Source organism: Ambystoma mexicanum, chromosome 1q (genome assembly GCF_040938575.1).
Source record: "Ambystoma mexicanum isolate Mex_15411 chromosome 1q, UKY_AmexF1_1, whole genome shotgun sequence".
Classification (NCBI taxonomy): domain Eukaryota; kingdom Metazoa; phylum Chordata; class Amphibia; order Caudata; family Ambystomatidae; genus Ambystoma; species Ambystoma mexicanum.
In genome coordinates this window covers 838,226,288-838,298,376 of record NC_090922.1, presented here as the reverse complement: position 1 = coordinate 838,298,376, position 72,089 = coordinate 838,226,288, and positions in this window count along the sequence as shown.

Genomic DNA, 72,089 nt, shown 5'->3' with positions numbered 1-72,089 from the left:
CAGTATATGCCAACTATCCAGGGTCCACCCACGACAGCTTCATTTACCGAATGTCTACCCTAAGCCGGGACCTAGAAGCTGGGCGGCATGGCGATACATGGCTGCTTGGTGAGTATGAATGCCACTGCACATGCATGCATGTCAGATGCAGAGTTATGTCACTACCCCACTAATGATACCCATCACCTCCTCACCAGGGGACAGTGCCTACCCTCTGAGCACCCACATGATGATGCCAATTCGGAACCCCATCACGCCTCCAGAGGTAAGATACAACACAGCCCATATTGCAACCCGGGGCATAGTGGAGCGCACATTCGGAGTGCTCAAGTCACGCTTTCGCTCCCTTGACCGTTCTGGCGGGCAGCTGTTATATGCGCCCCTAGTAGTGTGCAGGATCATAGTGGCAGCATGTGTCCTGCACAATGTTGCAACACGCCGGGGCCTGGCTGTGGACATGGTGGTGCCCCCACATCCCCAACCACATGCACGCCCGCTGCGCATGGGAGGGGAGAGGGCACAGGGTGAGGCAGCCCGTACGCAGCTGGTGGCTAATTACTTCACATAGAAATAACACCCCAGTGGAGTGCACACAGGCCTGGCACATACCATCTGATAAGCAATGATGACTCGACCTGACAATTAAGACGAACAAAGGGACTGTCAACTGTCAGAAACATAGCAGCCTGAGATTGTTCATGTGGAAGTGTCACAATGTGTGCATCCCTCCCTACACAAACACCACCAATGCAGTGTCATGAAAAGACACTTCCATGCTGCAGAAATGAATACCCACTTGCAAAATACTACATGAAAACAGTGCCATGTCACCCAGCCCCTCCCCGGCATGGCCACAAAACACACCATGGCATATCATGCAATGTGAGAGGAAAGAAATTAATCCCCACAACATGCCCCAAGTGTCAGCAGCTACAGTGTCCCTAATGGAAACATGTCCACACATGAAATGCTCACAGTAATGCAGGACCTACAACCCACATTACCAAATACTTACCAAGAATACCAATCACCTACACAACCTCCAACCTACCTTAAACATGACATTACAGACTTTAAAATTAGCTAGCCTCACCACCTGATGATGACAGCCCTCCGAACACTTCCAAGTATACAGTGTTAGCGCCACGCAAGAGTGTAGGTGCACTGCTTACAACATGGACTCCAGTTCCAAGGTGGACCGCATTGTGAAGACATGAGGAATGGACCTGCAAATATGGAGGATGAGATGGATGCAGAGGCACATATCAATACACCACGCAGTGTACAATACAACAACAATATGCACTATGAATGTATACACAGTATTGATTACAGACTGCCCACACAGCTCATGGGAGTCCAATGTCACCATGTACGTCAATGTCACTTGGGCACACCCTTTGCAAGCCCATGGAAACGGGAAGCAGGAGGGGTGTGTGTGACAAAAACCCAAGCATCTGAGCCAAATCCATGACAAGCATGCATGTGCCCAGCCACAATGCAGCGTATGCCCACGAGAGCCACACAAGGCAACACACTGCCCCAAAAAAAAAAAAAGAAAAATCAAAAATGGCCATTAATGGGCCCTGGGGGGTTGGGGAGGCCACCCAGGAGGTCCGAGGACAGGGTGCACACCAAAACCCACCTGTGTGGATCTTGCGAAAAAAAAAACACCTCCATGGGCTCATGGCCTACACGGCTACCCTATTGTGGGAGTATCACTGCTGTCGCTATCCTCACCCTCTGCAGCTGCATCCGGAGATGGTGGCACTATGGGAGGCAGCCCACGCAAAGCCCTAGTCTGTTCCTCCATGGCTGCAAGCATGCGGGTGTGGTAGGTCTCGTTCTGGAGGATAAGTGTGCGGAGGTCCCCATGCAACAACTCACGGGATGCCCGGACCTCCGGCCTAGTTGCCTGCATCTCAGCTGAGAGCGTACGGATGAGACGCTCCAGCTGCTGTTCTGTCCTTCGGTTTGTTGAAGCCTCAAGCTCAACAAGAGTCGTCCTGAGGTGAAGGAGTTCCAGCCTCAGGGCTTCCCTGTGGCCCTGGGACTCTATGGAGATGGCTTCCTGCAGAGTCGCCAGTGCCGCCCGCCTGTCCCTGTCGGACGCCAACATGTCCTCCCTGTGTGACTGGCAGATGGAGTCGGTTGCCTGCTGTAGTCGCTCCATCAGCCTTTCGGGGGGGACAATGGAAGTGGCCACCCTATCCATGGCCTGAGCCATCATCTCTGATGATGCTGCCTGTTGGGTTGCCATACCGTAAATGGATTGCTCCCATGCGGTATTGCCAGGTGGCGTACGGCCACCACGTCGGCGGGCACCACACCTGTCTGGGGCAAGGCGAACTGCGCCTTGCTGTGCCGGCACCGCCTGAGGCTGCAGGACTGCATTCCCCCTCTGATCTGCTGGCCCAGGAACAGGATCAGATGTCGCGGAGTGTGACCCTGCATCCGTAACCACCAAAGGCGTACCTGCCAACACTGACATCCCCATTGAGGGTTCTAACCCTGGTGCAGGTGGGTCGGACAGAACAGAATCCCTCCCAGGAACACTCACCTACGACGGCACGTAGGTCTCATCATCCGAATCAACACCCGAGTACAGCTCGGGGGAGGTGCAGCCAGAGACACCCCTTGAGAGCACGACCTGCAGCAGTTGTGGGTTCTCACCCACCACCACACCACGTCCCTCACTGGTGGTCGGTCGGCCCTCAGACCCCTCCTGGGTCTGCACCATCTCCACAACCCCAGCAGTATCAAGTGCGTCTTCCCCTGCAAAGACATAAAAGAAAACAAATGGAAACAGGCATTAGCACTATGGCACACAATTAGGGCTGAGAGGCTACAGAAACAGTACTTGATTGACACATGTCCCACATGACTAAAACACTCCCATGCATGCACCGTCACTGCGTGTGATGGGGAGGTAGATGGCACACATTGATGGCACCAAGATGGAAGATGACCACATTTGCTGCATGCTGCCTAGCAGTGGCATCACACATTGGCCAGTGATTGGCAGGTCAAATACACATGCCATCACACAGATGGCATGTACCCTAGCCATGAAGTGAAGAGGGAGAGGAGGTCACCAATTGTTCATTCAGTCCAGTTTGTTCATATAATTGATTATTTTCATTGTAATGGTTCAAATGTTTAACCTGCAGCTGCCAGTCAAAAATGGTCCTATAGCACAGGGACATGTCCAAACTAATCATGTCCACGAAACTGAGCCAGTCCACTGTACCATAGCCATGTCAGACATGTGACAATAGGACTGAGAAATCCCGAGTAAAAGTGGTGGTATGCAAACAATCTGCCTGAATAAACAGAGGTAAATAAGCAACAGTGTTGTGGCAAGATGACACTCCAAGGGCAACTGGCGTGGTGTTGGGCTGGATGTCTAATGTTGGCCGAAGGGATGCTGCTATACCCAAATGCTGTTGCCAAGAATGTATAGGAAGAGGCACATGGGTGAGCCGAACCACTCAGGCACACACACCCTCCCCTGGCACCCAAACAGAAGCCCTCCCACACACACCATGCACATGGATGACACACACATGCATGTGCACTCACCGGACAATGCCTCGTAATCTGCCACTTCTCCCACGCCTTGGATCTGTTCCTCCGTGACGTAGGTCCCAGCAACCTGCTCATGTGGAGTGAGTTCTATGTCGTCTGCTGGAGACCCACCTCCAGTCACTAGAGTTGCGGCATGACTTGAGGCCAGCTTATTCTTTGCCCTGCGCTTCAGGTAATTCCAGCGCTTGTAGTATTCATTAGCTGTGCGCCTCACGATTCCAAGGGCACTTATGATGTCCGCAATGGTCTGCCAGTGTGCCTGACGTTGTGCAGGTGTGGTTTTGGATCCTGCAACAATCACCATTTCGCGGTCATGTGCGGACACATACTCTACAAGTGCATTCAGTTCGGCCTCATTGAAGCTGGGCTTCCTTGACGGGCCGGACTGTGTAGCCGTGTCTGGGGCATCAGCCTCTACTGGACGAGCACTCTTCCTCTTCCGCTTGGAAGGTGGTGGGGATCCGGAGTGTCCTGCGCCGCTCTGGACACTAGGGGCAGGACCGTGGGATTGCACACTCAGCATGGGAGTTGGTGCAGGCATTATCTCAAGTGTGATGGTGTCAGGGGGAATGTCAGCATGATGGACTTGGACCGACACTGTCCTGGATGGGTGTGTGAGAGGTGGGGTGGATGGAGCCGCAGCTGCCCCTGCAGTCTCCCCAGCCTGCCTATGCGGGGCAGCAGATGACCTAGCTGCCCCTGATCCACGTGGCCTGATGACACCAACGTTCACCGCCGCACATGGCCTAGACCTGCTGACCTGGAAGTCAGCCATGGAGTCACCCTGTGCCAGGTCTGGTTCCACAGTGGGCTGGTCCAACAAGGGCTGAGCATGGATGGTGTCAGCCACGGTAACCTCAACCAGGGGGGGGGGGCATGGGTGTCCCTGACTGCTCCTCCACACATGGGGGGCTAGGGGCACCCTGCAAGTCACGGCCACGTCCCCTACCAGATCCACCACGGCCATCACTTGGGGCTCGGCCACCTTTGCCACCCTTACGGCTTGTTCGCCTCCCAGCCATGGCACTGATGTTATTGTGTGTATGGGAGTCGATGTGAACTATTTTCCTGGGCAATTGGGGGTCAAAGGGGTTGGGTACCAGATGGTAATCGTACCCTAGTGCTCTAGCAAGGCTGTATGTCACCCCTGGGGAAAGATGACGGGTCACGCAACGCACAGGCACCCCAAAAAAGCAAAGTAAGGTGCATGCAACCCCTCCTAGAACACATGCGTGGAAAAATAAACCTGCACTACGCTGTGGCACCCAGGAACACAAGAATGAATGCATGCGTGTCACACGCAGCCTAGAATGACCTCTGAAGGGGTACGCGACACACGGGGCAAGCACATATGTTAAATACATGCGCGACTCACCAGGAACAAAAGCGTGAAAAATATGCGCGTGTGCGCATTGGCAACACCCCCGCCAAAAGAAGAATTGTACGCTGTCTGAGGAGACAGGACAACAGTAGTAGGGAACGCTGTTTGAGGAAACAGGCCCAGGAAAAAGAGGAAAAGAGAAAAAGCTGTCAGAGGTAACAGGGAGTACGAACTGGAAACGCTGTGAAGTAAATCGTGTGTGAACCGACAAGAAGTACAGATTTCACCCACTCGCTCTCCACGAAAAGCACGTACAAGGAAATGGCGTTCTACACGTACCTTTTATACACACGTCACAGACGCGCATACGCAATGAGGCCATTTCCACCAATTACGCGCTTTGACACTCGGACGTGTATCTCTTCATTTTTACACGCGCCATTCTCTACGGCCATGCGCGTGACGTCACAGCTGCACATGGTGGCCTTTGGACCAATGAAATCGCATATGCGAGCACACGTGGTAAAACTGCACGTCCGAGTGTCATCGCGTGTAATCGGAGGGAAGTGAGCGTACACGCGATTGGCCTGGGTACGTGTATTTCTGGGGTGTGCAGGAAGCTCCACACGCGATTGGTGGAAATCCACGTGTGCTCTGTCATCACGTGTAATGAGGGATACACCCGCGCGCCTCACGTCACAGACGCGCTCACGCGCTAAGGGCCTTTAGTCCAATGAAATCGCATATGTGTGCTGACGTGCATACGCGCTAAGGGCCTTTCCTCGATTTACACACAGACGTGCAGGATTTTCACGTGCCAAATCACTCCGTATCAAGCTGGCCACGCGTAAGCACACAGAAGACCACGCTCCTGCCCAAAAGGCCGAATTACTGCCCCCCAGAGCCCCGAGCAGCCTCCCACGAGCCATCTGCTGCTGCTGCCTGGCTGCCTGCCGCCACCGTGCCCTGCCATTTGGTGCCTGCACATCAGCCATCTGCAGGGGTCCATTTGCTGTGTCCACCCCTGCTGGAACAGAAGACTCCCGACTGGGATACCATCGCTCCACAGCCCAGCCCCAGGAACCAGTTGCCCACCCACTCCTGCCTCTGGGGTTGCCATGTCGGGCACTGCAACATCTGGCACCACTGGCAACCCCCGACCAGAGAGGCAGAGGGGCACCAGCTTCACTGCCACCGAAGTTGGTGTCCTGGTGGAGCAAGTCCTGGGGCAGTATGATGCCTTCTTCGGAAGTAAGCACGCCAACAAGGAAGGACGGACTCGGATCTGGACGGACATCGTGACTGCCATCAACGCGGAGGGGGTGGCAGTCCGCGAGTACCAACATGTCAAGAAGTGCTGGGATGACTGCAGGTCCAGGACCCTCTTGAAGGCCCGGAGCCTCGTGGAGGGGGGCCGGGGCCGCATGAGTACCATCCAGATGAGGGTCCTGGAACGCGTAGGCCCAGCGCTCCACGCCCAGATCCTTGAGAGGCAGACCCGTCTGGAGTTGAGCGGTAAGTGGCCAAGCATTGCTGTGTGAGACAGGGCATGTCGCAGTGTGCTGGTTGTCTGATACTTGCCTGTTTGTGTGACATAGGCCATGTATGCATGTGTGTGTGCAGGGACGTCATGCATGTGAGACCAGTAATGTGTGAACCACACGGTTGGTGCATGTGTTCAAATGCAACATGGGTTGCCCTATGCAGAATGGACACATGAAAGCATGCCAGTCTCTGTTCCTGGACATGGGTGAGGGATGGGTGCTGATGCCATGTACATGTATGCTGTCCATGTCTGTGTGTCTGACCTGCGTGTCTGTGACTTGTGAATGCCAGGGATGCATGACACATGTCTGTCGCAATGTTCAGGTTCACTGATGCAGCTTAGTCATCCTTGTATCCACTGTGTCTGTGGTGTACGAGGCCAGATGGATGAAACTAGGGTGAAGTGTGTGCATGTGATAGGCATGGCACATGATGCATGTGAGTTCCAAAACAACAGTGTATGTTTCAAGAATCACTTGGACATGTATGCTAATGTCCATAGCATGCGCCATGCCTGTTACCGCATGTGTTTTACCTGCACTGAGCCATGTGTTGTGGAGGGACATGATGGAAGTGATCTTTGACAGTGCCACTCATCTGCTATTGCTTCCTGTCTAGGGGACCATTGTACAGTACCCTGATGCTTGTGTTCTATGTCTCCCTCTACAAAGCGCGACGTGAAGAGGAGGGCGGAGACGGCTCAGTGGAGCAAAGCGGCGGGGATGCCCCCACGGCTGCAGCGGAAGGGGTGGCTGAGCCCCCACAGGGGCTTGCAACGGCGGAAGACGGGGTGGAGCCATCCAGGTTGGTGGTTTCCACAGAGGAGGAGGAGGCCGCTACTGAGGCGCACATGGGGCCTGGTGGGGGCATCCCTGCTGGTGCAAGTGTTGCAGTCCAGGGCCAGGGGCAGGAGGCAGCACAGGTCGCTGTGGAGGGGCCTGTGCATGTCACTGGCCCTGACACTGTGACTGCACCACCATGCACCAGCAGGGATGCCCCATCCCAGGCCCGTCCGCAGGTAGGGGGGATGTCCATGTCATCTGACTCCCCTCCACCTGCGTACGAGGGGACCCCTGGCCGTATGGAGAAAGTCCTGATTGGTGTTGCGTTGCGCACAGGTGCAATTCGCGATGAGGTGCGTGCTTCCCGGGAGGAGCATGCACGTCATCACAGAGAGCACCGTGCCGACGTGGCCCAGTTGGGAACGGCCATGGTCGGGGGTTTCCTACATGTGTCGGCCAATCTGGCGACCCTCTCCTCCTCTGTGGAGACTATGCACCAGTCGTTTTCCATGCCGTCTTCCGGCCCAGATGCCACCAGGGCCCCCTGTGGACCTGCCCCGACCAATGCAGCCGGCTCGGTGGGGATCCCATCCTTGCCACAGTCGGGAGTCGGAGGTCCAGCAGGGGTGGACACACCAGCAACTGGACCCCAGCAGATGGATGATGTGACGGCATCATCGGGCAGGGTACGTGCACGACGGCGTCGGTGGATACCATCAGCCTGGATGCCGTCGTGCTGGCAGTTGCGTCGGAGGCAGCGGCAGGCTCGACGTGGGAGGCATCATGGCTCGGGGCCATCAACATCAGGGGTGCAGGCATCGGCCGGAGGGCAAGAGAACCCTGGAATGGGAGTGGCTTCCGTGTGGGAGCGGTTGGGCCAGCAGATAGGTGCGGAGCGGCAGCGGGCAGAGGAGGAACGGCTCACAATGGTCAGGGCGGAGAAATCCATGCGGAGGGCGCTGAGGCGGGCTGAGTGCCTCGAGGGTCTTCGCAGGGAGTTGGAGCTGGACACTGCTTTATCCCTGCGAGACCTCGGGGCAAGGGAACATGCCCGCCTCCAAGCCATTGAACAGGAGTTCGATGATGCCCTGGCCCATGACAACATCCAGTGAGCCGTTGGACTAGCCCGCTGCCCATGTAAATAGTTATGTAGTTAGTGTTAGGTTTCCTTTGTTTTTGCATTTTCTTTGGACCTTTTGGACAATGGGCCACATTTTTGTATATAGTTATTTTTTATTAGGTAGTGTTGTTAGATAGGTTTCATTTCTTTTTTTGGGATCATGGACCCTGGCTTGTTCACCTGTACATAGTTCACTGTTGGATTTTCTTTTCTTTGTACAATTTACCCATGGAGCAATGGCTTTCAATTATAATTTCCCATTGGATTTTCTTTTCTGGACTGTGACTTTGGACACCATTCCTTTGGATTCTGATTTTTGGTTTTGCATTTTTTCATGGACATGCTTCTTTTTACTTTTTTTACATTCCCATTTCTGTTAGTTTATTTTTAATTCAATTCATGTTTTCTTTAATACATATTTTTTGATCAAACTTCAATGTGTAGTATCATCTCATTGGTTTCATGCATATCATGATATGGGTTTTGAGATTCACTGACACCCATTGGGTGTATGTGAGGGACATGTGTTCGTTTCCAAACTTGCAATTGCAGTTCTATCATGTTATTGCCATTTCTGAGTGGGTGGATGCAATACTCGGGTGGGTGTTTTGCATTTGGAGGCTGACCATAGGGACCGGGGATCTAGATTGTGATGACATGTTGGCTGGGGAACATGAGTTGGACATGAGTGGGGGCCTGCTGGCAGGTGCCCCACAGTGCTGGGGGGTGGGGGTGCAGGGGAACATGAGTTGGACATGAGTGGGGGCCTGCTGGCAGGTGCCCCACAGTGCTGGGGGGTGGGGGTGCAGGGGAACATGAGTTGGACATGAGTGAGGGCCTGGTGGAGGCTGCCCCTGCACTGCTGGGGGGTGGGGGTGGTGGGAGACATGAGTGGGGGCCTGGTGGAGGCTGCCCCTGGTGGCTGGGGGGTGGGGGGTGGTAGACATGGGTGGGGCCTGGTGGAGGCTGCCCCTGCACTGCTGGGGGGTGGGGGTGCAGGGGGACATGAGTGGGGGCCTGGTGGAGGCTGCCCCTGGTGGCTGGGGGGTGGGGGTGGTGGTAGACATGAGTGGGGGCCTGGTGGAGGCTGCCCCTGCACTGCTGGGGTGTGGGGGTGCAGGGGGACATGAGTGGGGGCCTGGTGGAGGCTGCCCCTGCAGTGCTGGGGGGTGGGGGTGGTGGGAGACATGAGTTGGGGCCTGGTGAAGGCTGCCCCTGGTGGCTGGGGGGTGAGGGTGGTGGGAGACATGAGTTGGACATGAGTGGGGGCCTGGTGGAGGCTGCCCCTGCACAGCTGGGGGGTGGGGGTAATAGGGGACATGAGTGGGGGCCTGGTGGAGGGTGCCCCTGACTGCTGGGGGGTGGGGGTGCAGGGGGACATGAGTGGGGGCCTGGTGGAGGCTGCCCCTGGTGGCTGGGGGGACGGGGTGGTGGTAGACATGGGTGGGGGCGTGGTGGAGGCTGCCCCTGCACTGCTGGGGGGTGGGGATGCAGGGGGACATAAGTGGGGGCCTGGTGGAGGCTGCCCCTGGTGGCTGGGGGGTGGAGGTGGTGGTAGACATGAGTGGGGGACTGGTGGAGGCTGCCCCTGCACTGCTGGGGGGTGGGGGTGCAGGGGGACATGAGTGGGGGCTGGTGGAGGCTGCCCCTGCACTGCTGGGGGGTGGGGGTGGTGGGAGACATGAGTGGGGGCCTGGTAGAGGCTGCCCCTGGTGGCCTGGGGGTGGGGGTGGTGGTAGACATGAGTGGGGGCCTGGTGGAGGCTGCCTCTGCACTGCTGGGGGGTGGAGGTGGTGGGAGACATGAGTGGGGGCCTGGTGGAGGCTGCCCCTGCACTGCTGGGTGGTGGGGGTAATAGGGGACATGAGTGGGGGCCTGGTGGATGCTGCCTCTGGGGGGTGGGGGGTGGGGGTGGTGGTAGACATGGGTGGGGGCCTGGTGGAGGCTGCCCCTGCACTGCTGGGGGGTGGGGGTGGTGGGAGACATGAGTGGGGGCCTGGTGGAGGCTGCCCCTGCACTGCTGGGGGTGGGGGTGCAGGGGGACATGAGTGGGGGCCTGGTGGAGGCTGCCCCTTCACTGCTGGGGGGTGGGGGTGGTGGTAGACATGAGTGGGGGCCTGGTGGAGGCTGCCCCTGCACTGCTGGGGGGTGGGGGTGCAGGGGGACATGAGTGGGGGCCTGGTGGAGGCTGCCCCTGCACTGCTGGGGGGTGGGGGTGGTGGGAGACATGAGTGGGGGCCTGGTGGAGGCTGCCCCTGGTGGCTGGGGGGTGAGGGTGGTGGGAGACATGAGTTGGACATGAGTGGGGGCCTGGTGGAGGCTGCCCCTGCACTGCTGGGGGGTGGTGGGAGACATGAGCGGGGGCCTGGTGGAGGCTGCCCCTGGTGGCTGTGGGGTGGGGGTGGTGGTAGACATGAGTGGGGGCCTGGTGGAGGCTGCCCCTGCACTGCTGGGGGGTGGGGGTGCAGGGGGACATGAGTGGGGGCCTGGTGGAGGCTGCCCCTGGTGGCTGGGGGGTGGGGGTGGTGGTAGACATGAGTGGGGGCCTGGTGGAGGCTGCCCCTGCACTGCTGGGGGGTGAGGGTGCAGGGGGACATGAGTGGGGGCCTGGTGGAGGCTGCCCCTGGTGGCTGGGGGTGGTGGTAGACATGGGTGGGGGCCTGGTGGAGGCTGCCCCTGCACTGCTGGGGGGTGGGGTGGTGGGAGACATGAGTGGGGGCCTGGTGGAGGCTGCCCCTGGTGGCTGGGGGGTGGGGGTGGTGGTAGACATGGGTGGGGGCCTGGTGGAGGGTGCCCCTGCACTGCTGGGGGGTGGGGGTAATAGGGGACATGAGTGGGGGCCTGGTGGAGGCTGCCCCTGCACTGCTGGGGGTGGGGGTGCAGGGGGACATGAGTGGGGGCCTGGTGGAGGCTGCCCCTGCACTGCTGGGGGGTGGGGGTGGTGGGAGACATGAGTGGGGGCCTGGTGGAGGCTGCCCCTGGTGGCTGCGGGGTGGGGGTGGTGGTAGACATGGGTGGGGGCCTGGTGGAAGCTGCCCCTGCACTGCTTGGGGGTGGGGGTGCAGGGGGACATGAGTGGGGGCCTGGTGGAGGACATGAGTGGGGGCCTGGTGGAGGCTGTCCCTGGTGGCTGGGGGGTGGGGGTGGTGGTAGACATGAGTGGGGGCCTGGTGGAGGCTGCCCCTGCACTGCTGGGGGGTGGGGGTGGTGGGAGACATGAGTGGGGGCCTGGTGGAGGCTGCCCCTGCACTGCTGGGGGGTGGGGGTAATAGGGGACATGAGTGCGGGCCTGGTGGAGGCTGTCCCTGGTGGCTGGGGGGTGGGGGTGGTGGTAGACATGGGTGGGGGCCTGGTGGAGGCTGCCCCTGCACTGCTGGGGGGTGGGGGTGGTGGGAGACATGAGTGGGGGCCTGGTGGAGGCTGCCCCTGCACTGCTCGGGGGTGGGGGTGCAGGGGGACATGAGTGGGGGCCTGACGGAGGCTGCCCCTGCACTGCTGGGGGGTGGGGGTGGTGGGAGACATGAGTGGGGGCCTGGTGGAGGCTGCCCCTGGTGGCTGGGGGGTGAGGGTGGTGGGAGACATGAGTTGGGCATGAGTGGGGGCCTGGTGGAGGCTGCCCCTGCACTGCTGGGGGGTGGGGGGAGACATGAGTGGGGGCCTGGTGGAGGCTGCTCCTGGTGGCTGGGGGGTGGGGGTGGTGGTAGACATGAGTAGGGGTCTGGTGGAGGCTGCCCCTGCACTGCTGGGGGGTGGGGGTGGTGGGAGACATGAGTGGGGGCCTGGTGGAGGCTGCCCCTGCACTGCTGGGGGGTGGGGGTGGTGGTAGACATGGTTGGGGGCCTGGTGGAGGCTGCCCCTGCACTGCTGGGGGGTGGGGGTCATGGGAGACATGAGTGGGGGCCTGGTGGAGGCTGCCCCTGCACTGCTGGGGGGTGGGGGTGCAGGGGGACATGAGTGGGGGCCTGGTGGAGGCTGCGCCTGCACTGCTGGGGGGTGGGGGTGGTGGGAGACATGAGTGGGGGCCTGGTGGAGGCTGCCCCTGGTGGCTGGGGGGTGGGGATGATGGTAGACATGGGTGGGGGCCTGGTGGGGGCTGTCCCTGCACTGCTGGGGGGGTGGGAGTGCAGGGGGACATGAGTGGGGGCCTGTTGGAGGCTGCCCCTGCACTGCTGGGGGGTGGGGGTGGTGGGAGACATGAGTGGGGGCCTGGTGGAGGCTGCCCCTGGTGGCTGGGGGGTGGGGGTGGTGGTAGACATGAGTGGGGGCCTGGTGGAGGCTGCCCCTGCACTGCTGGGGGGTGGGGGTGGTGGGAGACATGAGTGGGGGCCTGGTGGAGGCTGCCCCTGGTGGCTGGGGGTGGGGGTGGTGGTAGACATGAGTGGGGGCCTGGTGGAGGCTGCCCCTGCACTGCTGGGGGGTGGGGGTGCAGGGGGACATGAGTGGGGGCCTGGTGGAGGCTGCCCCTGCACTGCTGGGGGGTGGGGGTGGTGGGAGACATGAGTGGGGGCCTGGTGGAGGCTGCCCCTGGTGGCTGGGGGGTGGGGGGGTGGTAGACATGGGTGGGGCCTGGTGGAGGCTGCCCCTGCACTGCTGGGGGGTGGGGGTGCAGGGGGACATGAGTGGGGGCCTGGTGGAGGCTGCCCCTGGTGGCTGGGGGGTGGGGGTGGTGGTAGACATGAGTGGGGGCCTGGTGGAGGCTGCCCCTGCACTGCTGGGGGGTGGGGGTGCAGGGGGACATGAGTGGGGGCCTGGTGGAGGCTGCCCCTGCACTGCTGGGGGGTGGGGGTAGTGGGAGACATGAGTTGGGGCCTGGTGGAGGCTGCCCCTGGTGGCTGGGGGGTGAGGGTGGTGGGAGACATGAGTTGGACATGAGTGGGGGCCTGGTGGAGGCTGCCCCTGCACAGCTGGGGGGTGGGGGTAATAGGGGACATGAGTGGGGGCCTGGTGGAGGGTGCCCCTGACTGCTGGGGGGTGGAGGTGGTGGTAGACATGAGTGGGGGACTGGTGGAGGCTGCCCCTGCACTGCTGGGGGGTGGGGGTGCAGGGGGACATGAGTGGGGGCTGGTGGAGGCTGCCACTGCACTGCTGGGGGTGGGGGTGGTGGGAGACATGGGTGGGGGCGTGGTGGAGGCTGCCCCTGCACTGCTGGGGGGTGGGGATGCAGGGGGACATGAGTGGGGGCCTGGTGGAGGCTGCCCCTGGTGGCTGGGGGGTGGAGGTGGTGGTAGACATGAGTGGGGGACTGGTGGAGGCTGCCCCTGCACTGCTGGGGGGTGGGGGTGCAGGGGGACATGAGTGGGGGCTGGTGGAGGCTGCCACTGCACTGCTGGGGGTGGGGGTGGTGGGAGACATGAGTGGGGGCCTGGTAGAGGCTGCCCCTGGTGGCCTGGGGGTGGGGGTGGTGGTAGACATGAGTGGGGGCCTGGTGGAGGCTGCCTCTGCACTGCTGGGGGGTGGAGGTGGTGGGAGACATGAGTGGGGGCCTGGTGGAGGCTGCCCCTGCACTGCTGGGGGGTGGGGGTAATAGGGGACATGAGTGGGGGCCTGGTGGAGGCTGCCCCTGGGGGGTGGGGGTGGTGGTAGACATGGGTGGGGGCCTGGTGGAGGCTGCCCCTGCACTGCTGGGGGGTGGGGGTGGTGGGAGACATGAGTGGGGGCCTGGTGGAGGCTGCCCCTGCACTGCTGGGGGTGGGGGTGCAGGGGGACATGAGTGGGGGCCTGGTGGAGGCTGCCCCTTCACTGCTGGGGGGTGGGGGTGGTGGTAGACATGAGTGGGGGCCTGGTGGAGGCTGCCCCTGCACTGCTGGGGGGTGGGGGTGCAGGGGGACATGAGTGGGGGCCTGGTGGAGGCTGCCCCTGCACTGCTGGGGGGTGGGGGTGGTGGGAGACATGAGTGGGGGCCTGGTGGAGGCTGCCCCTGGTGGCTGGGGGGTGAGGGTGGTGGGAGACATGAGTTGGACATGAGTGGGGGCCTGGTGGAGGCTGCCCCTGCACTGCTGGGGGGTGGTGGGAGACATGAGCGGGGGCCTGGTGGAGGCTGCCCCTGGTGGCTGTGGGGTGGGGGTGGTGGTAGACATGAGTGGGGGCCTGGTGGAGGCTGCCCCTGCACTGCTGGGGGGTGGGGGTGCAGGGGGACATGAGTGGGGGCCTGGTGGAGGCTGCCCCTGGTGGCTGGGGGGTGGGGGTGGTGGTAGACATGAGTGGGGGCCTGGTGGAGGCTGCCCCTGCACTGCTGGGGGGTGAGGGTGCAGGGGGACATGAGTGGGGGCCTGGTGGAGGCTGCCCCTGCACTGCTGGGGGGTGGGGGTGGTGGGAGACATGAGTGGGGGCCTGGTGGAGGCTGCCCCTGGTGGCTGGGGGTGGTGGTAGACATGGGTGGGGGCCTGGTGGAGGCTGCCCCTGCACTGCTGGGGGGTGGGGTGGTGGGAGACATGAGTGGGGGCCTGGTGGAGGCTGCCCCTGGTGGCTGGGGGGTGGGGGTGGTGGTAGACATGGGTGAGGGCCTGGTGGAGGGTGCCCCTGCACTGCTGGGGGGTGGGGGTAATAGGGGACATGAGTGGGGGCCTGGTGGAGGCTGCCCCTGCACTGCTGGGGTTGGGGGTGCAGGGGGACATGAGTGGGGGCCTGGTGGAGGCTGCCCCTGCACTGCTGGGGGGTGGGGGTGGTGGGAGACATGAGTGGGGGCCTGGTGGAGGCTGCCCCTGGTGGCTGCGGGGTGGGGGTGGTGGTAGACATGGGTGGGGGCCTGGTGGAGGCTGCCCCTGCACTGCTTGGGGGTGGGGGTGCAGGGGGACATGAGTGGGGGCCTGGTGGAGGACATGAGTGGGGGCCTGGTGGAGGCTGTCCCTGGTGGCTGGGGGGTGGGGGTGGTGGTAGACATGAGTGGGGGCCTGGTGGAGGCTGCCCCTGCACTGCTGGGGGGTGGGGGTGGTGGGAGACATGAGTGGGGGCCTGGTGGAGGCTGCCCCTGCACTGCTGGGGGGTGGGGGTAATAGGGGACATGAGTGCGGGCCTGGTGGAGGCTGTCCCTGGTGGCTGGGGGGTGGGGGTGGTGGTAGACATGGGTGGGGGCCTGGTGGAGGCTGCCCCTGCACTGCTGGGGGGTGGGGGTGGTGGGAGACATGAGTGGGGGCCTGGTGGAGGCTGCCCCTGCACTGCTCGGGGGTGGGGGTGCAGGGGGACATGAGTGGGGGCCTGACGGAGGCTGCCCCTGCACTGCTGGGGGGTGGGGGGAGACATGAGTGGGGGCCTGGTGGAGGCTGCCCCTGGTGGCTGGGGGGTGAGGGTGGTGGGAGACATGAGTTGGGCATGAGTGGGGGCCTGGTGGAGGCTGCCCCTGCACTGCTGGGGGGTGGGGGTGGTGGGAGACATGAGTGGGGGCCTGGTGGAGGCTGCTCCTGGTGGCTGGGGGTGGTGGTAGACATGAGTAGGGGTCTGGTGGAGGCTGCCCCTGCACTGCTGGGGTGTGGGGGTGGTGGGAGACATGAGTGGGGGCCTGGTGGAGGCTGCCCCTGCACTGCTGGGGGGCGGGGGTGGTGGTAGACATGGTTGGGGGCCTGGTGGAGGCTGCCCCTGCACTGCTGGGGGGTGGGGGTCATGGGAGACATGAGTGGGGGCCTGGTGGAGGCTGCCCCTGCACTGCTGGGGGTGGGGGTGCAGGGGGACATGAGTGGGGGCCTGGTGGAGGCTGCCCCTGCACTGCTGGGGCGTGGGGGTGGTGGGAGACATGAGTGGGGGCCTGGTGGAGGCTGCCCCTGGTGGCTGGGGGGTGGGGATGATGGTAGACATGGGTGGGGGCCTGGTGGGGGCTGTCCCTGCACTGCTGGGGGGGTGGGAGTGCAGGGGGACATGAGTGGGGGCCTGTTGGAGGCTGCCCCTGCACTGCTGGGGGGTGGGGGTGGTGGGAGACATGAGTGGGGGCCTGGTGGAGGCTGCCCCTGGTGGCTGGGGGGTGGGGGTGGTTGTAGACATGAGTGGGGGCCTGGTGGAGGCTGCCCCTGCACTGCTGGGGGGTGGGGGTGGTGGGAGACATGAGTGGGGGCCTGGTGGAGGCTGCCCCTGGTGGCTGGGGGTGGGGGTGGTGGTAGACATGAGTGGGGGCCTGGTGGAGGCTGCCCCTGCACTGCTGGGGGGTGGGGGTGGTGGGAGATATGAGTGGGGGCCTAGTGGAGGCTGCCCCTGCACTGCTGGGGGGTGGGGGTAATAGGGGACATGAGTGGGGGCCTGGTGGAGGGTGCCCCTGACTGCTGGGGGGTGGGGGTGCTGGGAGACATGCATTGTTGATCAGTAGTGCAAGGTGACATGTGGGTTGGCTGGGGGGCATGCCCATGGTGGATGGGCAGCCTGCGGGACATGAGCAGGGGTGCAGAGTAGTCCCCCGTGGTGTGGGCTGCCTGCAGGGGCCGTGGAGGTTGTAGAGCGAACACCTGGGAGGACCCACACGGCCAATTCACGTGTAGTACTCCCCAGAACCCCTGAAATACACATACCCTGCTGAAATCGCCTGTGGGAATTCCCGCGCACCCCTGAAATACACGTACCCTGCTGAAATCGCGTGTGGAACTTCCCGCGCACCCCTGAAATACACGTACCCTGCTGATATCGCGTGTGGAAGTTCCCGCGCACCCCTGAAATACACGTACTCTGCTGAAATCGCGTGTGGAACTTCCCACGCACCCCTGAAATACACGTACCCTGCTGAAATCGCGTGTGGAACTTCCCGCGCACCCCTGAAATACACGTACCCTGCTGAAATCGCGTGTGGAACTTCCCGCGCACCCCTGAAATACACGTACCCTGCTCGCACGGGGCCAATCGCGTGTGGAACTTCCCGCGCACCCCTGAAATACACGTATCCTGCTGGAATCCCGTGTGATACTTCCCGCGCACCCTTGAAATACACGTACCCTGCTGAAATTGCGTGTGGAACTTCCCGCGCACCCCTGAAATACACGTACCCTGCTGAAATCGCGTGTGGAACTTCCCGCGCACCCCTGAAATACACGTACCCTGCTCGCACGGGGTCAATCGCGTGTGAAACTTCCCGCGCACCCCTGAAATACACGTACCCTGCTGAAATCGCGTGTGGAACTTCCCGCGCACCCCTGAAATACACGTACCCTGCTCGCACGGGGCCAATCGCATGTGGAACTTCCCGCGCACCCCTGAAATACACGTACCCTGCTGGAATCGCGTGTGATACTTCACGCGCACCCCTGAAATACACGTACCCTGCTGGAATCGCGTGTGATACTTCCCGCGCACCCCTGAAATACACGTACCCTGCTGATTTTGCGTGTGATACTTCCCGCGCACCCCTGATGCACACGTACACAGGACAATCGCGTGTGGAACTTCCCACGAACCACTGAAATACACGTTCCCCGCTTGGCGTTTGCTGTTTGCCAGCCCTGTGAACTGGTCCAGGGTTAGCGCAGCCCTTTGCGATTATTTGGGGATTTTGAAGGCTTTTCCTTGTGCGAGGGCGTTCTTGGGGGCGTAACTGGCGCTGCTGCAGGGTCGCTGCGCCACGCTGCGCCACGGCTGGTTTTGGATGCGAAAATCCATGAATACGCTGTGCGCGGAAATCGATTTTAGCGCACGCGGCTGGCGCAGACATTCGCACGGGCACGCTGTGCGCCAGTCGCGTGCGCAACTTTTGTGCGAATTTCTATGAATTACCCTGATAGTTTTTTTCTTACCTGCAGTTCCCGAAACTGTCCGCTGGCCTCCACACTCCAGCCTCCACCATGCCGACAGGAACCAGGAAACGGGGAGAGATTCCTGGTTCCTGTCATTTGCAGGGAAGGCAGAGCTGGAACACCTAAATACTGCGCCGCAACCCTAATTTATTTTTCTTAAGTCTGAGGACATGTGCTTCCACTTCAGAAAGAAATGATGATGTCTTTCTGAAGCTGGACGATGGGTACCCCCAAGACCTCGTGTGGCGGTGCCCCCTTTCCGCACCATGGAAGCTGCGGGGTCCCCTGGTACACGACTACTTCCTACCCTCCATCTTCCTTCCCTTGCCCCTCTGTAGTCCTGATCGTATCCCCCTCTCAACGCCCTCTCTCTCTCCCTCCGTCTCCTGATCTTTACGCACTATCTCTCACACCTTGCTTGCTCTAGTCCCTCTTCCCCTTCTACTACCTTCCTCCTTCCTACTGTCCAGCCTCACCACTTCCACTAGCTCCATTCCTCTAACACCCTTTGGTCACACCCTCTCTGTCAAACACCTGCACAATTTCTGATTTCTGCTCACCTACTCACACTAATCCCAACCATCTACTTACCTTTTCTCTCTCTCTCTCTCTCTCTCTCCCTCTCTCTCTCTCTTTCTCTCTCTCTCTCTCTCTCTCTCTTTCTCTCTCTCCCAGTCACTCAAACTCACTCCACACTTGCACTATCAAACTTGCTAACACTGTCTCGCTCTTACTTGCACACTCTCCTGCTGCTGCCAAAAGCCTGCACCACACTCTTTCCCACCGTCCGCTCTCCAGCACCTGGTCTCTTGGTCCACCAATTCCGCTCTGGACCTCACCCAAACACCTTCCATCCATTCCTTGTCCCGCTGGGATTTTATAGCCCAGCATCCCATGTCCTGTTACTCCCCTCGGTGCTCCCCTTGGTTCCGCGGGTTACCTGCCTGCTTGGGCCAATCTCCCCCTGTTCTTTCCCCAGCGGGTTGGGTTTGTATGTACAAGGTTTTAAACGTTCTGGTAAGGCGCGCCGCCTTTTTGACCCCTAGCATGGTTTTTATTGCAGTCATGATGAACAGTTCACTTATGATGCACAGTCTTCCTTTCCCATTTCTTGGTTGCTTCCTCGGTTGGTTCCATGATGGGGTTTCAGCGTGTCAAGTGTTCCAGTGTAGTGTAACTCATGGCATTCTGGGAGATGTAGGTCTGTAACATGAGCAAAAGAACATTACATAGGTGGGCTCCCTACATCTGTAGTAGTTTTCAAGCAATGTCACAATGTATAACAGTGAGTAATTCAAAAAGTTATCTCTTTGGGAAGTGAGTAAATCAAAACATTATTAAGGATATATAAGTAAAGAAGAAAGAGAGGAGGTTCAATGTAATACCAAGAGGCCTTGGAAGCTTACTGTTGTATATTTCCCCTTAGAATAGGGGGAACACATTCATACTTACAAATGTGGACACATGATAAGGGATATTGTATAAGTCAATTGTATTCATTGACTCTGAATACATACATTGATATCAAAAGGCATGATAGTTGTACAAACGTTTGAAAAAACATCACTGGGAAAAAGAGAATGCTCATCGGTGTATACAATAGGTTTACCTTGAAATTGTGCAACAAAACATCACAGTCACATAAAACAAATCAAACAGATTTCGAACCAAATAAAACCAAGCGGAATACACTTTCTAATTTGGAGTGCAAGTTCTGTTGGTCAGACGATGCCGGCAGTGATTCCAAGCTGGATCACTACCTATCTAGGCTGACAGTTGAACTAAATTACAATGCAGGTCTACTGCTAGCCTATCTGTCCATTTGGAGAGACTTTTCAGCATCGGGTTGTTACTGGACCCTTGCCTTTATCAGGACCATGCACAATTTCTTAGCAGGACCCTCTGGGGTGATATAAGCAGGGGGAGTCAGAGTAGTCTTGACATATGTTTTGGACAAGAGGTGGCATGCAAGGCTGCAACTGGGCAATCCCGTACTCGGTCTTCAAGGGTGGAGTGACCGAGTGGTCTTCGCCTGGAGAGATACAGAATCTCGACGGGAGAGGTGGAGGCTCTGTCGAGGGAACAGGGATGTAGTATGGTTGTTGTGCCTGGAAAAAAGTTGCTCAGCCTAGACGGGGCTGGATCCGAGCAAAGGCTGCTCCTTCCTTCCCTGTCAAGATGAGGGAGGATTCAGGCGAATCCTGCTGACAAAGGAGCAGAGAAGTGTGTCACCAAGTGCGGAAGCGGAAAGGCAAGGGGTAGCGGGTACCTGCTGTAACATGCTCCGTTGAAGTTGTGAGGCGTGTTAGTTGCAGGCTTACCGTGCCAGAGTCTGCTGGTGCAGTCAGACTGGAAAGTCCTTCAACAGGCGTCGCAGCTGCAGACGCGGAAACAATAAGCAAAAGAAACCTGCCTAGACAAGAGGCAGATAGGCATTGTGGAATGGAACAGTGGTACCAATTCTTTGACACCACAGAGAACATTAGGGGAAGTCAGGGACTGGGGACCTTCTCAACTCCCTCGCACTATCTGCAGTGTAGGTCAGGCTCTGGCAATGCCCTGGAAGGCTACCTTTCTCAGCGTGAGGTGATCCGTGCTCCCCCTGCCTCCATCAAGTCTCCGTCGCCATGGATTTGGGCGACAGGAATTTAGAGTAGGACAACCCGGTTCCGTATATGCACATACAGACTATATTTGAGGAGAATAATAGTCATTATTGGCAATTGAGATGGCTGATGAAAACAAAGAAAACACCAAAAACACCACAAATAATTATAGCATATTATTTTAACAAGTATGCAGATTTGGGCCTGTGATCACATGGCCTTAAGCTTACCATAGGTGCGATTTATTTAAAACAAACACATTTTTTCAGATAGTGGTTTTCTCTGAGAGAGAGCTCGAACTATTTGTAAAGCGGCTTTTTGAGAGGGCAACCCAGAACAATTTTCGACATAGCAGATTTTCTGTGAAGCAAAGCAAGCACAATGTTTTAGAGATCAGAATTGTATGTGAGGCAGAGGTATAATACACAAGTGTAATTCCACTCAAGCCAGTCAGTGAAATTTCAGTCCATACAGAAAAACAGACGCTCATGTTTCTGACCCTATCTCGTCAATTGTACTTTAGGACAACCTTGAAAAACGTCACCAAGAACCCATATTCATCAACATAAAGACTGCATCTGATAAAGTGAGAACGACACAGGCAGGTGAGAGCAGTAGTCTTCTTTATTGGATATCTCAGAAATAGCAGTAGTTGTGCATAAAGAGGCCCCAGGAGTCAGTGTATCTCCTTTCCCACCACCGACTGCCAGAGATTCTCTGCCTTTCAATTCAGATGATAACAGAAGGTTCCACATAGAATGTCCTGCATTGATGTTTATGGCATGGAATTGACAGTTTGTCTACAACATATAACACACCTCCCCCTTACACAGCCAGTTATCCAACCACGGCCACATTTCAAGCGTACTTGCTCGTCGCCGCCCCCACCTCCCTTGTTCCACACTCTCTGATCTTCTGTGATTATCGCATCATCAAACAAGCACCCTACCCTTTGTGGTCCCCAGTACCTACTAAGACCCTTTGAGAACCATCCAAGCTTCTGTGCTTGCACCAACTCCCCCTCCTGGAAGTTCTCCTTCTGCACTCTTTAGCCGATCATATCTCATCTTCATCCTCTCAGCCTTGCTCTGGACAATCCCTCTCAAATTCTGTACATCACACTGTACAAAGTGTGTCCACCTCAGTCACTGGGACAGACCGCGATTTATGGTTTCCTTCTCTGGAACAGATCGAATAGAAACGGCCCAGTGCTATCATGGGATGCTAACCTATACACACATTCACTGTGGTCCAACACCTCTTCCCAGCCTCACCATGTAACCTGAGCCATTCTCAGAGCTTACATCAGGGTGCAATTGAACCTCTCAACCACACCATTTGTCTCAGGATGGTAAAGCGATGTTTTGAGGTGGGCAACGCCCACTCCTTCCAGAAAAGCCTTGAGGTCAGCCCTGTTATCTGTCAACAGCTTCCTTGGTAACCCTTCACTTTGAAAAACCTTGTTGAGAAAGCAGATCATTGCTTTGGAGTCAGTCTCCTGTGCAACCTCCACTTATACCCATTTGAGGAGTATAAGTCCATCAGCACCAGCACATCTTTTCTCCTCCCCTCTCCACATTGTGAGTACCACAAATATCTAATGCCACAAACTCAAATGGGAGGTTGTGTAATTCCAATGGCCTAGGTGGTTGGATATGGTTCCTAAGAGTCTAGTCAGCTTCCCCACACATTCCACACTCTTTCACCATTTCTTCCACAACAGTATCCATCTTAGGCCACCAATAGTGACTTCTCAGCCTCCCTTTGGTCTTTGTGATGCCCCAGTGACCTTCGTGTCCAGCATCCAATATTTTTTCTCACCCCCACAAGTGGTATCAATCTCCTTCCTCCTTGTCCTCAATGCTCAACTCATCTCTGACTGTGCAACTGGTTCAACAAATCCCTACTAGTCCATCCACTGAGTCCTGCATCATCCATCTACACAACTCGTTTTAGCTCATCATCCTCCAACATGGCTGCTTCCCATTTTTCCTCACTGACAACTCCACCACACACCAGTAACACCTGTTCAATGCTGCCCATTCTTCTTCACTGACAACTCCACTACACACCTGTTCAACGCCCTCTCCTTTCTCACCTTACAGCTCCATCTCCCCATCCCACCATCCGGACCTGGACAGGAAATTGGCTATCTTGTTTTCTCTTTCTGGTACATGTTCTACTTCGGAGTCATGCCCCTGAAGCAAGGTGATCCATCGCATTATCCTTTGGGAAACACCCTTTGAGTCCAAAATTCATGACTACCTCACAAAGGGCTTGTAGCAAGTATAAATTCAGACCTTCCTTCCCCACAAAAATTCTCTCCAGGCTTGAGAGCCTCCCTTTCGATAACTGAGTATTGAATTTCAGCACCCCTCAGTGTTCGTCAGGAAAAGGCTACAATGCGATCAACACTTGTTTCTGCAACAATACTGCAAATAAGCCTGACTCACTTGTGCCAGTCATGAACACCGTGTCACAATGGAGCATGAGCACAGGAGAACCATGAATGCAAAGGAGGGCGGGACTTAGGCCCTTTCTGTAGTTTCCTTCCCACACATTGGGGATTAGCTAGAGTAGATTGACTAGGCAGAGCCAGTCAATCACAGGAAGGGCAGGAGAATATAAGGAGGGAAAAAGAAAACAGGAAAGTGTGGTGGAGTGGAGGATAACCAAGAGACCAGTAGGAGGACCTGATGGTGGAGCATGGAGGCTGTCACAGTAAGAAGGATTCTGCAGAGTGAATGGGCATCTATGAGTGGAGAGGTGTATTATGGTAGTGAGAGGAGAAGTGGATTAGTAGTAGTGGGAGAGAGAGGTGGTAGCAGTAGTATGAGGGGAGGAATAGCAGGAGCCAAAGGAGAGGAACAGTAGTCGTAGGAACAGGAAGAAGGAACGGTAGAAGAAGGAAGGTAGTTGTAGGAGTGAATGGTGTGGGTAGTGAGAGAAGAAGAGTGAGAGCAGGAGAGATGTTAAAATCTAAGTGTGGAGGCAGGACAGCAGAGTGAAATAAAGGAGGGACAGATAATTGGAAAGGGGAGAAGGAGGAAGAGTAGAAAGGGGATGTAGACTGCATGATTGGTTTGTATGGTTCCAACGGTGCAGGTGCAAGGGACTGTTCCCAACTCCCGATAAAGGACTATGCCAGGCTAGTGTAGGGACAGATCAAAACCCCAAAGAGAGTCTGCAAGCCAACGCTTTAGGGAAACCTATTGCGGCATTAGCTATGTCACAAACTGGGGTTCTATGGACACCAGGGCTAGGGTGGGCAACCCAAGGGTGGCAATAGCTACACGGGCGTCCCTAGTGCCAAATTCCAGAACCAGTTTATTGGCCAGTATCTGGCCCAGCAAAAATAGTCCAATTTGACTGTCGCTATTTCATAAGAATATATATCCTCTGTTCCAGAATAAACACCCTTCAACCATCTTAGGGGTTCATGGTTTTCCGTCGCATCACAACACTGATAAAATGAGTATGACACGGGCAGGTGAGAGCAGTAGTCTTCTTTATTGGATATTTCAGAAACACCAGTAGTTGTGACTAAAGAAAACCCCAGGAGTCAGTGTATCCCCTTCTCCCCCAGCACCGACTGCCAGAAACTCTCTCCTTTTCAAATCAGATGATAACAGCAGGTTTCACATGGAATGCCCTACATTGATGTTTCTGGCATGGAATGGGTGGTTTCTCTATAACGTATAGCAGCATCTAACCACAAAGTAGTCCATTCTATGGCAGGGAAGACAAGCTAGGGCCACAGGATACATCCCCTGCTGAATACAAGGAATGGCTCTTAATGAGCCCTCATTTTTCAAGGTATGGCTTTTTGTACAACGGATGAGCCTTAAAGTTTCAAGGTATGGGCTTGCAATAAGGGATGAGCCTGGCTGGGACCTAATTTGTCTTTGCATTCCTAGAATATCTGATTAGTCCAGTCAGACAATGGGTATTTTTCTGGCCCTCAAACAACAAATCTTATGTGTTTCTCACTCAAGGTAGCCACAGGAATGTCTATGTCCCTCAGAAAAAAGTTATCAGAAAATGAGGAGGAATCCGGCATAAATTGCTGTATAAACTGTGATTTCTTTAGAATTTCTTTGATTTAGTACTTTTTGGTGGAGTTTCTTATTTTTGTATTTGTTTTTTTTCTGGGGGGTGGGAGGAGGTTAAAAATCATGGAATTAAAACTTGGGGAAAAAAACTAATAGGAATTATTCACTGAGCCTGGCTCAGGTGAGTCTGCCAAGTGGCAGCAAGGAATGGCTTGAGGTGTGCCACTGTGGTATCGCCTCAGTCGCTCACTGTTGCCCTGACTCTACTGCATGGCAAATGCTGCAGACCTGGTGGCAAGAAATCCAAGGAAAGCTGGGGGTCCCAGTTTCTTTCTAAGAGAGGGGAGGTTTCCATGCAGGCTGCTGTGGGCCTCCCCTTCTGTGGGTGGGAGTGACATGTTATGTCTCCTGCCAGATGCACTCAGCATGCTTGTAGTGCTAAATGGTGGTCCTTTTCTTCAGCATGCTACCTTCCCACAAATGTTTCAAAAACCCTTGGTGGGATTTTTGTTTGAGGGTTACCTTGGGATCACGCTGAAGTATTTCCATGGCCCCAACCCTGAAATACATTTAGGGCCCACCTCCCCTGATGTTTAGGGTCTTCTGGGCCCTGCTCCACCTGTTGCAGCACAGGTGTGGTGGTCGAGGCTGATGCATTTCAGCAACCTAAGAGAGGGGCTGCTGCTCATGACCTGGCGTCTCCTGGGTTGAGGCAGTGAAGGAAAGCATCCCCCTATGCAACTTACATTTTCGCTTCCACTCCTTCCTCTGTGCGCGCGCGCACGCACACACACACACACACACACACACACACACACACACACACACACACACACACACACACACACACACACACACACACACACACACACACACACACACACACACACACACACACACACACACACACACACACACACACACACACACACACACACACACACACACACACACACACACACACACACACACACACACACACACACACACACACACACACACACACACACACACACACACACACACACACACACACACACACACACCCCCCCCCCCCCACCCCCCCCCCCCCCCCCCCACCTTCCTTCTGTCTTGTCTGCCACTCTCTGTCTCCATACAAAGACAACAGGAAACAGGAAGTTTCACTTTCTCTTAATAGGACAAGTCAACTCAACACGGCTCAAATCTATTTCCTATGGCTCGAAAAAGATGTTGCGCATTCGAATCAATATATGTTCATTGTTCAAAAAAGTTTTAATCCAATCAGAATTATAAAGGCCCATCAGCTTGAAGTGGATCGAGCCAATTACGGTTGCAGACAAGTTGAATTAGACATTTATCAACTCAGCTTGATTCAATTCACAAGTTATTGCTTCTGAGGCTCCAATGGCTCCAGATGAATCAAATCATTGTTTTGCAATTCAGTCGAACAGTTCAAGGCTTGCTTATCTCTAATTTAAAAGCTCCCTAATAGCTCCATACCTAGTGAACAGGACAGTCTCTATCCAGGTCAAAATACTTAATATGCTATCACTCGAGGGATCAAAAGGAGTTAAACTGTTAGGAAGGCAATCGGGCAAGGGCTTCCACTGGCGTTCTTCTCTTCGTAGCTGCTCCTGCACCTCGGACAGACTCTGCTTCAACAGCTACGCCTTATGCACTGCATTCAACATCTATTTTACCTCCTTCTCTCCTTCCTCCAGCTGTGCCTCATCTTGGGATTTAAATATCTCGCTCAGGTACCTTGGTCTGTAACAACTAGAATGCACCTTTTGGAAAAGTAACATTCTGAATCTTCACTGCCTCTGAGCCCTTCTTCCTCGTCTCAGTACTATAAGCATTATGAGTACTGTGGTCCATAATGGTATGGGTCTTTGATACTTAGTTAGTTTTGACTGTTTGATATTTTGAGAGTTCTTAGAGTGAGGGAAGGTTATGAAAAGAGATTGTGACTTAACATTAGAGTGAGGATTTCGACTAGATGCAGAATTAGGACAATTCAAGGTTTTCACATTTAATTCTTGAACTCCTGAGGCACAAACCTTATTCTGTCTAGATGATTTTCCATAACATGTTCTTTGAGTAGTTATATGGGAGGGACTTTTACATTGATAACATGCCATTAGGTGTCTGGGAATGATAAGACTCTCATCCTCAGAAGAAGATGAATACTGCCAACGGAGTCACCACTTCCCCCTGACAGCTGCTCCGGTCATGTGATCCTTCTCCCCACCCCCCGATACCACCCCCAGAGTTAGATTCAGGTAGCAGCTGCCTTCCCCAGACCACATGGCAGGAGACTTTAGGCTGGGGTTTGGTGATGACTCCGCAGGATTCATCACACATTCCACACATTTGCATGCTGTCCAGCGGACAATTGCAACACACCAATTTTACAAGCACTCTGCTGAAGGAAGCGTACAACACAGCAGGTAGAAAGATTAATGCATAAACGTTCAAATCACAGCAGGCCCAATCAAGCACTTTATCCTTCCAAGTTAAGTCCATTGAGAAACATTACATTGGCGAAAAAAGAAATCACAATTCTTAGTAGCCTGAGTAATGGGCTAGGAAGCTGGATGTAACATGCTGATAAATCCAGAACTATTTGGGCAGCCAAACCTAAAGGAGAAGTTCTCTCAGGAATTGTATTGGTCCAATGGAGAGGGTATGCATTTTTGAGTATATATATATATATATCGGTCGATCACATTTCTTTCCAATGCATCTTAACTTAAATTTTCTGACATTAAGACATGCGAACTGCACGGGTCGGAAACCGCCATCTTGTGATAATCTTATCCGTTGATCAATCGCCCTAAATTCAAGTGCTCTGGCAGCAATAAATCATAATGCACGCCCCTGTGGCTGACAGTAGATGCTAACTTTAAGTCCACGCCCGTTTCACCACACTAGTGCACGTTTCATTTGAACGTCCTCTGTGCGCAATCTGTAGACGTGTCTCCATGGAAATCACAAGACGCCTCTTTGCTCTACATCAACAAACCTTTTTTGATCAGACAACATTGGAGTTTCACTTGCCCACGTGTCAGTCTATTTCATTCCGAGCCTCTACAGCTCATTTTTGCTCTGTTCAGCTACTAAACAACTATGACCCATTGACCACATCTTTGATCAGTATGTTGTTTCATGTGCAAATGATGACTTTCCATCTTTGGGCCAATTCCCTTTTTCTTTACACTATGAGTGTTTATAACATGGCTGTGTCTTCTCCTCTCACTTTTCTTATTAATACCATTTTATAAAAGAACCATCAATGCATTCATTTATGTGAAAAACAAAATATTTCTTTTCTCCCACAGTTCATTTTCTCCACCTTCAGTCCTCAAACATTATAGCCAGTGTTCAACTGTTCCTGAACGAGCTGCAGTACACAGATGAGGAAATGCGTGAGCGGGAAAGTCATCAAAAAGATGACGAATCGAGTGAAAGATGTGACAATCGGTCACAGGATCCTGATGCTTGCCGAATGGAAGACTTTTCCACCTAGTGTAGGTTCCATCGATGTGAAGTAATGCCCACTTTGGTGGAGATCACTTGCTGCCAAGAAATCTCTGGCTGCTTGGAATTCATAGCCAAAGAAGAACCTTCACCACCATACGTGACCTAGCAGCGAGACTTACACCATCATGAGAATGATGATGACGATGCACAAACTTATTGCAACTGTTCTCCCTCGTGTTCCCAATAATGAAAAAGTAGTGTGTATATCGTTTATCTGTGCCAGCCTACCACTATAGACTTTTGTGTTGGTTGTCCAAGCCCAATGTGATATCATGGGTTCAGTCACGGTACATATTTAGATATAATGAAAAATGTAATATAATGAAAAGTGTATTGTTCTTTGGCCATGCTAAACGGTTCCATCTTGTATTTTTAAAGTCATTACAATTATTTGTCTTAATTACAAACTACGACCAAATGATCATCATATTTAGTTAATCTGTTTCAAAGCACATATACATTTTTATATCGTATTTTAAAATATTTTCACAGTTGTGTCCAAGCGACCCAGTCTTTCTGGAAGGATGTCCTCTCACACATTAAATTGATCACAGGTGATGACCTCCCCATGTATCCAAAAATACTGTTGCTGGGTGATAGGGGAAATAGGTATCACCCTCTGGGCGGCGAAAGGGACAGCTCTCATCACATTCCTTTTATTAGCAGCAAAGATAACTAGCGAGAAACTGGAAAACTCTGGAGTGCCCACTTGTATAAATGTGGTGGAGCAAGTTGTGGGAGATACATGCTTCTGAGACAATCACAGCGTTCTCTTTGGGGAAATGTAGGTTGTATGTTGGGACCTGGCTTCCTTTCATCAATTATGGCAATAACGCACTCCCCACAATATATAGGCCAATTTTGTATAAGTATCTTTCATTGCTATGCAGGATGATTGAATGGATGAAGGGTCTCTCTGTATACCTTCACTCCACTGATGCCATGCTTGTCTTGCTTTGCCTTTTCAAAATGTTGTGATGTGTAGGATCTCGCAGTTGGGAAATGCTCACGGTCATTGATCTAGATCAGAACGCTACTGTACTTGCAATATCCTATATTGTTCCGCCTGCCTGTATCTTATAATAAATAAAAGTGTTTAAAAAAATGTTTGCACTGTGAACTCCTTTACTCACAAAGTATATTATTGAATTATTGTGTGTGCCTTATGTTTTTGAAGAAATGCAAAAAAAGATAAATTCAATTATTCGATTGATTCAACAAAACTATTTTTCTATCTTTTGCACAGATGGTTAAGGCTTGTGGCCTATAGAACGTTTACATTTTGGATTCATGAAAGACTGGGATTCCGCATTCGCCGTGTCAAACCTGCATTTGTCGTATGAGCCATCCGTGAAGAATTTCCCAGAACCTCCAGACAATACACTGTTTTTAGACAGACAGTACCACTTCAACGCCAATAAAATTTGTAGTTGGAATTGACATTTTAAGTTTTTATTTTAAAGGTGCTGTTTTTATTAAAATATGTTACTTTTAATAAATAATATGACTTTAATAGTTTAGAATAGTTTACTTTCTCATTATTTCAAGTTTGTGTATTTCATTTCAAGATTTTAGTTTTACTATTAACACACATAAAGGGTTTCAAGTGGTTTTCTTATGTTTTCCAACAACATACAACAATGCATAAAGTCTAAAGTCACAATACCAAATACTCATTACTTGCATTCTAAGGGGGGTTTGATTTCTTATTATTATCTGTTCTTAACATGATAGTTATTTGTTTCACGTACTGTATTTATGAATATACAACTCTTTTATATTAAATGTTAACAATCCTTACACTTTTAAAGAAGTAGGAAATATAAGTAATGATGTAATATGATGACATGTGAATTAAACAGTTTGTCCAAGTCACCAACACCATATACCAACAATACGTATCCATCTACAAATAAAAATGGTATACTATACCAGCCAGATAAACACATGTTATTGGGATCGCTTTGAATACGTTACCAATATTAATACGGCTCAATCATAATCTAGCCAACTATGTCTCCCTTACCAATGCACTGTGTGAGGGTGTAGGAGTAAGAGTCAGACACAAGGGTGGCATGTTGATTGGCAAAGACCTTTATTAATACCAAAAACAGGGGAGGAGGTGGAGGAAATCCTAACTAGCCCTACCGTTAAGAGGGGTTTCCCTTCCTCAACAAAACTAGCTAATGAAATTGTGTCAGAATGTCCAAAGTAAAGTTTGCCCTCCTGCGTCCAAATCCTAACCTGTCCCTCATAAGCTAAACTCAACAAAAGGTGAAAAAGGGAAATGTCTCTTTGGCTGCCTACCTGCAGCCTGGCCTTGTAGTTCAAAACAAAAGTTCCAAAAAGGTGTATAAAAGCAAGCAAACGTTCCACAAGACTCAAGGGGTTGATTCCCTTTCCCCTGAGTCAACTTTATCCAATATTGCCTCTCTATCGTTAATGAACAGACCTGGCTCCTAGGCCCTGCGACAAGGAAGAAGGGCTTGGACACCTTTTCCAAACCGTCTTTGGGGTCCCAGACCCTTCATGGGCAGACCCATCTCCTAGGTACTGTACCGAGGAAGAATAGCCTGGTTTTCTCTCCCAAGCTGTGTTCAGGGTCCCTGACCATTTTCTCTGTAGTCCCTCCTTGGCCCACTCTTCTGCCAAGTAGGATTTGCAACATTCTTAAATTCACAGTTCTCTCTCTCTCAGTCTTCACTTCCACCCACAGCCTTGGTTTACTCACCTGCCAAGGTCTCTGAGTGTCACTTATATATGTAAAGTTGGTATTCCTCTTTATTACTGATCGGGGTGTGTTTCCCCAGCGTAGGTCCCAGACCCCCTTCACTTGGTTACTCTACCAGTTCTCTTTGTCTGATCTTTCTTCACACCACAGCCTTGGTTTACTCCCCTGCCAAGGTCCGTGAGTGTCTTCTGTATATGCAAAGTTTGTATTCCTATTTATAACTAGTAGGGGTATGCCTTGCTGGCATGGGTCCCAGGCCCCTTTCACTTGGTTGTTTACAATGTTCTCTTTGGCTGATCTCCCTTTGTTCCACATCCTTGGTTTACTCTCCTGCCAAGGTCTGTGCATGCCACTATCATCTGCAAAGTTTGTACTCCCCTTTATTATTGGCCGGGGTATGTCTTCCTGATATGGGTCCCTGACGCCTTTCACTAGATCACTCTGCCCCTGTGGATATTTATTCGGTCTTTCACGTTGGTCTTCAAGCACTCTCTGGGTATCCCAACCCTGGTACTAGTCACCCTTGTACCTGTAGAGGCTTGGACGTGGCTCTCTGGTTGTTAGCGGGTCTCGCAGGAGCTTCTGCAGCTTTCATGGCACACCGGGACATTCCCTGGTCTTCTATGCATCTCGCCTGCAGCATGCCAGCAGTTTGGAGGAATTCCAGCATCTTCGGTCACTGGCGAGTATTTCCCCTCTCCTCCGATCTGCTTTCTGCGTCATGGGCCCTTCATGAGTGTACTTCCCTCCTGGGAACTGTCTGCCTTCCTTCTCTGCGATCCAGCACCTACCTGGACACTCTCTCAGCTCCTGTCAAGCCACCAACGAAGACGCCATCCTTCTCTTCCCTTGCTGCCTTTGAATGACAGCTGACCTATATGATCACTCGGAAGGCAAGAATGTACATATTCGTCTTGTCAGTGATCTTCATTACGAGTGGCTTCTTCCTCATCCCAGTAGTCATTGCCTGAGATATACTGCAATAAAACATGGGGGCATTGGATAGTGGGGAATTAGAGGGGATTTGAGGGAACGTTGGAGGGTAAAGGGATACTGCATTCTCCCCGTCATAGTCACTACTGTCAATGGGGTCCTGCCTCCCATGAGATCCACCAGCTGAGTACCAGCCGTAGGGGGACTATCGGGTAGCGGCCTCACCTCCCTGGCCTCATGGAAAGGGGCTCCCCCATCTAAAGCAGTGACAATACCTCGGGATTCATCACAACTATCCGTTTGTACATGCATTCTTATTTGGGTTGCTTTTTGGCCCGCAAGTCCACCGGAGCATATGTCAATGTACAGCGCTTTGTGTTCTTGTGTATATAGACACTTGTAGACCGCAGACAAGGGTTCTCCATAATCCCTTTGGAGACACTGTCCCTTCAATCAACATATGTATGTGCCATTTGACAAGATGCAGGGTCTATTCTGCTCGCATCTTCCTTAACTATCACCTCCCTTACCAAAGCAAGTTCTCACTTGGGCCATGCACTTGCAATGGGGTTGCCGAATACCATGCACAAGGTGCAGAATACCATGTACAACTCAAAGGCCACACGGCCACCCAGACCAAGTGTTTCCATTTCCATACTCCCGGTTCTGCAATCAATATATCTGTGTGTCCTTTGAAAAGGTGCCTGGTTTAGTCCGCTCGCTTCGTCCAGATGCACCTCCCTCCCATCAAAGCCATTTCTCACTCAGGCAATTCGCTTGGAATGGGGTGGGTAGCTGGGCACGTACTGGGTGCCCGAACATGATGTACAACTCAAAGGGTTCTTTTCCAGGGGACCATTGGCCACATGAACACCCTATACCCGGTTTCACCAAACTCCCCTCTGAAGACCCTGTCCCACTGAATCAACATAGGCATGTGCCCTTTGACAGGGGGCCTGGCCTTTTCCGCTTGCTTCATCCATATCCACCCCCAATCCCATTATCAAAAAGCAGTTCTCACTTGGGCCATGCGCTCAAAATGAGGGTGAGTGGCTGGTGTGAAAAACCAAATGGGGTCTCACCCACTAGTCCCCGAGGATCTGTCATCCTGGTGGCCATGACACAGCCATCGCTTTTGGATCCAGTTCCTATGGGTGGACCAGTGAGGAAGGATCACTGCGATGGGGGTCCTCGAGGAGTGGAAGTGGGGCACCGATGGGTGAGATGCGGTATCCCCTTCTCCCAACACCTTTTCCCCATCCTACCACGTAGGACATTCAGAAACATTGCCCCGTCCCCTTTTTCCACACAAACACTTTTGCAAACCACAAAAGACAACGTGCTAACTCTAAAGCTGTTTACCTGACATGTCCCGACACAAGGGTCAGGCAGAGTTAGGAAATTGACCAGAATCACACACACCCAATGTCCCTTTCTCTTCCTCACAGGGATAAAAGATGGAGCACAAGAGAACAGGATGTGCAAGGCAGCCCGCATAACGAGAGAGCTAACGCAGCACGGCAATTCAAGAGGAGAAAGACAGCGTGAACCGAGAGGGTGACAAGGAGAGAAGCGACGCTGCCCTTTCCAAGCCAAGCACGTGAGACCTCCACGGAAGGAATCAGAAGACTGTGAACTATAGCTCAAGTGTATTACAGCAGATGTGAACGGTACATGGAGCGTGCCTACGCTGAAACACAGGACCGAGGGAGACCACCTTGACTCCAGATACAAAGAAAGCCAAGCGGTTAATCACAGGCAGTGAGTCAAGGGAAGAACCAATAAAGAAACCGAACTGTGTTGAATGAAAGTCGCCAAGTGGCAAAGTTGAAAGAACTGTAAATTGTTAAGGGAAGAATAGCTACAGAGGGCAGCAGCACCATGTGGGTGCTAAATCGAGAGACTCTGGCTGATCCCATGTTGACTGAAACTACTAGTACCAGAAGGCCATAGGAGAGCCGCCAAGACAGGCCAAAGTGGTCATACAGGGTTTGAGCAAAATCCCTGTACATTCAAAGGTCTTTGACCGACAAACCTTTGAGAACGCAAGGGAAGTGAATCCTGCATCAGAAGAAAGTAAAGGGAATTGTGAAATGGCAAGCATGAACCCAGCAGAGGGAGGCCAATCAAGAGGAATTGTAAAGTGGCAAGAGTGAACCTGACAAAGGGATGCCAATAAAGAGGGGTGAAGTTTACGGTCCCTAGAAACAGTGTGTTGGCAAAAGTGAACCTGGCAGAGGGATGCCCACAGATAACTGTTTAAAAAGACATTAAGATTTGTGAATGCCAAGGAGAAACTATCTTTGCAAAAGCCATAGTGAACCCGACTGAGGAAGGCTGAGATTTGTGAGGGGTCAGTGCCCGGAAGAGGGGGACCCAGTGGTGAAGTCATCACCCAATGTACATGTGGAATAGAACTGTGAAAGCAAAAGAGGAAAGCCTGCAAATTGGAGGCAGAGTGAACCCGACAGAGGGAGGTCAATAGCAGAGAAGGGTCTGAGCCCGGCAGAGGAGGATCCAGGGGTGAAAGCTGTCACCCAGCAACACGTGGAATAAAAATCCAGAGTGAACCCGACGAGAGGGAAGTTGATATTCAAGAGGGGGTCTACGCCCGGAAGAGTGGAACCAAGGGGTGAAGATTGTTATTTGAATCTATCAGACCCTCGTAAGCAGGAGAGAAAACCTCAAAAGATCCTGATATTGATAAGAACTGTTTAAGGGGTCTTCGCCCGGAAGAGGGGGGCCCAGGAGTGAAACCATCACTCAAAGTACATTTGAAACAGAACTTCTTTTGTTTATTATTGTTGGAAGCCATCAGCTCCTTGGGGGCAAGAGACTTTTTGTAGAAAAGAGACTTAACCACCGAAGGTCCTGATACGTGAAGCAGAACGGTTGTCTTGCGTGTGTGCAGTGCGCAGGAGTCCCACCTTGTCCCGTGCTCAAAACGTGGGCAAGGGAGACCCTTGGCTAACACATCCTGACCTATCATTTGTGAACACTTCTTTCTTTCTTGTGAACCTTATCCCACACTCTTTTGTATTTAGTGAAAGGATTGGCAATAGGTTTGTCTTAGTATAGACCTTTTATTTGACATGCCTCTAGGACTGCCTAATTATTATTTGATGGTCGTAGCTTGCTCCCATCATAGATTTAGGTTTAGATTAGGTGTTTTTCCAACCTACCTATACAGTTTAATAAACACCCTTGAACTGTGATCACTCTCTGCAAAGCGGTATTCGGCAAGGATCATCCCTCCCCTGTTTTTATAGTAGAGAGGGCACACCGGATTCCAGCCGTGCCTCCTATTCCTGGTGCCCCACCAAGGCCCATCATCGCCAAGATTTTGAATTACAGAGAGTGGGATGCAGTCCCTCGAATGTCCAGAATGAAAGGGGGGCTGATGTATGATGGGGATAATATACAAGGTTTCCTGGATTTTTCAATGACTGTCCAGGCAACTCAGAGGACTTTCACAGGTGTAAAGAGAGCACTCTGAGAGAAAAAAATCAAATAGTCAATGATTTTTTCCCTCCAAGCTCTGGGTGCAGTTTGAGAACAAAGACCACTTCTGCGGATGCCAATGCTTTTGTTGAGAGGCTGCATCGGTGAAACCAGCGCGAGAACTGCACCCAGAAGGATGACATTTTGCAGTGTTGGTGGTAGAAACGTGGTGTTTTGAATGGATTGAAGCCTCTGAGGAATGGCTGAATACTTGGAAGAGGGAGGTGCTGGGAGGAACATGTTGAACTGTTATGTCAGTGGGGTGGCCCCATGAGGGGCTGGTACACCACAGGAAGCACTGGTATTAGGGCCTGAACTTGGCCACCATGAGCAGCCCAACGCGTGTTCTACTTTCAATTGTTGTATTACGGGGGGGAGGGGATCAGATGGATTAGGGTTGTCCACGGGGTTGGCGAGCTGGGAAGATGCTGGGTTGGAGTTAAGTAGTTCTTGCATGAGTGTCTCGGAATGGGCAGATGACTTTACTAAACCCACATCCATAGGAACAGAGCCTGGTAGCATGTTACTCACCCCTTCGCACATAGCAAGCAATCCGGAAAGGGAGACAGGAGTGCTCTCTTGTGATGCATATTGCTAGACGTCTCTGATGATGTTCAAGGTCGCCACTTGGAGGAGGATGAGACCAGGCCCAGCAAGGCGGGCAGCCATCTCCAGGGTCAAGCAAACACCCTGTGCCCTGACGGATGGTCATATGGTATCTGAGTACAGGCTGGACAGGGCAACCATCACCCAGTTGCTGGACACAATCCAAAGTGACACAGCTAGCAGGATTGCCATCAGCACCGCTGTGCCCCCACTCGTCAAGCTTTTGTCAGGCCTACAATACTTTGCAATTGGCAGCTTTCAACACACAGTTGCCATGATGCATGGTATTGCCCAGTCCACGTTCAGTGCAGTCCTGGGCCATGTGACGGATGCACTGCTGCGCCATGTGAATGAATGAAACTCAAGGCGCAGTTCTATGCCATCATCCAAGTCCCAAACATCATTGCAGCCTTAGACTGCACACATGTTGCACTGGTAACACCCTGGGACCATGAGGCAGCCTACAGGAATCGGAAGCATTTCCATTCTCTCAACGTGCAGAAGACCTCTAGCCAAGACCTGACTATCAACCAATGCTGCGCTCACTACCCAGGATCCACCCACGACTCCATGGTGCTGAGCAACAGCACACTTCCAGCCTACATGGAGAGGCACAGAGTCCAACGCACATGGCTAGTGGGTGAGTACAAAACCTGCCTGAAATGCATGCCAAAGTACACCAAATGAGGGACGGGGCAGACCCACAGGAAGCCGTGCATGCCACCTGGAGCCACAGCCAGCACCATCACAGCACCAGTTTCATGTATGTGTGTGGCACACAAGGACACCTTCACAGGGCCACCACACCTGAACCCACAGGTGATGGGCACACATTTGTGAAAACACCATTACACATGGGACCACAACAACCACAATGCACCGTGTCTGTGTTGCAGTGCTGCCTCTCACCCTGACACACAAGAGCAACCTCACTCAGGGCACCGCACAGGAATGCAAAGTGAGATGAATGAAATACCCATCCACAAAACCACTGTAGAAAAAACACAAACATGAACATCACTGAGAGAGTGACCCCTGAATACCCATTTACATGTTATGATATGTTATATTATGTTATGTTAATTGGCATTTATATAGCACTCTATATATCATTGGTATGACCTCAAAGCGCTGGAAGGTTGAACGCCCTCCGGAACCGTAGTTCTGGTCAGTAGAGAGAGATAGTGTCGTAGGGTGTGTGGGTGCACCAGATGTGTGCAGCTGATGTAATTGCCGGGTAGTAGCTGCATCCTAGCATTAGGTGTGGTGCTGGAGATATCAGTTGGGTGTGTGCAGTCTGTTGGGTGGACACCCAGACTGGGCTCTGGCTGCGTTAGGCCTGAAGGACGCATATGTGAACAACTAAGCAGGAATGTGCTTGGCTAGCTGTGTTTTATTAGGGTGATGAGGTGTTCATGGGGTAGTATTCGTATGTGAACAGCTAGGCCGAATTAATCAGGGGTATAGCTGTGTTCTTGCTGAGTGATGGTGTATAGTAGAGAGTAAGCATAGTGATGTAATATGATGGTTATCTTTAAAGCTCCCAAGACCAGGCACGTGAACAGGATGGAAGGGGACATAGCGACACACGGACACACAGAGACAGGGGTCTGGGTTTATAGTGACAGGAGGGACATACGGGTATATAGCAACAGCATGGGGAAGAGGAAAACAGGGTACACAGACACACATGATTTCAACTAAGTGTGGCATATGCTACCATTCACAATTCCATCTAAGTGTAGGACATGTTAACAATCACATTTCTATCTAGATGCGATCCAAGGTAATGTTCACAGGTTCATCTAAGTGAGGCACATGCTACCATTCACAACTGCATCCAAGTGTGGCACATGCCATCACTCACAACTCCAACCAAGCGAGGTACATGCTAACATCTACAACTCCATCCAAGTGTAGGGCCTGTCAACACTCACACTTCCATCCAAGTGAGGCACATGCTACCATTCACAATTCCAACCAAGAGCGGCATATGCTACCATTCACAATTCCAACTAAGTGAGGCACATGCTATCATTTATAATTTCATCTAAGGGTAGGGCATGTTAACAGTCACAATTCTATCTAAGTGAGGCACATGCTACCATTCACGATTCCATCCAAGTGTGGCACATGCTACCATTCACGATTCCAACTAAGTGTGGCACATGCTACCATTCACAATTCCATCCAAGTGAGGCACATGCTACCCTTCCCAATTCCAACCCAGAGTGACATATGCTACCATTCACAATTCCAACTAAGTGAGGCACATGTTAACATTTACAATTCCATCTAAGTGTAGGGCATGTTAACATTCACAATTATATCAAAGTGAGGCGCATGCTACCATTCAAGATTCCATCCAAGTGTGACACATGCTGCCATTCACAATTCCAACTAAGTGAGGCACATGCTAACATTTACAATTCCATCTAAGTGTAGGGCATGTTAACATTCACAATTCTATCCAAGTGTGGCACATGCTACCATTCATTCATGCATGAAAAAATAGAAAATATTGGGCCATGTAGCTAACAGCACACCAGCCACTGAGACAGCCACAACCCAATACAAATGAACAGTGCCAGTGAACAGGCAGTCATGACGGGAGCCTCATCCTGACGTAATGGATGCACCACTGTGCCGATCAAACCCAGGGGGTGGTGCATGTAGAACGTGGGTTACAATGGACATGGCACACATTGCATGGCAAACACGGGGCGCATGAATACACCATAATCAAAGGACAAGTGATAACATGACGGTACTTGTTGAGCATGATTGTCCCACACAAGTCCATACACATAGGTCATCATCCACTGCTAGTCCATTAACACCAAGTACATGCAAATGTAACTTGCCGCAGAACACCTCACTCAATGACACAGGCTGGATGTACGGGTCTGATCATGCATGTCCCTAAAAATAATGTATGTATAGCAATCAGGCAATAACATTGCATGTACCCGTTGCACACATAGATTACCACAGTGCATAGTGTATTGATGCGTATTCCTTGCACACCCAGTGAAGCAACCTAGGCCTCATGTACACATTTCATCCCATGCAGGTGAATCAGGATACCCGCAGCTCACATGGCTGATGACCCCTTTGAGGAATCCACAAACTCCGGCAGAGCTGGCATATAACAATGCCCATATTCACACCAGCATATGCGTGGAAAGGACATTTGGTTTTTTGAAGGGATGTTTCCAGTGCCTAGACTGTACTGGAGGGGTACAGATGTATGTGCCAGATAAAGTCAGAAAGATTGTACTCACCTGTGCCATGCTGCACAACATCTGCTGCCGTAGGCATGTGCCACTACCCCCTGATGCTGACACGCAACACCCAGGGGATGGGAGTGACGATGACCATTTGCCTGTTGCCGTGGCTAATGCACACAGGGATGGGGTGAGGGAGGGGAGGTTGACCAGACAGACATTGATTGACAATTCTTTTTGATTTGGTAGATGGGCACATGTCAGGAAGAGCACTTGTAAAATAAATAACACTTGAACACAATCATGAATGTCCAAGCTTCTGTCATGTTTCAACAGGCTTTAATTAGTGTGGAACTAACTCCCTCCCCCCACCAACTCCCCAGCACACATTTCCTCCTCCCCAACACAGTGCATATGGGTCCATGTGCCCGGCCCTCAGAGCAACAGTGCATTGTCCATCTAACAAGGATGGAACAAGTTACTTACCTGTAACTGTTGTTCTCCAGCATGGGTCTGGCATGGATTCACATGCTCATGAATATTCCCCGTCATCAGATTGGGAATTCTCGGTAAAGAAGAAATCAGTTTCAGTTTCATTTCTGAACTGCCTTTCTACTAGTAACCAATCACTGGTCTCTGGGTCATACTGCTCCCAGCCAATGACTGCCCAAGCCCCTCCTCTGGCAGCCATCTTCAGATTTGGTAGCACTTTAAGTGGCAGTAGGACCAAGAGAAGAGCCGCAGAGGGGTTGGAGGGAGGGTTCGCATGTGAATCCATGCCAGACCCATGCTGAAGAACAACAGTTACAGGTAAGTAACTTGTTCCTTCTCCAGCATGGGGTTTGGCATGGATTCACATGCTCATGAATACAAGAAAACACAGCAGTACACACATGCACAACCACAGGAGGTGGCAAGGCTCAACATTAAGCATTTCAACAACTCAACATTAAGCATCTCTTACCTCCTCACCAGGCTCACCCTCAAGGTAACAGGTTCCGCAGCACTGCCTGGCCGACTCTGGACTCCTCCCTGGAATCACAGTCGACGCAGTAGAATCTTGTGAAGGTGTGTGTTGACCTCCACGTAGCAGCCCTGCAGATGTCCAGCAGGGGCACACCAGACAGGAACGCCATGGTAGCAGCGATCGCTCTGGTCGAATGGGCTCTCGGACAGCCCGGCAACGGTCGGTTTGCCAACCGGTGACAGTGCATGATGCAGCCGGAGAGCCATCTGAAAATGGAAGCCTTCGAGAGGGCCTTCCCCTGTTTCACAGGTCCAAAATTCACAAACAGTTGTGATGTCATCCGAAAACTCTTTGTGTGGTCCACGTAGAACTTCAGCGCTCTAGCCACATCCAGCAAGTGCAAAGTCCTCTTAGCCGGCGATGAATGCAACAGGAAGAAAATAGGTAACACCAAGGGCTCGTTGAGATGGAAGTCCGACGGCACCATGGGCATGAAGGAGGGGTGCGTCCTCAGCACAACCCTCGTCTCGTGGAATGTCAGGTATGGAGGTTTACAGGAGAGGGCCTGGATCTCTCCCACTCGTCGTGCGTAGGTGATGGCCACAAGAAACGCTGTTTTCCACAGTAGGAATTTCAACGGTGCTGAATGCAGAGGCTCGAATGGCAAGCCCATGAGCCTGGTCAGCACCACGTTGAGCTCCCACACCGGCAGGAATGAGCGGAACAGTCCTTTCATGAACTCCTTCACTAGTCGGTGAGACCACAGCGACGACCACCCCGGAGTTCTGGTGTAGCGGGAGATAGCCGCCAGATGGATCTTGATGGAGGCATGTGCCAGCCCCGCCTTGGCCAGCGATAGCAGGTACGACAGCACTTGAGGGGCCGTAATCCGTAGAGGGTTGATCTTCTGTGCACGGCACCAGACAGAGACCTCTTCCATTTTTACCCGTAGCAACTAAGATTCGAGTACGCCCTGGCTTTTACAAGGACCTCCTTGCAGTCTGCCATGATATCGTAGCCTCTGAACTCTAGTGCTGCAGGAGCCAGGCCTGCAGGTTCAGCAATCCCGGGTCGTGATGTAGGATGGCGCCACCTTCCCTGGCGAGAAGATCCGCGTCCGTCGGTAGTTTGACTGGGGGGGGACGCTGACAAGTCCAGAAGGTCCAAGAACCATATCTGCCTCGGCCACGCCAGTGCGATGAGGAGCATCCTGCACCGGGACCGTCTGAGTTGACTGATGAGTTGCAGGAGCAACGGCAACGGTGGGAACGCATACAGGAACAGGCCATCCCAGCGGAAGGAGAAGGCATCGCCCATGCTCCCCGGCTGGGGAAACCTGCTGGCGAACCTCCGGCACTTGGTGTTCATCGCCGTCGCGAATAAGTCTATCTGGGGATTGTCCCATCGTCGGAATAGCAGGTCCACTTGATCCTGCCATAGTTCCCACTCGTGGCACAAGCGCAGCTCCCTGCTGAGCGAGTCGGCGACAGTGTTCTTTACTCCTGCTAGGTGGAAGGGTACCAGAAACATCCCCTAGGCAACGGTCCAGTGCCACAGGTCCTGCGCTTCCTTGGATAGGGCTGGGATTCTGGTGCCCCCTTGCTTCCGGATGTAGAACATGGTGGTGGTGCTGTTGGTGAAGACCCTCACCATCTTGCCGTTGAGGGACGGGAGGAACGACCTGAAAGCCCAGAACACGGCTCGGAGCTCCAGGGCGTTGATGTGTAGTGACCTCTCCTCCGGGAGCCAAAGGCCTCCTGCGTGGAGATCTCTGGTGTGTGCTCCCCATCCTTCCAGGGAGGTGTCCGTTGTCACCGTCTCCTGATGTGTCGGGGTCTGGAAGTCCATACCCACTGCTAGATGCATGCGGTTGCCCCACCACCGGATTGCTTGGCGGAACGTCTCGTTGAGGGAGATCTTGTCCTCGAAACTGCCTGCTGCTTGCATCCAACGGGCGTTGAGGAACTCCTGCAGTGGTCGCATCCGCAACCTGCATAGGCGCATGAGGTAGATGCACGATGACATCATGCCGAGCAGGGACTTGATGGACCTCACCCTGGCCATGTCCATGGTCAACAGCCGTTGTACCTTGCCCAGGATGGCCTTCGTCCTTTCCTCCGACGGCAAAGCCAATCGCACCACTGTGTCGAGTCTGGCTCCCAGGAACAGGGCGTCTTGCGATTGTACCAAGTGGGATTTCACGAAGTTCATTGAGAATCCCAGATCTGTGAGCAATTGGACGGTCTTCGCTGTGTGATCGACGGCGAGTTCCCTTGATTTTGCTCAGATGAGCCAATCATCCAGGTAGGGCTAAACGTGGATCCCCTGCAGGCGCAGCAGCGCCGCTACCGGTGCCAGGCACTTAGTGAAGACCCTGGGCGCCGACTTCAATCTGAAGAGCAGGGCCTTGAACTGGAAGTGTCGCCCCTGGACCACGAATCGTAGGAACTTTCAATATCCTTTGTGTATGGGGATGTGGAAGTAGGCATCCTCCAGGTCCAGCGACGATAGGAAGTCGCCCTCCTCCAGCTGTCCCAGCACGTGCTGAAGGGTCACCATCCGGAATTTCTGGGACTTGATGTTTTTGTTGAGACGACGAAGGACAGGGATGGGTCGCCAACCGCCGGTCTTCTTTCGGACAAGGAACTTCTTCTCATACCAGTCCCTCTTCGCAGGAGCCGTGGACGGGTTCTTGAGTAATGATAGTCCTTTGTCCCAGATGTCGTCCAGTAACAGGACTGAGAGGACCGTCTTCCTCTTGGCCTCCCGCTGCTGGTAGAGGAAACCTTCCTTCTTCTGTACTTCGGGACGAAGCTGGAAAAGCTCTGATGCCCTGGCAAACATGGCGTGAAAGGAGCCAATTTCGTTGGGAGCGGAGCCCCGGGCCGGGGGTGATGGGAGATCCATCCCGTTGTCACCACCGTCGTCGTCCGTCCCCGTTGTCGCCATCTCCGTTCCCGTCTCATCCCTCGGAGGAGGGGAAGGGGGTGAAGGCTGGAAAGGCAGGGGGCGTACACAGAGTCTGGATGGCCATCAAGATCGCCCCTGAGTTGTCTTGTGGCATAGGGATTGGTTGCGACGGGAGCAACGGCTGGGGCGTGGGATCCTCCGTATCCTCCATGGCCTGCGGTTCCTCGTCAGCTCCACCGTCGCTCTCTACGTCCGCCTCGTCGGGATCCCTCCCGTACGACCGGACTTCCTCGAACTTCTTGTCCGGGATCTTTTTTACTCCAGCCAGCTCATCTTCGGAGGTGGTATCTGTGTCAGTTATGGCTGCTGTGACCCCCCCTCTTTCTCGTCCCGGGGTTTCACTGGGATCTTTTCGATAGTTTGAAAAGAGAATTCCCTGTGGGGTGGCAGGGAAACTCTAGGCCCAGAAGTCGATTCCACTGAGTAGCCTCTGCAGGCTTCACCAGGGCCGCCACGACTCCTTCAATCGAGGCCTTCGCCGGGTGAATCAGGGCCTTCACGACCTTGGCCACGTCTGGGGTCTTCACCTTAGGGGGAGGGTCACTGCCTCGCCCCCGCTTGGCTTTCTCCGTGGGGATTGACCGGGGCTTCTCCTGAAGCTTACCTGGATTCTCCGACTTCCTTTTCCCCGAGGCAGAGCGTTGGCTCGTGATTGATGGCATCGGGGACATAGCGCCCTGCCTGGCAGCCGAGGAGCCCGAACCAACGGTGCTCCCGGTGCCCGCGGACTCGCAGTGCTTTGCCTTATGTTGGGCCCCCGTCGCCAGAGCGCCCTCAAAGGTCTTAGAAGACCGCTCAGACTTCTTCTTCTCACCTGCTGCTGGGCTCTTCCCTTCCAGCCAGTTAGTGAGTCGGGTCTGACGGTCCTTCAACGTCCGTTCGTACATGTTCTTACAAAATGCACAGTCCTTCTCCACGTGCGATTTGTCGTCGTGAAGGCAGCAGAGGCCCCGAGAGTGCTCATCTTCCTTGAAGACATTCTGTAATCCGCATACAGGGCAGCTCCTGAACAGCTTGGATCCAACAGGCGTCGAGTTTCCTTTGTCCTGGGTCATGTCCACACGGGGTAGGCCTCAACAATCTTACGGAATCCTCCAAGAAGTGAAAACTCGACGAAAAATTCACCCTTGAGGGGCGTAGAAAATTCCGAAACGGGTCCCCATTGATCGAAAGTAGAATCGGTGGAGCTTGAGGCTCAATTGACCGAAAATATAGAAGTAAACTCTTCGAAAAAATGCAAAACTCAGTAAAAGCTCAAGAGCTATAGCAGGAGGACCCCCAACACTTGAACGTGCGGTAAAAATCTGAAGATGGCTGCCAGAGGATGGGCTTGGGTAGAGGGCAGTCATTGGCTGGGGGCAGTATGACCCAGAGACCAGTGATTGGTTACTAGTAGAAAGACAGTTCAGAAACGAAACTGAAAATGATTTTTTCTTTACTGAGGATTCCCAGCCTGACAACAGGGAATATTCATGAGCATGTGAATCCATGCCAGACCCCATGCTGGAGAAGTTGTCGCTTTCCACGTCCTCCGCCTTCAGGTGAGCAACGTTGCGAATGCTGCAGGTAACAACGCCTGGGTGTCAACATTAGGGAGCCCTTGGTGGGGATTGTAGAGGTGGATGGCAGCGATGCAGCCAACTGCAGCTGCTGGCGGAGGAGGTTATTTGCCTCACGCATCAGTTCTGCATGCGCAGATTGTACATCGCATAGTTCACATACTCTTTGGCCAAACCCTGTTTGTGCCGCAGGACATCCCTCTACAACTTTACGTGTGCGGGCATCGTCGCACGCCATGGTTTTTGCTGCCCCCGAATTGCATTGATAATGGTCTTTATGTGGTGGTTTTGTTTGATGGCCCTGCCCTCTATCCCCATCGTGTGTGTCAATCACGTCCAGGTGTGCCATGACTGCAGTCCCGGACCTGTTCCTGTGTTACGTGTGAGATTGCTGTGCCTGGCAGGTGTACGTGGGGTAGTGGGAGTGCTGTTGCTTGTCTTGGTTGCCTGTCTGGTGGGGCTGCCGTGGATGGAGGGGCTGCCAGCAGGTGACCTATATGAGGGTGTGTCCTCACCCGCCACTGGGAGGAGGGGGGTGGGTGTGTGTGTGTGTGTGTGTGTGTGTGTGTGTGTGTGTCATCCACAGACATGTAGACTGTCGCTTGGACTCTGAACATGCTCTGGGGTCCCTCCAGGTGTGTCATTTGATGATCTGGGCTGTGAATTGGTGTCAACTAAGGTACAGAATGCTGCTCCTGACAGGATGAGTCGCCGTCCTCTGGGCTGGTTGCACTTGTGGCAACTTCTACATCCTGTGAGCCCCTGGTGGCTTGGGGGCATTGAGGTGGTGAGCCCCTGCTGGCCTGGGGGCGTTGAAGTGGTGAGCCCCTTGTGCGGTGGAGTGGGGTGTGTCCTCCACCTTGGTGTATCCTACTGGGCCCTTTCGCAGTGTGTTGGTGGGGGTGCTGGTGGAGGCGCATCTGGGCAGACATCAGGATGGGCCTGCCTCCTTGTCATCCATGTTGCCCTCCGATGATGCCTGCATGCCTGTAGGGTACATAGGGTATTGCATGAGGACAGGGCACCACAGATTATTTTCATGCATTTCATGGTTTACAGCGGGGGTGGGGGGCAGGACAATTTCAATCATGCTTGGCCCTGACCTGTTTTTTATTCATGATGTTGGTATTACTGGGGCATACTACGTGGGTAGGGGATACCATTCGGACTTGTTGGGATAGCATTTTTATCAATATGATGTAAATGCACAGCTGGCATGCCGCGGTCAGTGAGGGGTGGTTGGTACTACACATACCCACCTGATGCTGCTCTGCCCACGCCATGGATGTGTGTGCCATGGTGCTTGCATGTGTTCATTGGCTGCGCTACTCACTACTCTAGATACCAGGGGATGGAGTGGTGGCCTAGTTACAATGCTATTTGCAAGAGGGGGGTGACTCGCCTACAACATCCTGGGTGCTGGTGGCCCTCCGCCAGTTGCCATGAACTCACTCCTGTGCTGGGCCAGGAGGCCCCGGACATGGACCTGCAGGTCATTGAATCGCTTGCGGCAGTCCTCTCCATCCCTGGGGACACTGCTCGCAGCAGTGACCTTCTGGCTGATGGTTGTCCAGATCTCGGAGCGCCGCTGTGAGCCTGTCTTTTTTTGTTGTGGCCCATAAAGCTCATCCTGGTGGAAACTGACCTCCTCCACCTGTATTGACAGTTCTGAGTCAGAAAACTTGGATTTCCGCACCGTGTCCAGGGCAGACTTGCCACTCACACGCTCCTGAGACATTTTTCGAGGTTTTCTGGGGTGGATGGCTTCCAGGGGCTGCGATTTTGGGTGGATTGTGATTTCCATAATGGCCGCCGCTTTGTTTCCCGTTCAGGCAGTGGCACATTTCTTGCGGTGCTAATAGCGCGCGGTAATAGTGTGGGACGCCGATGGTAACGCAATGTACGCTAGGTTTTCAGCCACTATTACCGCCGGACACTATTTGCGTTAACGCCCAGTCCGTGTGCACATGCCCACCAACTCGTGATGGGGCGTATTTTGTGCCACAACTCATGGCGTTAAAGTAAATACTGCTCAGCGGTATATGTGCCTGGATACTGCCAAACTTGTGATGAGGACCTTTATGTTTAAAAGGGGTCAGTGCCCGACCGAAGGAGACCCAGTTTGAACTGTGAACCTGAGCCTTGAGAACTTTAACATCCTAAAGAGAAGGAACTTTGTTTTGTGTGTGTCCAGGCATTCTGCGAATGAGAAACTTTGTTTTGGAAAGAGACTTTGTCACGGAAGGCCGTGGCTTATGTCCCGAACTGTATCCTCGAGCCGAAGAAGCCAGAGTGTTCCAAAGCCTGAGTGTGCTCCCTTGTTCCGTGCTGAAAACGTAGGCAAGGGAACCCCACTGTTCAGTCATCCCGATACACACTTTCTTAAACATTGTTTTCTTTTGCAAACACCCTTTTCCCGCACACATTTGTTATAGCATAAGGAATGGCAATCGTTTTTATTAGTATAGGCCATTTTGATTTGACAAGACACTACTAAGACAGTGTTGTTTATTATTTAATGGTCGAGCTTGATCCCATCCTTAGATATAGGGCTAGATAGGCATTTTACCACCCTATCTTTGCTAAATAAATACCCTTGAACTGTGCCTCATTTGTGTCTGTCTTCATACATGATAACATGCCTTCCTTAAATAAACGATCGAACTCCTGATGATCATTATGAAATGTTGCTCAAACTAGAGTAACTATTTAGTAGTAACAATTGATCTAATTTGCTAAATTAAGGACTGCCTCAATTAAGTATTGTACTTTAACTTATTGTGACTCACCATATATGCTCTTTGAATTTGATGAGGCTAATATGACAATGCAGGCAGTATGCTCAGTGTTACTGCTGTTCTTCTACGCAAATTGTAACTAAAGTCAGCCTATATGTGACCCTTTAACATTAGGTTCTATAAGCTATTTCATGCATTAGTGAAGCCACATACTTTCCTTTAGCATAGGTGGGTAACCTCCATTGCTGAGGCCTTCTTTGATTATTGAAAGAATCATGGACGTGAAACAGCCATTCTTCATACTTCACATTGTATCCATGTGACTCCTCTAGAACCGTCTAGAAATACATAATTAAGCTGGGTTAATGTCAGTACTCAGCCTTCTCCACAAATTCAGGCATTCTTTGAACGATATTAAAATCGGATACGCAACATAATTAATGCTACAGCCAGTGCTTAAAGTGGGCCGGGCCCCGGCAGTCTCCAGAAAGTGGGGCTGAGCCGGGGCCCAGCCGGGCCCCCCTGTCCCACACAACATTGGCGGGATGCATTATCCCGCCGCAGCCGCGACGGGAGATGCGCCAGTCATTATGTCGGCCAAGCTGACAGAAGTGCCAGCCAGCCACAGCGACGCTGCGGCAGGCGGCACTTCTGTCAGTTAGTGTAACTCCCTTTGATGACCCCTCATCAGGGTCATCAGAGGAAGTTACTGTCCCTTTGTTTTCCCTCCCCAGGTCACTGACCCCTGCGGGCTCCGTGATCTAATATGCAGATTAGATCACGAAGCCCGCAGGTTCGCAGAGGGTGAAAGACGCCTCAGGCTCAGTGATCTATGTGCTCTGAGCAGATAGATCACAGAGCCCGAGGTGCCTTTTTCCGTCGGCAAAGCTTTATAAAAGATGCCTTTAACTGTGTACGTTTCAAGCCATCTTTTATAAAGGTAGAAATATTTCTATGTTTATAAAAGACGGCTTGAAACGTGCACAATTCAAGGCATCTTTTATAAAGCTTTGTCGAAGGACAAAGCCACCTTGCGGTTTGTTTTGTCCGTCATCAACGCTTTATATAAGATGCCTTGAATTGTTTACGTGTCAAGCCATCTTTTAGAAACATAGAAACATGTTACAAATATCTATGTTTATAAAAGGTGGCTTGAAAAGTACACAAACCATAGTAAGGTAAGCACACAAGTGTGCGTAAAATACTATGGTTTGTGCACTTTTCAAGCCACCTTTTATAAACATAGAAATATGTAACATTGCTATGTTTATAAAATATGGTTTGAAAAGTACACACACCATAGTAGTACGCATACAAACATATACATGCTCACATACATTTATATATTTGTTTGCGCACCTTACTATGATTTGTGCACTTTTAGGCCACGCCCCCAAATGAGGCCCCCCCCTCAATTTCTTACTCCACTTAAAGCACTGGCTACAGCCTTAAAATGTATCTATTAACCATCAATCTGAATACTAACTGCTGCATACGTTTTCTACTACCTAACAAGAGAAATGTAACCAGGAGTGGTAAATTGCCCAGCTAAAAATGTAATTATTGTATGCGCTTATGTATGCTCCAGCGTGTTTAACTTTGTACGAAGTGTATTGTGGGTGTGTGGGGGGTGTGTAAGCTAACTCACTCAGAGCATACCGTTTGTGCAGAGGCATATTCCGTGTATTTCACCTATTCTCAGACAACTTCTCTATGTTCACATTAGGTTCCTATATACAGTTTAAGGTTGCTTGTTCTTGCCATAAAAGGGTGTTTGGGGAGACCCGCCATTTATTTGCGCATATTAATTGGTCATTTCAAAAGTCACGTTGGGGACCAGAAGCCAGATGTTTTGATCAGAGGTTCCCCGGCCCACCTCATTGAAAGTAGTTTTCAGGGTTTGGCTGTTATCTGCTATAATGCCCACCCAACTCCCTTGCAACAGTACATGGGCTTAGTGTCCTTCCATAAGGCTCTCAACACGTTGTCATAGGCTTAGCCGCTTAATAGGTTTTGGCTGCATATTTCAGGTCTGTCCCTAGATGTGATGTTCTTATTAGATGCTTTATGAACCATTAATAGGATCATCTGCATTGTTTCATACAGTATGTATTATTTTAACTGTAAATGTTCTTTCCGTACAGTTCTCAAGCGCACATCACTGCTTAGTTTATGCTCAACCAAAAATACAAATGTCTGTCCTCACTTAAATTCAGAGTGCATTGTATCTACCTGTCATTCTAATGTGCCTGAAATATATGTAAATATGCATAGTTCAAGGGATTAGTGGATTGGGTTTGAGGGGTTCATGTGAGTTTAGAGGTGTGTGTATCTTGGGGGCAGCAAATGCATACAAAGCATATTGGTTAATCATATTCAAAGCTTTTTGCCTGCGCTTGCTCAGATTTAGAGTTTTATTTTAATATGTTCCTAATTTTTCTGCATGCATATATATTCTGTGCAGGTGGGTGTGCGTGCGTGCATGCATGTATGTGTGTGATCACTGTAAGCTTCTTTCCCATGCTTACATTCAGAACGTATTTGTCTTTGCAAATTAGGTTTACTTATTTTTCAAAACTTTGCAGCATGCACCAATTGCTGATAGGTGTATGCCAAACATTGAATCAAAACATGAATCAAGAAAGCATGATTTATTTTCGAGTGTATGGAAACCCCAACGCAGAGATCGTTTGAGCACCTTGGTTTTTACACGTTAACCATGAAAGTTCACCAAATGTGCGTCCTTAACAATTAATTGTGTGTGTATACATATGATTCACCTCATGGTGTGTTTCAGTCTTTACTTTGGCTCCCTTGAGTGAAGGACTTTTAAAAACAAATCTGTAATGCTCAAATTTGTCAAATGGATTATATATGTTTTCACTAGTTACCTTTGAGTGCCAAGCATCAGTCTCTCATGGTGGAAAGAGGAGTGGTCTTATATATAGATATATATATATATATGGATATATAGATATATATAGATATATATATATGACAAAAAACGTTGTTAAACGGACGTTATGGTTAAGTTGCATTAGTAAAAACCTATGCAATTCAATGGACAAACGTTGCTACAGGGACGTTATGGTTACAGGTAAAACCAATAACCCCCAGAAATTCGCCAGTTATGGCAAGAGGAGCAACCATAACTTGTGCCACCACTAAGCACTGCTAACACTAACACCCATGACATGAAAGATGACGTCAGCAAAGTTTCTTTCCAGGGCATACTTGTGCAGATCTAGTAGAAAGGCATCACCTATAGGCAACACAATACGTTTCACCACGTCAGCCAGCCTCATTACGCAGAGTGTAATGTACAGCAGTTTCACCGCCCCTTCCTGTGAAGCACACCCACAGTACCTGATTGGATAATCCCGAAAGTCCCATGTCCATTGGCCAGCAAGGTAAGAAGCGCAAATTGTGGCACTTGCGGTGCCCAAAGTACCGCAAGGGCGGCACCCTAGTAAAGGAGGAGCAGTCCTTCTTCCCTTTCCGCTACCTTTTGTCCAGCACAACCTCATTGGGTACGGGTAAATGGGCACACACGATTCCACCAATGCCATCCAAGACGTTACCCTTTAACACTGTCAGTTCTGCACAACACTTCATAGGTACTGTTACAAATTCAGCCTGCTAGTGTGCGGTCACTGGACAGCACGTCCAGTAGAAAGTTCAGTAAAAGATTGCAAGATTTGTGCATCCACATTCATCCACTTGCGCAGCCATCACCACAAAAAGAAGGTACGGAAACTTTTTCTGCACTATGTGTATGACTGGGTTATAAGTGCCTCTGCGCACGGTATCTGACACTGAGCGGCCATAACGTACTTTAAAAGCATACTGTTTTTTCCCCATCCCCTACCATGAAGTGGCACTTCAGTGATATGTGCTTGCAGCATTCTCATTTAGCCTCCGACAATGCTACTAAATGTTTTCCCCACTATCCCACCTCCTAAGTAAATCATAGAAAATGCCACCAATAGCAGCATTGAATGTATGGTACCAAGCGAAAGCAACTTTCCAAAAGATCACTGTCTGCACAGCTGTACTTCTGGCTACGCTGCACTATTGCAACAGGCTCTTTTTAAATCTGCCCCCTTCTACTCTCCACCCACTGGAACACATCCAGAAGAGGAGTGCGTGACGTGGGTTGGTATCTCTCCTGCACTGAAATGTCGTGTGGCTGTGAGGAAGGCCTACTGGCCCCTGAGTGTTACGCTCACCTGGTAGCACGGGGAAGCCACCCAGCCCTGGTTGGATGATTTGCACTCTCGAACCCTCTCCCGGTCCCTTGATACGGCCTCTGGTTAAAGATGGGTCTGCAATATAGGAGAGCTGGATTCAATACCAGATTGTCTTGATGTTTTCCCACCTCCCTTCGCCTCAACTCCTTCCTCCCCCTTGGGCCTTCTCCTCACCTTAATATTGTAAAAGGTGGATTCTCCGTCCTGCTCCTCATGGCAGGGGCGCGTAGATGTGGGGGCGAGCAGCTACCAAGTTACTTCACTGGTGCAAGCCTCCTATGGGAATCCAGGCCTGCTGCGACTCCGTAGGTTTGCTGCTTTACAGTCTTTATATGCAGTTCTTATGTTCCTCTTAGTTCGAATAATAATGTCTTGCTTCTTTCCTTTTAGGTATGGAAAGGTATTTTGGTGTTGTCATGCAGTTTGAAGATGTGCATGGGTCGGTAGGCGAAAGGGCAGTGTGCGCAATGCTGTCTGGTGAATAATACGCGATGAGCGGCGCTGTTTCACCTTTTATATTGCTAACCTGTGTCTTTTCTCTCCTTGCAGGTCGTGATGTTCCTCGCTGAGCGCCGTGATGTTCCAGCAATGGTACCGACCAGGAGATGACTACCCAGGTAAAAATTGTGTCGCTTTCTTCGTTCGGGAGGAAACGTGAGTAAATGCTCATTAATGCTGTCTTTCTTCATCCTCTTTCCAGGTTATGGTATTCCAGGATGCATGCGGTGCTGGATGATGGAGTTCGTACCTTCAGGTGAGTGGAACTGAAGTCGGCGATGGATTGAAGGCAGGATACTATTCCAGGTAAGTTTCGTAGTGTTCTTTCTCTCTCTGCAGCTCCTTGGTTTCAGGTAAGCTGGCATCAAAGAACTGGACACAGTGAGTGTTACGCTGCCCACAGCAGAATAACATGAAGCGTGTTCTGCTGTTTGGGTGTGGTTTAAATAGTCTCAGGTAAAGTAGTCCAGGTAAAATAGTCCCAGGCCTGCCACACCCAAAGTAGTCCAGGTAAAGTAGTCCCAGGCCTGCCACACCCAAAAGACTAGACCGCATAGCTCAGTTACTTGTATACTTGTAAATGAGCTATGTGTGTGCCTCCATGTTGGCTGAACCCCCCCAAGTTAAATAGTCTCAAGTAAATAGTCCCATTCTAATGTTGGTCTTCATGATGGTTATGAGCCTGGCGCCAAAGGCGCCCGGACTGACTCCAAGAGAGTCTTGGATAAGGTTTTAAGGCCTTTGACCTGGTCCTAACTGGAAGGCTGTCTTGCCAGTGAGGGCCAGGGTTAAGGGTCATGACAGCACTCCCCCCCTAAGGCCCCTCTCATGGTGGCACTTCTGCCTGGTACTGGTTTGGCTGGGTAATTCTGATGGAACCTTTTAATTAAGCGAGGTGCATGGATGTATTCACTAGGTTCCCATGATCTGTATCCCTTCCAATCAACTAAGTAGTATAGTTTGGATCTGGTGTCTTTTGAGTCTAGGATATCCTTTACTTCAAACTCTGGTTCTCCGTCAACTAATACTGGTTTTGGTGGTGTTGTAACCCGAGTACCAGGTTGTACCGGTTTCAGGAGTGATACGTGAAACACAGGATGAATCTGCATAGTGGGTGGTAGGGCTAATTTAACTGCCACTGGATTTATAATGGATTCAATAGAATAAGGTCCCAGATATCGGGGACGAAATGTGTGAGTCTCTTTTATGAGCACATATTTTGATGCTAACCAGACCTTGTCTCCAATTTGATAGTCGGGGGCTTTACTACGATGTTGGTCAGTGAATTTCTTTTGTCTGTTCTTGGCTTGGAGTAAATGTTCTGCTGCTTCTTTGAAGGCCTGGGAAATAGTCGTATGTAGGGTTTTAACCGTTAGCATTTCCAAAGGGGTTGGGAGATCCAATTCTGAAGTACGTGGATGTCTACCATATATAGTGTAGAAAGGGGTTTGTCCAATGCTGGTGTGTAATGAATTATTATAGGCATATTCAGCTATCCATAACAAGTCCTTCCAATTTCTTTCCACTTGATGTAACATTCAACGTAAGTATTGCTCGAGGGTTTGGTTTGTTCTTTCTGTTTGGCCATCTGTTTGAGGATGGTGACTTGTGGATAGTAAAAATGTCAGTTTGGGCCATTGAACAGCATTTCCTCCAGAAGTTGGATACGAACTGACTACCTCGATCTGAGATCAAGACCGATGGAAAGCCATGTAGCCGTACGATTTCCTCCAAGAATACTTTTGCTAAACTGGATGCATTTGGAAGTCCCTTAAAAGGAATAAAGTGTGCCATTTTAGAGAACAAGTCTACAATTACTAAAATGGTGTTGAATCCTTGACTGGGAGGTAGATCTGTAATAAAATTAAGGGACAGTGTGTGCCATGGTGCGGGAGGAATTTCCAATGGTTGGAGAAGACCAGCTGGTTTCTGCTTTTGGGACTTGTTTTGTGCACACACACCGCAAGATTGGATAAATTGGATGATGTCTTTATGCCATGTGGGCCACCAATAGTTTCGTTTTACTTTAGCTAGAGTTTTGGCAATTCCAGGATGACCTTCAATCAGGGAGTCGTGATAATCCGAAATAACCTGCTCTTGTAAATCTTTACTTGGCAGGTATAGACGGTTCCTAAAATATGGTAACTGGTCTTTAATGGTGTAATATTCTCCTTGAGTACACATCTTTTGTGAGAGAGTGGGATCCATTAAGAGTTGGATCTTGTTTTGGAGTTCACCCTCTGTCAATGTTGTCGTAATACCCAGGAGTTTGTCTTCTGGAATGATGGCTACTGGATCTGGAGTTATGTATACCTTTTCATCAACACCCATGCGGGACAAGGCGTCTGCCTTTCCGTTTCAGACTCCTGGCCGGTAGGTGATCACATAGTCATATTCAGCGAAGAAAAGAGCCCACCGCAGTTGACGGGATGATTGAGCCTTTGCTGTTTTTAGGTATTGCAGGTTTCGATGATCAGGTATGACCGTGACAGTATGTCTAGCACCAAGGAGATAGTGTTGTCATGCCTTGAAAGCTGATTTTATAGCCAAGAGTTCTTTGTCTGTGATAGCATAGTTGAGTTCGGGAGGTGAGAATGTTCGTGACCAGAAGGCCACAGGGTGTAACTGGCCAGTTCCTGGGCCCCTTTGTGAGAGAACAGCTCCCATAGCCATGCTAGAGGCATCTGTTTCAACTATATAAGCGAGGTCTGGGCGAGGATGCCGTAGAACTGGAGCAGAAGTGCATTTTTTCTTAAGTTCTTGAAAGGCCTTCTCTGCTTCTTCGGTCCAATGGAACTTTTTATTGATTTTTCGCAATAGTGATGTAATTGGCTGCACAATTTGGGAAAAATCTGGGATGAATCAGCGGTAAAAGTTTGCAAAGCCCAACATACTCTGGATTCCTTTAAATGAAGTTGGTGACAGCCAGTTAAGAATGGCATCTACCTTGTGCCTATCCATTCTGATACCTTTTGGTGCGAGGATAAAACCGAGGAACTCCACTTCAGTGACATGAAAAGAGCATTTTTCGAGTTTAGCATACAGTTTATGTTGGCGGAGTTTAGTAAGGACGGAGCGGACATGCCTGACATGGTCTTCTTTTGTAGCAGAATACACTAAGATGTCATGAATGTAAACCAGGGCGCAAACGTCGATTAACTCCCGCAAAGCATAATTCATAAAGTACTGGAATGCAGCGGGAGCATTGCAAAGTCCAAAAGGCATTACCTGGTATTCATACAAGCCGTATTTGGTACGAAAGGCGGTTTTCCATTTGTCTCCTTTCTTCACTCGAACAAGATGGTATGGCCCCCAAGGTCCTGTTTGGTATAGATTTGGGCGTCTTTGACTTGATCCAATAATTCGGGAACAAGGGGCAGTGGATAACGTTTTTTTACTATGATCTGGTTTAATGCGTGATAGTCGATGCAAGTCCTCAAATCTCCTTCCTTCTTTGGTACGAAGAATAAGGGACTGGCTGCCGGTGATTTAGATGGGAGGATAAATCCATTTGCCAGGTACTGATCAAGATAAGATTTCAAATGGAGGTTTTCTGGTTCAGTAAGTGCATATATTCGGCCACAAGGAATTTGCTCACCAGGTATGAGGTCGATCTGACAATCGTAGGGCCTGTGCGGTGGTAGAGTATTGGCTTGTTCTTTCTGGAACACGTCTTGAAAATCTTGGTATTCATTTGGTAGAGTACTAGTCACACCTAGTACAATCACCGCCGTACTAGGAGTAGCAGATGTACATAAGTCTGTTTTCCCCTTTTCTTGGTAATAACAGGTGCAAGCACAATCATCGGAAAAGGCCAACTTCTTGGCACGCCAATCTATTAGAGGGTTGTGAGCTACCAACCATGGCATCCCTAAGATTAGTCAAAACTGAGGAGCTTTGATGAGATCGAATGCAATAGATTCTCGGTGCCCATCCTGGCACAGTAGGGTTAGTGCTGCTGTACATTGAGTTACTGGTCCGAAAGCTATTTCTGTCCCATCAACAGTAGTAACTTTTTCAGTAGTCGACTTAGAGCATAAGGGAAGCCCATCTCTGCTGCCAGATCTTGGTCTACATAATTCCCAACTGCTCCGCTGTCTACGTATGCTTCCACAGCATGCATCCGAGACGGTTGTTGGTGATTGATCAAAATTACTGGTAATGCAAAGTGTGAGGTCTGTGGCTCATCCTTCTCCTTCTCGCTCGACAAGGGGACCTCTACGCTTACCAGGCTTGGTAGTTTTCCGACTCCTTGTTATTATCTTCCTTCTCTGTGGCTCCAACAGTTCTCCTTGGTGGTTTCACTGGACATTCTTTGAGGAAGAGGCCTGATTTTCCGCAATATAAGTATAATTGCTGTTGCCTTCTCTTGCCTCTTTCAGTTTTAGTTAAAGGGGGCCATACACCTCCGATTTGCATGGGTTCTGCCATGTTTTCCAATGTACGTGGAACATTATCCTTTGACTGGACATACACAGCTCGAGTGTCTAACCTTATCCGGCCCACTTTTCGGTCTTGTAATCTGTGATCTAATTGCACCACAAGGTTGATGAATTCTGCACAGTCTTTAGGTGGGTTAACCACTTGAGCAAGGACATCCTTTAGTTCCCCTCGTAGACCCTGATGAAATAGTGTGGTCCTTTTTTCCTCAGGCCACCCAGCTTCAGCGACTAGTCTGTTAAATGTTGCTATATATGTAATCAAGTCTTGACTTCCTTGACGGAGTGACAAAAGTTTGTTGTCTAATGCTTGGCCTTGGGTATGAATAGCAATGAGTTTTTCCATTTGCATCTGGAAACCCCCAAAGTCATGTAACAACGGGTTATCCTGACTTACCAATGGTACCGACCAATCCGCAGCACTGCCACTCAGATATGACAAAAGTAACCCACGCTTGGTCGTTAGGAAAAGCCCCAGGTCTGCAAAGGAAATGAAGACGGCACTGGTTCATGAACTTTGCGTACTTCTTGGGGTCCCCTGTAAATCTGCCCCTGTAAATCGTTCAGGTGGAGCTAAAGGAACACCTCCAGGAAGGGTTATTTGTACTGGATTGGTGGAAGAAGTTGGCACAGGTGCTGGCAGAATGTTACCAGGCAATGGGGTCTGTCCTGCCTGTGATGGGAGCAGTTGTCTACTTATTTCGTCGGTACGATCCTTAGTAACAATCAAATCCCTCCTAAGAGCATTGGTTTCTTGCCTGGCTGAATGTACTTCAGCGCGTAACTGTCCCAACAACTGAACTAACTGGTCAATCTCTGAAGTCTCCAGGACGCCCAGGTGGATAATTTTATTGAGGCTTCGTGTTCTGTTACGCTCACCTGGTATCCACGGGGACGCCACCCAGCCCTGGTTGGATGATTTGCACTCTCAAACCCTCTCCCGGTCCCTTGGTAAGGCCTCTGGTTAAAGATGGGTCTGCAATATAGGAGAGCTGGATTCAATACCAGATTGTCTTTATGTTTTCCCACCTCCCTTGGCCTCAACTCCTTCCTCCCCCTTGGGCCTTCTCCCCACCTTAATATTGTAAAAGGTGGATTCTCCGTCCTGCTCCTCGTAGCAGGGGCGCGTAGGGACCAAGTTACTTCACTGGTGCAAGCCCCCTGTGGGAATCCAGCCTGCTGCGACGCCATAGGTTTGCTGCTTTACAGTCTTTATATGCAGTTCTTATGTTCAGAGTGGCAAACAAAACAGCATTGCCAATGGAGGTTAAAAAAATCCCATTTCCTTGGAACCACTGCATAGTCTGTGCAGAACATCCCAGCACTGCACATAAAGTCACACATGCTTCTGTGTATGAAACACCTCCCGACCTCTGGCTGTTGGCAAATTACACCGGCATGGTCCAATGCACCTCTTGGTGGTATGTAGGAGAAAATCACCTGGCAGTGGGAAAAATCTGCATCACTGCTGTCATCAAATTCTTGAGGTGACGGAGCAAACGTGAGCACGACATGTACCCCAAATGTAGCGCTCCATAATGCATGACCACAACATCCACACTGCCGACAGAGGCCACACATGTACAAAGGAGAGCCATGGCACCGAAACCCCACTCATACACTGTGCCCCAAAAAGCCTCCACTCCTTTCAACTGAAAGTGGGTATCAAAGCCTCTTTGCACTGCATACCTGTGCAGATCTTGCACAATGGTATCACCCACGATGAGCACTCTGCGTCTGTCCATCTCTGTCAACCTCACTGCATCGAGGTAGGGGGAAATATATCACCAACCCTTCCTGTGACCCACACCCTCGACAAATGATTGGATAATCCCCACAGTTCCATTTGCAAAGGCACCATGCTCAAAAGGGCAGATTATAGCACGTTCACCTTCCCAGCTACAGCGAGGGCCACACCCCAGTAAAGCACAGGCACTCCTTATTCCGTTTCCACTATTGTATATGCAACACTCCCGCATTAGGTAGTATGCAATAGTCACACACGCATGTAGCATTCACATCCAAGACCTCTGCATCGAACACTATAACTGCACTGCAGACGTACCTTTACACACTCACAGTACAGGTCTTGTGTCACTTGAAAGCACCTCCAGGGAACAGCTCTCCAAACCGATGCACACTTTCAGCATCCACATTCACCCAGAGCGGCACCAAGCACTACAAACTGCAGGTAGCCACTCCACCAACTCCAATGATAAAATACTTCAAAGTGCAGTACAGTAGTTAGTAATCTGCACAATGCACACTACAGAAGCACATGCACTATGCAGTTGAACCCTATGCACTGATACACACACACACTTTATCACCACAGCGCTAAGTGGACACACTGCAGAACTGGTAACTCCATAGGCTCCTGCTATGCACTGGCCAATGTACCATGTGTGAATAATGAGCACACCCATGCAATCAACAATGCATGCACAACTCACAAACCACACACGAAACGCAACAATATGAGGAGTAGTTGCAAGCAACCCACATAGCTGTTCGTGTAATGCTTCCAGCCATGCATCCAAGACGCTAGGCCCTCACCACACACAGCACTCCCTAGTGCACCCCACATTGTACTCCTCATGTCATGTGTAATACATTCCCCATCTGCAATTGTGCCTGCCACCTTTCACCCTGGGCACATCTTTGCATGCATTGCTCCATGACGTTCGGTTGCCTGTGCTGAATGGTAGTTATGGTTAAGTTGCTCAACCCATAGGAGGAGCACTTTCTGGGCAGCTTATAACTTTGCCCTCCCCAGACGAATCCTTACCAAACTTTGGGGGGAAAAAAGTATATGTTCCCGTCAGCATTTTTCTGGGAAGTTTAGTGAGGTTTTAGGGGGGTCCCAAAAGTTCTGTTTTTTCCATAGACAGATTTTCCCCAGATTTGCGGCAGGAGCAGCGGCTCGGTCCCGAAAGTGTGCTTTTGCAAATTTGGTGTAAATCCATCCAGTAGTTTTTTTTTTTTTTTAAAACGGTCCAAAAGTAGGTAAAAAAAAATATAAGTGATATCATGGTTCAGTCCACAGACTCACTTCCCTGTTCAGTCCACAGGGCAGCATGATGTCCGCGGACATTGGACACGCCCACTGATTGGATGGTAAAAAGCGTGAAGTGCGCCAGATTTTTGGCATATGGCCGCAAGTAGCCAAAAACATGTCTTTTTCATTCCCAAAGTCCACAAACAGTCTGAGTGTTCGGGGAAGTCCTGTGATGTTCGCGAAAACTTCAGATGTTTCTGCATTACAGGGTTGGTGGAAAGCAGTTTTTGGATGGCTTATAACTTTGGCACCACTCATGAAACGGCATGACATTTTTGAATCTTATTCTAGACCCCGATGATTCTGAATGGTTTTTGAAAGTGGAGCTGTTTTGTCAAGTGGGAACTAAATTAGAGGGGGGGGTCCCAAAATATTGTAATGGCTAATAAATGTGGTGCCATTTGACGGAGATACACAAACGTTCGCAAAAACATTTTAGCTCTGGATATAAAATGTTTTTGTAAAGTTTGGTGGTATTTTGTCAGGAAGGGGCTAAATTAGAGGTGTCTCAATATTTTAGATGGCATTTAACTTTGTTTCCGTTTGACAAATGTGAACAGAAGTTTTCAGAAAGATTATAGACCCAACTTTGAATGTTTGTGTAAAGTCTGAATGAATTCTGTCAAGTGGGGACTAAGTTATATGCCTATTGTATGCACATACATTTTGACACTTTTGAAAAAATAAAACATGGGCAGATTTCCAGCAAACATGTGTAAGGAGCATTGGCAAGGAACTGGAAGCATGGTTTTGCAAATGTGCCCGTGTTTTATTTTTTACAAGTGTCATAATGTAGGTACAAAAAATAGTGATATACTTTTGGTGACTGAGGTATAGCCTGTGGCCATGGGCAGTGGCCAGATTGTCCGGGTCATGGCGTTAAGCCATGACCCGGACAATCTGACTGTCTACTGGCCATGACAACGAGGGACGACAAATGCAGTTAATGTGGCCATGTCCACCTGGGACCGGCTATGTGGTAAAGTTATTCGAAAGTGGGATAGGTTTCAAAGGGAAAAGAAAATGTGCTTGTGGTAATATGGTCATAGGGTTCTCTCTTCGCCTTCTGCAGGCAGCCATGGAAACGGAAGAAAAGACTCTGTACGGAGCCCCACCTTCCCTTTCCATGGTGGCCATATTGGAAAAGGATTTTCCTTCCTACAATGGGACACTGCATGGGAAGATGTTGCGCGTGTGTTACTTCTATGGTAGGTTTCTCATGCTCCTTGATAACAGCTTCCAAAGCACTTCGAAATTGCTTCCCCCTGCAGAGTGCTGTGCTGCAGTATATATAGAGGACTGTTGTCTTTGAAAGATATGGATCAGCAGCCTCGGTTCTTGCTTGCAAGATGGCTGGTGGGATTTTGTGTCTCACAGAAGTTGGCTGTGCGGTTACAGTATTGGTTGAGGAAGATAAGGTGGAGGAAGACAGCCTACTACTTGATAAGAAAGGAACAAACTTTCTGAGAACATTGCAGTGGTTGGATTTGATGTGGCGGTGCATGGAGGTGGTCCGTAGGAGTACTGTCCAGGTAGTCTGCGACACTCAGTGCATTTCACTTTGGTAGCTTTAGCTTTTGGCACATTCACAACAGTGGTAAAGAACTGCCATACCCATGATTCTCTCTGGATGCTAGAGGTAGGCACGTACACTACCGCATGTTCTTGGTCCACTTCGTTGTCTTTGGTCCTCTTCATTGTCTTTGGAAGTACTGCGTTTTATTTGTTGTCTAGGTCTTCCAGGTGGGGATGGCAATAGCTGATGCGATTTGTAAGATAAATAGCAGTTTTGCTAATATTCTTCCAAATATGTGCTTTGTACTAGATTGTTAATGGATAATGAGTGAGTATAGGTGTAGGAGCTGTACAAGAGAAAATTCTGAGCTTGAAAGTTCTTAGATCAGTAGAAAATGCAGTTTCGAACTGTCCTCGAAGCACAGACCCGATCGCGAAGTGCAGACGTGTCATCCTGCCGCGCGCGAGCGCATGGTCACGTGGCACTATCCGAAATGTTAGCGATGACGTCAGATGTTCAAGGACATCAACGAATGCAAAAACAGTGGGAAAAGTTGCAAAACCTGTATAGAAGTGTTAAAAAGTATGCTAGAAGGTGGGAAATGGCAGAGTTTCAAGGTGAAACTTTGAAAATTGGAAAAAATGTTGCCGAATTGGGGTAAGTATGATATTAGTAAGTTGTAGGAAAATAGCATGCACTGGTAAAAACCCATGAAATTCACTGAAAACTTTGTTAAAGGGACATTATGGTTACAAGTAAAACCGAAAAATCTCAGAAATTCGCTAGTTATGGTAAGCTAAGCAACCATAACTCGCGCCACCACTGTGCACTAACTGTGCTAGGACTGTGCTAAGACTAACACCCAGGTTTTGTTCACTGACAGAATATTAAAATTCAAAAAGGTGCTATATATATACCACTAATTTATCAGACATGTCTATCATCAATTTGTCCACCCACCACCTTACCGCTGAGGAAACTAACGTACTGCAAATGGGCCTCAACTTTTGCCCCTCGTCAAGATATGACTATGCTGAAACTCGAATAGACTTCGATAAATACATGTGCAAAGTAAGGTTGAAAAAATTCTTTGCCATGTATCCACCCAAACCCAAACCTAAATCTAATCTCCAGGGAGGTACCAACGTTTCAATACAAGATACGTTTACCTTGAGGGATTTGGAGCATCTAGAAACCGAAGGGGACAGAGTCGCCAATGTTTGGGACCAAGAATCTGCCTCAATGTATGTTGATACTGCTTGGCCAGGGAAGACTCAACTCGAAGCTAAATCTCGTTTCAACCCTGTATTTAATCCAGGAGGACATGTTGAGGCTTTTCAAGACTTAGTTGTCCATGACTTTAAAAAAATCAGGAAGCAATGGGTGCCTCTTAAAAAGAATCTCACTCCATCACAACAATGCACCATTGATCGATTGAGTGCCATGACGGAGCTTATCATCAAACCATCAGATAAATGCATGAACATCGACCTCATGAATCGTGGTGATTATATTAAAGAGGCCCACAGACAACTGTTGAACAAGGACTGCTATGCTAAATTAACTGAAGATCCAGCTGAAATCATGAGCGGTAAATTAGACCATCTTTTACAGACATGGAACGAGAAAGACCTGTTGGATGAGGACATTTGTTCTTATTTACATCCCAAGTTCCCGGTTATTCCGACTATTTATTTTTTGCCCAAAGTACATAAGAGTCTTACCAAACCGCTGAGCAGACCTATAGTCACACTATGCGGGGCTTTGTTAGAAAATACCTCGAAATTCATAGACGAGACTCTGGTGTCTTTTGTCACTACTCTACCGTCATATCTCAGGGACACCAAAGACTTTCTTAGCCGCATAGAAGGAATACCATGGGAATCTACCTATTTACTAACAACACTTGATGTAGTCTCTCTCTACTCGTCTATTAGACATACAGATGGTCTCAAAGCTTGTGAATATTTTTTGCATACCAGATCCTTGAATTACCTTCAACATTCACAAATGATACTTGAAATGATTTCACTTTGTTTCACTAATAATTGTTATCTCTTTAACAAGCTGTTCTTCGTGTAATTACAAGGTACTGCCATGGGGTCTACATTCGCCCCCCTCCTATGCTAATTTGTTGATGGGCTGGTGGGAGAAAATTGTGGTATGGCATCCTAGAAACAGTCAATACACATCTAAGATCACCCTTTGGCTGAGATAAATAGATGACTTGTTTGTTATCTGGGAAGAAACCAGTACAAAATGGCTGGACTTTGTTACAGTTCTTAACATCAATGATCTTAATCTACAATTCAGTGAGAGCCACAGCAAGACTGCTATCACATACTTGGATATTCCTGTTACTGTGGCTCAAGGTGAATTGATCACCAGTCTGTACAGAAAACCTACGAGTTCCAATACCCCACTCCATGCCGAGAGAAACCACCCCACAGCCCTTAAATGGAGTATCCCGTATGGGGAGTTCATTCACATACGCAGAAACTGTTCTAAGATTGAAACTTTCGACTGCGAATGTGCCCTCATGACAAATAAATGTAAGCAACGTGGATACCCCAAGAAAGTATTGGAGAGGGCTTTTCAGAAAGCCAGAGACACTGATCGCTCCCTACTACTAGTAACAGACACTTCGGAACATAGTACCACAGACACCAGCGAGACACGGCTCATTTTGACCTATGGAGCAGGCTCTCACAATATTCGACAAGTCATGCAACGACATTGGCATATCCTTAAATCAGATGAACACTTAAATACCATTTTGGGTGATCGCATTAACATTACTTTTCGCAGATCCACCTCATTTAAGGATACTCCAAGTTTTATGAGGCCGATTGATAATGCATCGACTAATGGATGGTTGAACACCAAACCATCGGGCTTCTATAAGTGTTCTAAATGTAAAGCCTGTACTTACGCTGTCAATAAGACATGTTACACACATCCTATTTTGGGCAACAATATTGAAATCTCGTCCAGAATAACTTGTGACACTGATCATGTGGTTTATATTTTGAATTGTCCTTGCAACATGTGGTATGTGGGCAGTACGAAAGGTAAATTAAGACGGAGAATGCGTCAACACATTAGAGCCATAAGAAATGTAGATTTAAACTGGAGTGCTTTTCCTTCTTTGGCATTCAAACAGTGCCCAAATCACCCAGAGGTGGCAACCGGGAGCTATTGTTGAGACAATTAGAAACAAAGTCCATTTTGGACCTTGAGACCAAAAAACCGAGGGGTCACACACAACCTTGATGAAGAGCTGTATACGTTTTTAGGTACCTAATAGCATATATTTTTTTAATTTCTCCTTATATTTCTGGCACCTTTTTCCGCTCTTTGATGACCCTTCTATTGTCCGCCATAATATTAACTTGGCGCCAGCCACCATGTACATTTCTCTTTCTTCTGTTGTATATCACTGGCTGTTTTCTTATGAGATTGTGAAGCTCAACTTGTTTATGTTTGTTTTTAGCATGATTACTAGGAGGGTTTTTCTTAAATATTTTTCTTAAATATTTATCATTATGATGAGCATTTCTACACAGAATGTTTTTAGGACTACTTATGCTTTTTTTTACTCTATCCCCTCGCCTCGTCTCACCCGCCTTTTATTTGTTGGTGGTTGATATTTCTCACCTTGTAGATACAGTTTCTGACCTTCAGGTTACACAGCTATGGTACATCTTTATCTGTGTCCATTGAGTCAAATGTATCTATTGACATGATTAAGCTAATGAACATCATGTTTTGATATGCAGCAGAAAGCACTCTATCATAGCAGTTTCTGAATTCAATTGATATTTTTAATTGTTTACATGCACTTAGCACTTTATTCCTGATAAATGTGTTGTCTATTCTCCAGTTATCCATGTATGCACGTTTTTATGCTTTGTATTTTACCACAGAGATATGAGTATTTTTTAACATTTTGATACTATGTTATCTTACTATTTTGTGATTTTTTAATTGTTCTCTGGTAGTTAATTGAATGATTTTATGATAAACTAAACATTTAATTTTTGTAATACATTAGTGCATACATGGACGTAGAGCACTATGCACATTATTATAACTGTTGAAAGGACAACCTTTCTCTCCCCCCTCTTCCCCACCTGTTTTCCCTAGCTGCTAAGCACTATGCACCTTTTTTGCTGCTAAGCACTATGTACTTTATACTGTTATCATACTGTATCACCTTGTCTGCCATATCCATCATGCATATCGTTATCCAGATTAATATCATTGCAGAACTGAGTTGAGGAAATGGCTGTGTTATAGCGGGTGTGCAGTTTTTTGCACAGACGGGATATTCACATGTTTGGTGTTTTTCTAGCTAGGCTTCTATTTAAATATTGTATTTGTTATTCATTTGAGGGCAGTAGTAGCCAGTATTGCCAACATGTCTATTTAAATTTGGAGGCTTCTAATTGGCTGATGCATTGTTTTGTCATTTATACTTATGCTCATAGTATTTAACTATGTCGCAGCCTTAGATGCATGATATTTTCGATATGCACGGCTGTATTTACAGCGCACTGCTTTCATCTCTATCTATTTTTTCCTCCTCTCCCCATTTTTCCCGCTTGTTACGCCTTTTCCTCCTCAGTTTATGGAATTGTAGTGTCCATGCACTCGCTTTAATATTTTGAACTACACAGTACTTTGACAATGCTTTAATGACTGTGGAGTGTATTTGACTTTGTTAGTACACTTGATACTGAGGTGTTTCACACCGTTGTAACATGGCCGCCACAAATCCACTAAACGCTATCTTCATGCGGATGGGGACATTCTATGTTGTTGTACCATAGAGTATGTTAAGCATTTTTAAGGAGTTCTTTCTCTGTCACTCCCTACCTACGTGAACAAGCGGTCAGAATACCGTGAAATGCGTTGTCTGCCATGCAGGTTTTCCCTTCTGTTGCACTTTTACAATAAAGATATTTTCGTGCTGCCTGGACCTGCGGTCATGCCTTTTCCTTGCTGAGACTGGAAATCCATTTCCCAGCTGCTCTCGGGAGTGCAACCCGCCAGATTTGCCCTGTTCCAGGGCATTTTTTTCGTTTGAAAATTTATAGATATATATACATATATATATACACACATTAACCTTGTCATATGTTCTTAAAGTACTTTCCTTAGGGTTTGGTCTCAGCTCAGGGTGCACATACATGGGGCAATAAGCAGGCCTCAAACACACAATTAATTTGTATACATGAAGATAAATGTTAATGTTATTAACATTTTCTGATGATGCAGTTTCTTTCTTCCTTACTTTAGTTTCACTGTATGTGCCACTGATTTGTATGCATTGTGGGTCTTTATATGTATTGTTTGTACTAGCACAAGTGTGTAGTAAGTCTTGAATTGTTAGCTAGTTATTACATGTTTAACATTACTCAAAACTCTGATACGGTAGCATTCATTATTTTACCATCCAAAATTACAATATAATACATATTGTATTTCTATGGTGCATGCTGCAGCCTTTGCCTATGTTTATGTATGATTAGGTTCCTGTATTAACAACACTCCAATACAATGTTGTTTAGATGGGTACATTCTTTAATAGATTAAGTAGTTCATGATAGGTCTCCCGATCACCCCCGACATCTTGTTATCAACATTATAAACACAACCCCTTGTGGGGACTTTTCATCAAAATTAATTTCACATGTGATGTCATCAATGACATTTGTGATGTCATCTTTGTCCTGGGTGTTAGTCTTAGCAGTGTGGCGTGAGTTACGGTTGCTTAGCTGATGAATTTCTGAGGCTTTTCAGTTTTACTTGCAACCAAAACGTCCCTTTAACAACGTTTTTTTCATTGAAATATACATATACACACAAGTGTGAAAACTTAGGTTGAAGGGAAATTGTGGTCACAATTCTCTTACAAATGCCTTTGAAATTAAGTGGGACATTTTTGGTTATTATATCCGTCATTATTACACACGTTAACTGACCTGCAGTGCCTACTGAGCATACCCTGGGCACTTGATGTCCTATGTGCCCACTGGACTTGTTCAGTGGTCATGCCCAATGGATACTTCGCCCCTAGAATGGCTTTGGCCATGCCCCAGACAACTCCCAAGAACCTTCAGCCACTTCCAATGGCCATTGTGCCTGTGGGGGGAATTCCCTTTGGCATGCATTACACCATGCCCCACCTGGACATCTGGGCATATCCAAGCCATCAGCATTTCCAGAGGGTATGCTGCATGATGCAGGTGCTTTTGCCATACCCCTGGGGACTTCAAATGACATGCATGCCACCCCTAGCCTACTGATCTGCCCATTAGGCGTTGTCAAAGGCAATGCCCAATCCACTCTCGATACACCCACTGTGGTCACGGGACTTTGCTGCAGGCTATGCCCAGTGGACAATTTGCCCGCAGTATTGCCTTCACCTGCTTTAGCCACTCGGCATGGCTGCTTCGGCCATGTCCCATGACAGGTCCACAGGATACTACTAGCCTCTGTAGGTTCAATGTTGGTGCACAGGATCACGACAGGTCTGAGCCATGGCTCAAGTGCACAGGCCAGATTCAAGATCCATAGTTTTATTCACAAACAAAAAAGAAAGAAAAAATATCACACCTAAGCTCAGCGAACAGTGCAAACCGAACTGAAGCTGCCAACAGAACATCATATGTCACTTTCCAATTCGCACTGCACCATACTAGCCACTCCCATAGCCTCCTTGTTTCACACCGTTCTTTTTCAGATCCGTCAGAGCGCCAGGGGACCACTTCGGTGGTGATAGTGTGCGGTACAAGTAACCTTAACATTAACATGTATTCTGCATTAAAAGAAATGTAGTAAACATGCCTTTGTATTTTATGCAGCAAACAGTTAAAAAACACACCTGAATCATTTTTGCTGTGGTGCAAGCATTTAAAAAAATATATTTTATTAAAGGTTTTCAATAGTAACATTACATGAGCAGAGCCCACAATGTGAAGGACGCTAGATCAGCATACCTAAGACACATAGAAAAAAAAACTGCCAGAGTTCCTCCTGGATGTCCACCTTATAGTTACGAGGGCGGGCGTTGGCTTAGCTGACTCTACGCCTCCGGAATCCAGGCCTTTTCCTTCAGGACACTTAGAGGAGGTGAAATATTTGCAAAGTCTCACCTTTGAATCCACATTCGCCCAGATACTGTAACCAACATGGCTCAATGAATCAGTGCTCCCAACTCAGGGAAGCCAATACAAGGCAAAACAAGGCTTTAAGTAAATACAAACACACTGTTCAATAGAAACCACTTGTCCAGGACAAGGACAATCAATGTTTCAGGTTCAACCTATAGTTTTCAGGAGCTCTTCCCCCTTCCATGTAACCCTAGGTTTGGCCGGAAGCATGATACCTACTTTTGCTCCCCGGCAAGAAAACTCTTCTTCACCGTGTTCAGTTTTTTCCAGCTCTTTTTAGTCTCGTGTGCCAAGTCAGGAAAGAGAAGAATCTACTTTTGCCGGTATAGCACAGACAGTTTTTCCTTTGCTGCTTTCAAGATCCTATCTTTATCCCGAAGATCGGACACTTTAATAATGAGCATTGTTCCTATTTCTGGGTTTCCGATTTTGTTCTTCCCACACAGTTTGATTCTGTAACACTTTTCAATATAGAACACTTCCGGAAGCCAAGAAGCTGCAAAGGGTATCGGGTCATCACCTTCTGTGCCTAGTGGGAGACCAAGCAGTCTGATTTTCTTTGTGCACACCACATTTTCCAGATATTCCACTCTCTTAAGTCCTCGTTTCCCCGAAGCAGTGTCTCCAAACCTTTGCCCATCTGTTGCATTGCTGGGACGGTCAGGGCGTTTTGGTTCTCCATTTCAGAGGCCTTCTGATCCAGGGTCCCGTTCTGGTTTCCAGCTGTGCCACTTTTTCACTTGAGCCATGAAGTTTACCATCAAGGTGTGTTACTGATTTATCAAGGCGCCCCAGCACTGACATGAGTCTTTTCTGATCAGGCGATGAAGCTCTAGATGGCGGGATCCACTTGGTTGTTGAACTCCGTGGAGTGAAAGAATATCTCCTTCCAGAAGATCTTATAGTACCGTTGCCATTGGGGTTACCGTTTGGTCTCTAGCTCTTGTGAGCCTTCCCTCAATTAGTTACCTCCCAACCAGCATCTGGAGCTAGGTTCACCTCAGTCGACCAGAAAAATAACTTTCAGGCATGCATAATCACTTACTCCATGGAGGTTGCCTGGCTCCCATATGGCCGATCTATGTACGACTGATCACTGGGGGAGTCGCCGCACCAAGATCTGGGGCCTGCCTCGCGCTTCAGTCAAAGCAGCCCTGCAAAGGGGGAAGAACACAGGGGGCTGGGTGCAAAGTGAAAGTACATGACAGGCTTCTGTGTCTGTCCCGACAAAGAGGATCATCATCTATACCAGCTTAGACCTGCTGCAGTCAGGCATCAGCCCACAATCCTGTGGGGAGGGAAACACAAACTGCCCACACGATGGGGCACCGGGTTACCGCTGGAGAAGGAATCACAGCTCCGGAGCAGACAAAAGCAGACACAGCGGTGGGCACCGTCTTGGATTGGCGCACAGGATCATGCCAGCATTTTTAAATAATAGATTCTGGAAAAAACGGTTTGTTCTATTATGTATCACCCAAGCATTAGCTTCTTTTGTGGTCCTGTTGAAAATGTTAAATATTCGGACCCCTATCCTACTTGTACTAAAAATCCAACACTTCTATCTGAGAGATATTGCATCCAGACACATTTCCACCATTCGGCGGGAGGGTTCCCAAAACCTCTGTTTTGACAAAACAAAACACTTTACAAATCAAGTCCTTTATGCATGGAGCGGTGGTCTACCAATCTGTGCAAATGAAGCTGTTTCATTTCCATGTCGTCTGAGAGCATACAACCCAGTACAAAGTTGGATTCTTTCGAACAAATTGCCCCAGAATTTGAAAAGTAAGGGATACCTCCAAACCTTGTGTGTCAGTAACCCCAAATCCCTGCCATAATTCCAGCAGAGGTCTAATTCTAGTTGCCCGCAATGTTGCATTCTGGTTGGGGTCCAATAAGCAACAAACTGCAACCCCAAGCATAAACCTGCAAACCTATTCCCACTAGGGTCAGAAATTACATAGCCCAATACCCAGGAAAGTCTCTTCTCACAGATCCGCATGATGGGAGCAGTGTAACTCATTGGGTAGGTAGAGGTCTACAATAACCAAATGAAAACCCAGAGAAAGTTGCAGTTTCAGAAACCTTTCCCTCTCCCAGTCTTTCAGTTAATTGTGAAACATTTTACTCAAAATCAAGAATGTGGTGCGCACCCAAATATCTCATTCTCAAAATTCACACCGCTGACCAACGATACCAAGACAGTGCTGCATCACTAATTCCAAGGGGTTTGTAATCGATCCCGGTATTTGTTGGCGTTTGTTGTAAAGATATAAGTCTGTGGTGACTTTCATTTTTAACTTGTTATTTCAGAGGCCGAGTTAAGGATGGTTTCGTTTTACGTTAAGGGTTACCTATGGAACATTAAAAGGTTGAAATTCCCATTGTTTCTAGACTAACTTTTCATAGGTAGTAAGTAGCCTTAACATTCTTTACACCGCCCCAACACTGGCCTTTTATTTTCTTTTTTTTTTAAGATCGATTGATAGTTTATTTGTATAGCGCCTAACACAATGTGTTTCAAAGCGCTTCAAGGCAAGGGAAAATACAATAACATTCAAACATGGCCTTGAGACATTAAGAATGTGAAATTAACTATGGTAGTAGGCCTTGCGACATTTCAGATGGTGCAAGAGCTATGACAAAGATGAGGAGGGGGGGAGAGGAGGGGGGGAGAGGAGGGGTAGGAGATGAGAACAGACAAGCAACTATCGTACTAGGCCTGATGACTTTTCTGGTAGAGCTGGAGATTGACAAGAGGTGCGGGACGGGGGAGGAGGAGAGGAATAAAACAAGCAGCCATCATACTAGGCTGACAACATTTCTGCTAGTGCTGGAGGGGGAGGCAGAAACAAAGCGGGACGGGGAAGAAAACAAACAAGCTACTATCGTACTAGGTCAGATGACATTTCAGATAGAGTAAGTGCCAAGAATATAGTAAGGGAGGGGGGAGAGGGGAAAAGATAGGGAGAGGAAGAGAACACTGAGAAACGATGAGTGTGGTGAAAGAGAAGAAGAGGCAAGCATGGGAAGGTGGGAGAGCGAAGTACAACAGGCAGGCAAACAGGCAGGCAAACAGACATCACAAGCATACAGCATGGGGAGGGAGCGTAATAGAACAGGCAGGCAAACAGACATCACAATCATACTGCAGGGGGGGCGAAATTTAACAGGCAGCAAGTGGACATCACAAGCATACAATAAGAAGAGGAAGCGAAATTCAACAGGCAGGCAAACGGACATCACAAGCATGCAGCAGGGGAGAGCATAATAAAACAGGCAGGCAAACAGACATCACAAGCATACTGCAGGGGGGAGTGAAATTCAACACGCAGGCAAACAGACATCACAAGCATTCTGCAGGGGGAGTGAAAATCAACAGGCAGGAAAACAGACATCACCAGCATACAGCAGGGGGGACCTGCCAGATGGCACAGCAAGTTTGCATAACACAGCCAGATTTGAAATTAAGCAAAATGCATAAAACACCGCCAGATTAGAAGCTAAGCTAAATGCATAAAACATAGCAGATTTGAAAATAAGCTAAATGCATAAAACATAGCCAGATTTGAAACGAAGCTAAATGCATATCAGATCCTAGCAGTGGGTGCAAACATGGGAGACAAGCAGAGAAAGAAACTGAAGGTCAAAATAGGGTAGCAGCGTGCCCAGAAG